This window comes from Rutilus rutilus (assembly GCF_951802725.1).
Source record: "Rutilus rutilus genome assembly, chromosome: 16".
Lineage (NCBI taxonomy): Eukaryota > Metazoa > Chordata > Actinopteri > Cypriniformes > Leuciscidae > Rutilus > Rutilus rutilus.
This window is the reverse complement of record NC_140224.1, coordinates 16,335,065-16,399,238: the sequence shown is the minus strand read 5'-3', so window position 1 is coordinate 16,399,238 and position 64,174 is coordinate 16,335,065. Positions and strand designations below refer to the sequence as shown.

Genomic DNA, 64,174 nt, shown 5'->3' with positions numbered 1-64,174 from the left:
CACAATTACAATAGGGTTTCAGCACTTCGTGCTTGAACCCCTAATAAAACTAATTTAGTTAAACAGATTATCAATCCTGAAATAAATCAAAGCATCGTGTCATAGCAATTAAAAACCACGCGATGGAGCTATTTCACAAAACAGCTTGTCATATCAATAACAACCACAAGATGGCACTATATTACAAAACAGCTTGTCATATCAATAACAACCACAAGATGGCACTATATTACAAAACAGCTTGTCATATCAATAACAACCACAAGATGTCACTATTTTACAAAACAGTGTGGCATGTGGCATCGGTTTAAACAACACAACAACAAAACTTTGACAACATGTTGTATGGACAACTTTCAGACAGTGTTAAAACAGACTTTTATGTTTTAAAACAGACTTTTATGTTTTAAAACATCGCGAAAACAAATCGATCTAGCTTCAGAAACATGTCGCCGGCAGAAAAACTAGTTTGGTAAACAATGACGGATAGAACTCATAGAACATAAGTCACCGTTAGCATGCAGATGATATATACCAAGCCACAAAATGTAATAGAATGTCGAAATGAGTTCAGATGGGTAGAACAGAACCACAGCCACGACATAATGAAAGCATATGGGAAAAACGATCTAGACAGCATGATATGATAACCAGGGTTCGAATTACAAAGTGGCTTTCGGGGGAGCCCTATTTTCCGATCCTCCCTGACTGATTTTAACGCTTTTGGTGCATGTTCGGGCATTTAAAACAATAGTTTTACAGTAAACAGTACAGAACGTACTTGGTTACTTACGTAACCTCGGTTCCCTTACCTCGGAGATAAGGGAACGAGTACTGCGTTGCCTTGCCGTGCTATTTCTCTCACGTCAGGTGTTTTCGCTTCAGTCGATTAGATCTGTCATATGGCGAGTTTTCTCTGTATTTACCATACTCTTCTATTTGGCGCGCAGAGTCTGGCAGGTCGCCAAGCGCTCCTATTGGATCGCGTGCTTCTGCTTTCTCGCCATTGGTTTGTGCAGTTGCCTCAGCACAGCCCATCAGCGCGCTCGCGCGAGCTCTGATCGATGCTCTCGCCTGTGCTGCTGCAAAACGTTTTAAAATAAAGGCTTCAATATTCTCGAGAAAAGGAGTTTTCCCTTGTACAGAATGTACAAAAAATGTACAGAAAATCAAAATCTATATGCGACACAAAAAAATGGACAGTGTTTTAGAGCTCCCCCTAAATGTCTCAAAGTAGGCTTTCAGGGGAGCCCAGGTCCTTTTCAGGGGAGCCGAGCTCCCCTTAGCTCCCCCGTAATTCGAACCCTGATGATAACCCATCAGCCGTCACCAGGACGTCTTTTGACAAAACAGTTTTCAGAGCAGATTAATATCATAACAACGATGAAAATAATATAGCTATAAAGATTTTAACAGATGAACAATGTAATATCAGACAAATCAGTTAAAAACCAGAAGACAGTAGTTAAAAACAGTAATAGCAGCCAACAGATAAAAATAACAGTTACAAACAGCAATAGCAGACAGCAGATAAAAAATAACAGATAAAGCCAACAGATAAAAATGACAGACAAAGCACTTAAAACAGCAGATAGAAATACAATAGTTAAAACAATCTTTTTAGATAAAACAGCAGCAATAGCAGACCAGCAACTATTCAATCAATGATTAAAACCAGTAATGAATTATTCCTAATGTAGCCTATAAAAAACAGCAGAATAATATAACATAAAACACTTACTTTTTTGCATCTTGAAAAGGTGCATCAGCATCAGCGTTATGGCATATTCAGAGAATATGTTGGTGTGAGAGAGAACCATTCTCTCAACAGCTTCTTGAACACGTAATTTCAAGAGTTGTAACTCTCTAAACATGTGAGCTGAATTTTATTTATTCATCTAAAACTAAAATTCACTGTTACCTATGGAATACTGAGGGGCAGGCGGGGGTGTCAGAATGTAGAGGACGCGCGCATAGACACAGAGACGTGCGCGTGCATCGTAATCACTGAATGAGTGAGACAACGACAGATGGAGCTGAGAGAGAGAGAGAAACACTCTGAAATTTATGTTATATTATTTTTGTTTATCTAAAACTAAAATTTCAGTCGTTTTTTATTTTACACAATTTTTAAAAGAACAGTATGTTTTCAGCTTTAGTTAAATTATTTTATAACCATTTCATTTATACTTTAAAAGAACAGAATGTTTTTCAACCTTAGTTAAATTATTTTATACTCATTTCATTTATACTTTTTAAAGAACAGAATGTTTTCAACTTTTTTGTGGTAGGTTTTTAGTAAGATATTATATATTGTATGATGTATTCTTTTATCCTTATTCATTTATTCTTTTGTGTGATAGACACCAAACTGATTTTCATAACCTGTACGTTGTTTTTTCTTCAGCGCTCTATAAACATTTAACTGCTTGTATAATTGTTTTTCAATGGTTGTGTGACACACTTTCAGTCTTTTTCTTCTCACTTTCACTGTTACCTCAGGAATGTGGAGGGGATCATGTCAGAGGACGCGCGCACAATCACACACACACATACAGGCACAATACTCTGTCTTTTTTCTCACTTTCCAAAGGGGCTCACAATGTGCTCAGGAATGCTGACACATATCCCATATCCTATATATATATAACAGAGCCTTCAAACTTTCTGTCAAATCACATGATTTAGGGATAAAAAGGTTCAAATAGGGCAAAACTTTATGTCAAAACACATGATCAAAGTAAGGTCAATAGGGCAAACCATAACAACATATGCCGGAAAGACGCCGGAAGGTCAAGCTGTCAAAACACATGATCGACGGATAGGAAGGGTCAATAGGTCAATCCAGAACAATAGAGGCCGGAAGAGCGACCGGAAAGGTCAACCGGAAGGTCAATGACAACCGGAAGCCATCAATCATTTTGACACAAGGTCCCTGGTATATACTACTGAGTTAATAACTATAAACGAGTTCACTTAAGACAGTAATATGTTTATCATAAAATCATTTATGAATGTTTTATTTTTAAGCAAAAATTATGCAAAAAATGTAGGCCTATTTTATCCAAAACTGTAAAAGGTTATAGCCTATAATAATAAAGCATTGATAAATTATTTGATGACAAACACATTACTCTATTACTAAGTGAACTCGTTTATAGTTCAATTATAACTCAAATAATAATAATTATTATTATTATTATAATTATTATTACATTTTAGGCTACATATTTTGAAGACGCTTTTGTCCAAAACTTACAAAAAAGGAACAAAGCAATTCGTCAGATATCAGTCATAATAGCCTACAGGTTAGAAAATAATAATAAAGTGCTAAGATTGTCACATATAAACAAAAGATTTTGATGCACGTAATTCATATTATATCGTATATTCCGCCCATATCCGCTCGTATTGAGAATCACTTTAAACATGCAGACGCAGTTAAGACAATTTGATGTATTCCACTTATTACACAATAAAACAATATACAATAAGATTCGTTAACAACGTGTTCTTCTAAAATGAGAGTGAGCCACAAATCCGTGAGTACAGATTACAAACCCGTGGGAACGGATTGCGAAAGCGTGGGCACGGTTTATGAATTTGATTATATTGTCTGCTATAGCCTATTATTTGCAAAAAGGAGCGACCTGAGAAAGAATTACCTGAGTTACAGTTTTCTCCCCTTCCCCCTGCTTTATGACAAATAAAGAAACTTAGTTCTGCCTAGTGAATGATTTACTTTGACCTCCAGAGTTAACCCTCCCAGTCTTGTGTGTGAAGGTTACAGTATAAACTATGATTTGTGTATACTACATTATTAAAAATATCATACTTTTTTACATGTAGCCTTACTTGAAATTACAAAAAAAATACTATGAAGGTAAGCTACTTGACTTGTATGTTTAATAATGTTGTTTGTATGACGTCTTTGAGTAGGCAAAAATGCACGTTGTGAACGGGGAATATGCTTCAACAAAATAAAATAAAAGTAGACTCATTGACTAGTGGTTTCACACTTGATGACCCCAGTGTATGTGTGTGTATTACATGTCTCTCCTAAATAGAAATTGAATCAACCATCTTTTCTCTTTTCTTTACCTTAAGACTGGTCCTACCTATGGCAGAAAAATGATGACAGGCTATCTTGCAGCCGCAGGAGTCCATGCATCTGAAGGTCGTGTGGGAGATGTCTTGCGCAACATTCACATGCCTTATCACAGGGCACGATGTCAGGTAGGTTTGATCTAATGTCAGTAAAGGCCGGATTTACTAAAGGCTTATTAAATGTATTGATTATTGGATTTTTAAGGTTGGGATTTCTTGGCATTGAGGTAAATGTGACAGTTTAATTGGTTAGGGTATTTGAATAGTTCTATCAGTAATTATAATTGTACTAACATTACATTTACTCACTTCAGCTGTAGCAGTAGTAGTCCTTAGTACTATGAATAGTAGCAGTAAGTGTAGTGGTAGTAGAATGTCTTGCAGTATTGTTTTCAATCAGTACGATAATCAAGTAACAGTGGTTGCTCAGGTGTTATGTTGTTTGGTTGTAAGAGTAATTATTTATTTAGTTATTACAGGAGGGTTTAAATGTATTTGCTACAGTATAGTAGGCGGTTATGTCTAAAGCTTTACATCAATGTGCTTTTTTTCTTTGATTTCAGTATGGTTTACTATGTAATGATGTACTGATTTTCTGTCTGTTTTTTGTCTGTTTTTAAGGGAGCCAGGAACCTTAATCCTGTTCCATATAATGCAGGCTATGTGGGTCACAAAGTACACATAGACCAGAATGAAAAAATGGTTATGTTTGGTGTGACTCATGTGCTGGCGATCGATGGCTTCTCCAGCAAAATTGTTGGAAAATCAACAATGCCTGTGAAGAACAACCTCACCATATACAGTGACATTTACAGGTAATTTAAACCACCTTTTCAATGTACCCAAAAACACCAAAAGAACTTTGTCAAAATAAGAACCAGCTTCTGGAAATCATCCCAATTCATGATTTGCTTAAACACTGTTTATGCAGATCCTTTAAAACCTTAAAATCAAATTGGCCAATTTTCAGGCCTTATCTGTGAATGTCAAGAATGCAATTTTATCTATACAAATAATTAATTGGATTATGAGGTTAGCATTATTTTTAAAGTAGTTTTAAAAGTTTACTCTAATTTATAATAAAAACAGCAAACAATTACAATTAAGATGCAGAAATTAGTGAAGGACTGAAATGTTTAATCGATTATCAAAGTAGTTTGGGGTTCATCTAATCAAATAATTGTTGCAGCTATACAGCCTTTTAAGCAGCCAGTCAACACTCAGATTACCTCCCCACTACCTGACAACATAAGACATACTATATATTTTTCAGCTAAAGGTGACACTAACAGACTCCATACTGCTGTCAAAGAATTGGGAATATTATCTTTTCTTGCAGAGGTGCAGTGATGGAGTATGGGATGTGGGACCAGGTAAGAGTGGACCATGGGAAGGAGTTCTACCTTACTCTGCCACCGCCACAACACAGAGAGGCCACCATATATGCAAACATCTAAATAAGTATTTTATATTTTGCTTTGACAGAATCACACTGTTGAAAGGATTTGGCCTGAAATCAACAATAGGGTGAACTACCCTTTAAAAGTGGCATTGGTCCAACTAGTGGATCAGGAGGTGTTGGATATGGAGGACAGAATGTCCAAATTCTGTGTGTCATCCTTGACATGCCAGTTGGCTCGGCTTGGAATTGACCGTGTTGTGCAAGCGTGGAATGCCCACAGGATTCCAGGTTTGTGTTGGGGTTTGTCTCAAACAAATTTGAGTCTGATTGCATGTCATCTCAAATTTTGAAAATGCGTTATAAAATGTGTGATGCCTGGTTCAAAGCCTTTTTTATTAATGACAATGTCACGCGTTTTGTATACTATTTTAAGTGGTTTTCTGATGAACATATTTTTAAACTTGTTTAATAAAACACTATGGGAAGCATGATGCAGATCATAAGTGAGTTCTGAGACCATCATTGAGCTTTGTACTATAACATTAAGTCCAAACCCCACCCCACATCATTCTTGTCGGTTATTGGCTGGAACAGTCTGTTATGTTTCGTGATATGGGTCGAACTGTTTGTTGCTCAGTTTGTTTGAGCTGCGTTTGTGGAGACTAGGCTGTGTGCAGAGACCGCGTTTTTTTACAGTGTGTTCAGGGGACAGGCAGCTAGCGGATAGTGAGGAGATGTTTGCGGTAGGTGACAAAAAAATGTTTTGGCCTAAAAAATACATGAGATCGCTGAATGCACCTTTAATAGTAGTTCATTATTATTATTGACATAACATATCTTGGATATCACTTATTTTTTCAATATTGTCTGATTAGCTTGTTTATTGAATGTATTTCACTTTAATTTTGTAGCCTTTGTAACGTGTTTTCATATAAGCTGATACTTGTCCCACTCTTTTGCAACCTGTTGCACTCCTGGTTGCCAGCAATGGGCTCTCTCTGTTCTTTACCAAGATTTCTTACTTCCTTCATTAGGCAAGGTCAATAGGGAGTTAGTTGTGCCTTTCATCTAAACCACATTAAACTTGCCAAGGTGTCTGTTCAAAATCAAAAAAAGTAATGGAATTGAAATTGAAAATGTAATTTTATCCCCAATATCTTCTCTTTAGGAGTCTTGTTCTGGAAGCAGAATGCTCGGAAGATTGTTGCCCTCTGTGACAGTGCCTACCAGGAGTTGATGAGGAAGAAGAGAAAGAGGACAAGGTAACAAGCATACTGTTTATAGAAGCCTTCACCTATTACAGAATTCAAGACTAACTTCTTTCAACACAAAAGGCACTGCAGAGTAAATACTCCAGAGTCTCCACATGTACTTTTAAATTTTGAATTTCAAGTCAATAAACCCTTTTCAACATAAGCAAATTCACAAAGACCAATAAATTCTGTCAAAAACCATCCAGCAATGGAGATGACTTTAAGTTGATTAGGCATTATCAAATTAAGTTATTTTAAAGTATGCTGAATACAAATAAACTGATTAAAAGGTGTGACGTCCCCAAGAGCTCTTGGTGTTGGGCCTCTGTACTGTGTGTTTCTCACTGCAGGCAATTAAGGAGATTGGGAGCACCTGGCTAGTAGCCCAACCTATTTAGGCCTGCCCGCCCAGACACCAGTGTCGGTACTTGCGCCTGCCACACTATTCTTTTGTTTTGTGTTGTTTTAAATAAATTTATGTTAATCTTTGTAAACCTGAGTTGCATCCTCCTTCTTTGTTGCGGCCTGAGAGCCGGGGTTGTAACAAATTGGGGGCTCGTCTGTTTTTTTTTTTATTCTGGTAGGTTGAATTTGAATAACCTTATTTAGTAAGTTTGTTGCGTTCTAGGATTTTTTTTTTTTTTTTGGAGGATGAGCTTGAGCAGGTTTTGGATCACATTTAAAACAAGTGGTAACACTTTACAATAAGGTTCATTAGTTAACATTAGTTAACTACATTAGTTAACATTAATTAATAATGAACTGCACTTATACAGCATTTATTCATCTTTGTTAATGTTAATTTCAACATTTACTAATACTTTATTAAAATCTTGCTAACATTAGTTAATGCACTGTGAACTGACATGAACAAAAAATTAACAGCTTTATTTCTATTAAATGACATTAACAAATATTAATAAATACTGTAACAAATGTATTGCTCATTGTTAGTTCATGTTAGTTAATACATTAACTAATGTTTAATAAATTAACCTTATTGTAAAGTGTTACCAAACAAGTTTTTTGCGATTGTGGTTAAGGAGCTGGTTTTATAACCATTTCTGCGGAAAAGGGATGAGTGTGAAACCAAAAAGTCCTTATGTAAAGTTGGGTTAGGTCATGAAAACCAAAAATATAGATAACAGCAAATAATCAACGTGGCTGTGAACAGCATGACTTGCTTGAATTGTGTAAACTAACTTTTTTGTACCCCACAGTGGCATTGATGACCAAACTGTCCGATGGGTCGAGGAGCTGGTGCTGGCAGCCGAAGAGCTGCCAGCTATTACTGAAGCACTGTGGGACCTGGGGCAATACGCTCGGGCAAATAGGGTCAGCACGGTGGCTCTGACTGGTGACCAGGCAACAGTCAGGTAATGTTTCAGTGCCTTATATGCAGAGGTTAGTCAGTTGTAAATTATCTACAAACAAGTCATATTCTGCAGTAAAATCAAGTCATAGCATTACCCTCTTGAAAGTCGCCTGTCACATTAAAGGGTTCAACATTATAAACGGACACTGCCCTGCCAAACTTTGTTCAAAGATTTATATTAGGTTCTACTACAGAACCCAGGGTATCAGAAGAAAACAAATATGTACTGCTTAATTACAGGGAAATGTGCCAAAACATTTTATGTTTAATGTAATCCTGCAGCCATAAAACAATGGCATATTGGATTTTAATAATTGTATCAATATAAGTGTGATGTAGCTTCAGTGAAGATGTAACCAGCAGATAAAAAATATGGATGTTATCATACAATATAGAACAAGAGGCTTATGACACCAGAGATATATAGGGGATACAAGGGAATGTTTAGACAGATATCATTACTATGACTACAATTTTTATTAAAAGTTAAATATTGCAGTCAATGGGAATACATAACTATTAACACACTGTAACACTAACAATTGAAATGAGACACATGAAAATTGCTTGAGACAACCGTTGAAATATTTGTTGAAAAATATTCTGAATCTTGCAGATGTGATGGAAAACCCAGTTGTGGCACCGTGCTGCCACAGCCTCGTTGGATGCCGGGTCTGCGTTGAGCAGTGGGCAACTACCTCGCCGCACTGCCCAAAGTGCAGGGATGAGATGTTCCAAGAATTTTTTTTTGAAATTACAGGGATGGGGGAGATTGTCAATGGTTTGATGGACACTATAAGTTAGGGGATTGTTTTAGTTAGTTTTTATTTTAGGTTTAGGTTTTAAGTTAAGTTGAATGGTTAAGTTTGGTTATGTTCATCTGTTATGTTATGCAATTAATAAATTGTTCCATTTTTTTTTTTTCTATTATGTTCACTTGCAGAACTCCTTTTGTTGTAATCATTTTATGTTATTTTATGCAAATAATAAATTAATATAAACATTTTAATAAAATAAATTGTTCACTTGCATGACATACTGCTTGTTGTCTATTATACACACTAGAACCACACACCCCACTGGACTGTAGGCCTATATGTGAGACATGTTTTTAAATTTGTGAGTGTTACAGTCAACTCCTAAAACTGTTCACGCAGTATAATAGCACACATGTAAATCAGACAATCAAACATGAGAAAGAGCTCATTTTGGTGAGTAGGCTAATGTCTTAAGCAGCAGTGCTAAGAAACGTGATTTGTGAAAGCACAGTTATAATGAAAATAATGGAAAGTGTTTTAATTACAGAACATAAATCAATATCTCCATGACAGTAGCTCGCACACAGCAGACACAGTGCGACACCTACTGGTCTGTTTTTGTAATCGTTTTGAACTGCCCTTGATTTTAAACTTCGTTGGATTATTAACGTTACATGGAGGGGACTGAGAACCTTCACATATGTCGTTTTTGATTGTATTATTAACAAACTACTATCACTATTAGTCTAATAATAGGTAATCCCTTACGAAAATTAACCATGGTTTTTTTGTAGTAACTATGGTTTTTTGTAGTTACCATGGTTTAACTATGGTTTTTGCAGTAAAACCATAGTAACTACAAAATGAACCATAGTTTAACTATGGTTTTTGCAGTAAAACCATAGTAACTGCAAATTAACCATGGTTTTACTACAATAACCGTGGTTTAACCATGTTTTTTTTTATAGTTACCATGGTTTAACTATGGTTTTTGTAGTAAAACCATAGTAACTACAAAATGAACGTCTCAGGTTACGACTGTAACCTATGTTCCCTGAGAACAGGGAACGAGACACTACGTCAGAATGACGCTATGGGGAACGCCTCAGGCGTGACAGGTGTCTGAAATAAATCTCAACTCACGTCAATTATGTTGACCGGCGACAGCCCGTGAATCATCAGCTTGATTGATTAACGCGCAACCTGGATGTATAAAGGGAAGCCTTGCATACATGACAACATCCTATCGTCTGAAGGGACTGTTGCAGGCAGGCCCCGAGGCATGGCAGGAAGACGTAGTGTCTCGTTCCCTGTTCTCAGGGAACATAGGTTACAGTCGTAACCTGAGACGTTCCCTTTCGAAAGGGAACTCTACACTACGTCAGAATGACGCTATGGGGAACGATATACCAACGCCACCATGCTGAGGGGAGTGCATGCCCAAAGGCAGTGACAACTGTCCGAACCAGTAATTCAGAAAACACTGGAACCACTCACCCTTAGGTCACATCGGGCTGTCAGTGACAGCACTCCCTACCGGTCATCACCCAAGCTAATGAACCAAGAAACCGCCAAAACATAGTTAATGGGGGGTATATCTGGGCCAGCTCAAAGGCTTAGGACCACAGCTTCCAAAAGAAGGGGTCCCTTCTAGGGAGTGTGGCTAGGGGGCCCAAGGGACTCCCAGCCAGTCACTATTCAGGGGAGCGTGCCACCTGAAATACCACCAGGCAGGCCTGACCTGGTGTCACTACATAAGACACTAGAGTCTGGCCACTTCCTGTCTGTCTGAAGACAGAGCCTCTGGACACTTGCCTTAAGAAGGCATCCAACCAGAGGGACTGCAAAACAGGCAGTGAACCACTCAGCCCGGATCTCAGAGACGGGAAACCCTGGAGAGTATGACTCAGCATAGTGCTTTACAACCCTTGCCAGCGAGGGGAGTCTCTCTACTCGATCCATGGATCTACCCAGTGTTTGTGTTTCAAAACACTGAGGAGGCCTGTGAGGGCCTAAAGGGAGCTACCTCCAGGAAGGCCTGGTAGGACCTCTAACCTGGCGACCACAACATGGGGGAGCTTGTATTCAACCACAATATGTGGGAGCTTACCTTCAGGAAGGCCGGTGAGGCCTCTGACCTGGCAACCACAACATGTGGGAGCTCATATTAGGAAGGCCGGTGAGGCCTCTAACCTGGTGACCACAGCATGTGGGAGCTCCTATCAGGAAGGCCGGTGAGGCCTCTAACCTGGCGACCACAACATGTGGGAGCTCATATCAGGAAGGCCGGTGAGGCCTCTAACCTGGTGACCACAGCATGTGGGAGCTCCTATCAGGAAGGCCGGTGAGGCCTCTAACCTGGCGACCACGTCATGTGGGAGCTCATATCAGGAAGGCCGGTGAGGCCTCTAACCTGGCGACCACAGGATGTGGGAGCTCACTTTCAGAAAGGGAATAAAGCGTACAGCGCACAACCCTTACCATAAAAAATGGAAATAGAAAGTACATGAAAGAAAGTGCATGTACTTAGCCATTCTGAACCCAAGAAGGCCTGATGAGGCCTCTAACCTGGCGACCACAGCATGTGGGAGCTCATACTCGGGAAGGCCGGTGAGGCCTGTAACACGGTGACCACAGTGTGTGGGAGCTCATCAGAATGTGGAAGTTAGCTAGAGAAAAACATCTGTCGTAATAAAGTGACGACAGGAAGTATCTAGAATGGGACCCGAAGAGAAAGACCAGGGTCTGAGCCACATAGGAAGGGACAGAAGCGATACGCGCATGACCCTTACCATAGAAAATGGATTTTAGAAAATACACAAGACATAAGTCGTGTGACTTACCATAAGCATGGTATAAAAAAGGTACGGAACGTATGTACCAAAAAGGAATGAAGTAAAGGTTTGCTCGTACTTCATCACTCTAAAAACACAGTATGTGTGAGCCCACATTCGGGAAGGCCGGATGAGGCCTGTAACCTGACATGTAAAAGCTCAAAACCAGGAAGGCCTGGTGAGGCCTGTAACCAGGGAACCACCTTACGTGGGAACCTATAATCAGGAAAGCCAGAAGAAGCCTGCAACCTGATAGACACAATACGTGGGAGTTCTCATTCAGTAAGGCCTGGTGAGGCCTGCCACCTGACATGAAAGAACTCATAACCAGGAAGGCCGCAGAGGCCTAAAGCCTGGTGACCACTAATTGTGGAAGGTTAAAACTCAGGAAGGCCGGTGAGGCCTGTGACCTAACGACCACCGCACGTGGGAGCTCAAATTCAAGAAGGCCTGGTGAGGCCTATAACTTGATAATCACAGTAAGTGGAAGCTCACAGCATGTAGGAGCTCACATTCAGGAAGGCCGGCGAGGCCTGTAACCTGACATGTGAAGACTCCTAACCAAGAAGGCCTGGTGAGGCCTATAACCTGGCGACTACAGTATGTGGGAGCTCATATACAACCACAGTATGTGGGAGCTCATACTCAGAAAGGCCTGGTGAGGCCTCTGACCTGATAACCACAGAATGTGGGAGCTCATAACCAGGAAGGCCAGATGAGGCCTGTAACCTGATGACCACAGTATGTAGGAGCTCACATTCAGGAAGGCCGGTGAGGCCTGTAACCTGACATGTGGAGGCTCTTAACCAAGAAGGCCTGGTAAGGCCTATAACCTGGCGACTATAGTATGTGGGAGCTCATATACAACCACAGCATGGGGGGAACTCATACTCAGGAAGGCCGGTGAGGCCTCTAACCTGGCGACCACAGCATGTGGGAGCTCAAATCAGGAAGGCCTAGTGAGGCCTCTGACCTGATAACCATATAACATGGGAGCTCATATTCACCACAGTATGTGGGAGCTCACATTCAGGAAGGCCAGTGAGGCCTGTAACCTAACATGTGGAGGCTCGTAACCAGGAAGGCCTGGTGAGGCCAATAACCTGGCAACTACAGTATGTGGGAGCTCATATTCAACCACAGTATGTGGGAGCTCATACTCAGGAAGGCCTAGTGAGGCCTGTGACCTGACAACCACAGCATGTGGGAGCTCATATTCAACCAAAATATGTGGAAGCTCTCATTCAGGAAGGCCTGGTGAGGCCTCTGACCTGATAACCATAGAATGTGGAGGCTCATATTCAAGAAGGCCTGGTGAGGCCTAAAACTTGATAACCACAGAACGTGGGAGCTCATATTCAACCACAGTATGTGAGAGCTATACTCAGGAAGGCCTAGTGAGGCCTATGACCTGATAACCACAATATGTGGGAGCTCATATTCAAGAAGGCCTGGTGAGGCCTATAACTTGATACCCACAGTAAGTGGGAGCTCATATTCAACCAAAATATGTGGAAGCTCTCATTCAGGAAGGCCTGGTGAGGCCTCTGACCTGATAACCACAGAATGTGGGGGCTCATATTCAAGAAGGCCTGGTGAGGCCTAAAACTTGATAACCACAGAATGTGGGAGCTCATATTCAACCACAGTATGTGAGAGCTATACTCAGGAAGGCCTAGTGAGGCCTATGACCTGATAACCACAGTATGTGGGAGCTCATATTCAAGAAGGCCTGGTGAGGCCTAAAACTTGATAACCACAGAATGTGGGAGCTCATATTAAACCACAGTATGTGGGAGCTCATAATCAAGAAGGCCTGGTAAGGCCTATAACTTGATAACCACAGTAAGTGGAAGCTCACAGTATGTAGGAGCTCACATTCAGGAAGGCCGGTGAGGCCCGAAACCTGACATGTGAAAACTCCTAACCAAGAAGGCCTGGTGAGGCCTATAACCTGGCGACTACAGTATGTGGGAGCTCATGTACAACCACAGTATGAGGGAGCTCACATTCAGGAAGGCCGGCGAGGCCCGAAACCTGACATGTGAAAAACTCCTAACCAAGAAGGCCTGGTGAGGCCTATAACCTGGCGACTACAGTATGTGGGAGCTCATAACCAGGAAGGTCGGATGAGGCCTGTAACCTGATGACCACAGTATGTGGGAGCTCACATTCAGGAAGGCCGGGTGAGGCCTGCAACCTGACATGTAGAAGCCCATCACCAGGAAGGCCGGTGAGGCCTGTAACCTGGCGCCACAGTATGTGGGAGCTCATAACCAGGAAGGCCTGGCGAGGCCTGTAACGTGGCGACCACCGTGTATGGGAGCTCATATTCAAGAAGGCCTAGAAAGGCCTGTAACCTGATATCCCAGTATGTGGGAGCTCATAACCAGGAAGGCCGGATGAGGCCTGTAACCTGGCGACCACAGTATGTGGGAGCTCATAACCAGGAAGGCCTGATGAGGCCTGTAACCTGATTACCACAGTATGTGGGAGCTCACATTCAGGAAGGCCGGTGAGGCCTGTAACCTGACATGTGGAAGCTCATAACCAGGAAGGCCTGGTGAGGCCTATAACCTGGCAACTACAGTATGTGGGAGCTCATTTTCAAGAAGGCCTGGTGAGGCCTCTGACCTGATAACCACAGTATGTGGGAGCTCATATTCAACCACAGTATGTGGGAGCTCATACTCAGGAAGGCCTGGTGAGGCCTATGACCTGATAACCACAGTATGTGGGAGCTCATATTCAAGAAGGCTTGGTGAAGCCTATAACTTGATAACCACAGAATGTGGGAGCTCATATCACAGTATGTGGGAGCTCATATTCAAGAAGGCCTGGTGAGGCCTATAACTTGATAACCACAGAATGTGGGAGCTCATATTCAACCACAGTATGTGGGAGCTCATTTTCAGGAAGGCCTAGTGAGGCCTATGACCGGATAACCACATTATATGGGAGCTATATTCAAGAAGGCCTGGAGCGGCCTATAACTTGATAACCACAGTATGTGGGAGCTCATATTCAGGAAGGCCTAGTGAGGCCTATGACCTGATAACCATAATATGTGGGAGCTCATTTAACCATAGTATGTGGAAGCTCATATTCAGGAAGGCCTAGTGAGGCCTATAACCTGATAACCACATTACTCCTTGACAGTCAATTCCTGGGAGCTCACCTCAGGGAGGCCCAAGCACTGTCCGGTTGCAAAATGGGGACTGTCTGGTCAAGGAGGCCTGTTAAGACCTACTACCTGACCATCGAAAAAATCTTTAGATTTACTCCCATAACATTTTGCCCCAGACTCTAAAACAGGAGATGTGGTCTGAAAAGAAACAGAAATATGTTAATTTCACATTTTACAAAAAGACCAGAATTACACCTGCTCTTTTTGTTCACTGCTCATTTTTCAATTAAAATGCAGCCAAAAACACTGGGTAACGCGATCTGGATGATAGGCTGAATTACTAAATATCTAACTTCTTAAAAGTCAGATAATATTCCATCATTTTAATTCATAGAATTAAATGCAGCCATACTCACCAGACAATACTGTTTTAACATTTATACTTTCTCGTAATCTACACACTGCCTCGGCAAGCGCGAGAAAAGAGCCGTTAAAAAATATTTGGCTTTCATCCCTCGAGAAGAAAGTCAACAGTTGCGAGGTTGAAACATCCGACAGCGCACGGATTTTTTCTTTCTCACGCGCGCCGAGATATTTCTTAATGAACACTGCCAGCACCCTCAGGAACTGACTGTGAACGCCTCGTACCCAAACAGTATTGTTTCACAGATCGCACGCACCACAGCTCAGATGCTGAACCCTCCTCCCTCGAGAAAAGGGTCAGCGAAAGCGGAGCATTTTTAAATAAAAAACGCTCACAGTTTGCACAAGAGGCTCTCTTGAGAGCCTCCCGCGCGCTTCAGCGATATTCTCAATACAGACAAACAGTCCCTGAAGACGAAAAGATGTTGTCATGTATGCAAGGCTTCCCTTTATACATCCAGGTTGCGCGTTAATCAATCAAGCTGATGATTCACGGGCTGTCGCCGGTCAACATAATTGACGTGAGTTGATATTTATTTCAGACACCTGTCACGCCTGAGGCGTTCCCCATAGCGTCATTCTGACGTAGTGTAGAGTTCCCTTTCGAAACGGAACTACTGTTTTACTATAGTATTACTGCAATATAACTGTAGTAAAACCATGGTATCAAAACCATGGTTTTTAAAAACCATGGTTTCCGCCAAAATACCACGGCTACTACGGTCGTAGTTTAACTACCGTTTTACTATAGTATTACTACAATATAACTGTAGTAAAACCATGGTATCAAAACCATGGTTTTTAAAAACCATGGTTTCCGCCAAAATACCACGGCTACTACGGTCGTAGTTAACTACAGTTTTACTATAGTAAAACCATGGTTCATTTTCGTAAGGGATAACCTAACTAGCCTGTTCAATACATTTCTATTAACACTGTATAACGTGAGCGAGGTAACAGCGTGTCCTTGGGCTTTTTGAAAATAGATATGCGTTAGGATAAAATTATATTTGAGGACCAACACAAGTTTTATGAGGGTGTCAATCGAATGGCAAAGACGAGATAGGGACTGATATTTTGATGGCGGAACAGCGGAATCCCAATCTCCCTCATTATTACCCAGCAAACATTTGGACGTTTAATGACCGTTGAAAAGACGTCCGTCCGAGACGTCCCGTCATGGTTGAAAAATAGTTCCAAAATGAAAGTTGAACCGACGTCTTTGACGTCGTCTGGCCGTGAATTCCACGTCTTTTCTGGCCGTGAATTCCACGTCTTTTCTGCGCGTCCCTGGACGTCTAAATGTTTTTTTTTTTAGTTCTTCTGGATGTTTATAAGATATATATATATATATATATATATATTATATATATATATATATATATATATATATATATATATATAATCCTGCATATAAACTAATCACACTCATATTGTGTAACATCGTGAAAGGCAATCATTTAGGCTATTTTTACACATCTGAACTTGACAAAGGTTCTAAAAAGGTCCAAAATCGGTCCGGTCAAACCTGAACGTCTATAAAACCGTTTAATCACGTGTACATCAACACATTATTTGTGGACTGAAGCAAAAAATAGTGCTATAATTTAGCACAACATTTTATTGTGAATATTACATTTGAAATGTCTTCCAGTTGTTAGATATAATACAATGTGGTAAATTATGTCGTAATGGCATTTTCTCTAACAGTTTCACATTAAGGTTAAGCAGACATTAATCAAACCAGAATATGACAAAAGTACAGGAACAGTCAACACATTCTATTTTTAGAGTCTTTCTATAATATTACATCATTGATGAATAGAAGTCAGAGCTGTTGCAGTACTAAGTTTCAGTTACTAACAGTCTTGCATTACTGTTAAACAGCCATAAATAATCGTTTTTAGAGTCTATGAAGTTTATGGCTTTATGGTTTTTGTTTTGTTTATGGCTCATTTTTTAAATCCACCACCCTCAGCTGTTCCTGGAGCATTCTTCAGGTGTTCCTCCACTGCTGCATCAATGTCTGAGTCTGTAGCATTTGGGCTCCACCTCATCACAGCATCTGAGGAAAGAGAATATGGTTTAAAAAAAAAAGAGAAAGGCTAATTTCTAGGTAAATGTACTTTTTTTTTTGTCGGAAAATAACCATGATATTTTACTGCATAGTAATCGTATGCCAATAAAAGATATTCTGCATTACAAGGTGTTCGAATAGTGAAAAAAAAAAACAGCATTTGCCCTCTTCAATACTGAGCCCTTAAGAAAGACCCTTCACTAGGTGTGTAACTGTAAAAGTGAAAAGGACATTTCTGATAAAGACAGATGGTCTTTTAAAGAATGTCCCCGGAATAGATAAAAGTTAACAATAAAAATGACATTAATATTAGACAAGGAACAAGAGATTTTTTTTTTGATGTCATAAGGCCAAAATTACCTTGAATTACATCGTACAAAGTGTAGCGTTGAATGACTTCTTTTGAATTCGGCCACCACTCCTCATATTGAAAACAGCCATTAAAGCATTTGACATGATTCTGTGAAAGAAATTACACAGGATTACTTCACCTCAAAAAAAAAAAAAAAAAAAAAATCCAAGTAAAGGTCATTTTAGGGGAGACTGAATTGACACGGAGCGAAAACAATGGTATCAATAATCATTCAATACTTGGTTAAATACTTGTACTTCTAACAAAGGTTGACAACAAACTCCAAATAAGCCAGTGTTTTAAACACACCATATATAGTTAGTTAAATTTTATTTCTGTCATGGCAAACATTTGGCCCATCCCACATGGGATTACAAGACACCACTAACTTATTTAGCAAACATTTTCCGGTCACATATACAAATCATTCTGAGAAATACATGAATACAAACATATATATACACATATACACACAGCATATACAAACAAATCCTCATCTACAGATCATCTCGATAAAGAGCTTTTTTCCTTTTCTCCCAGGCTTTCTCAAGATAATTGGCTAATTTATATGTTTCACATGTGAACAGCCAGCTCAGTCTTTGAGCATCATCCATATTTACCAAATCAATCTCTGATTTTATCCTACAAAACAAAACAAAAATCACGCTGTTCACAATAATTAGATATATATTATATTTCTTTCACTTGACATGGGGTAAACGCTCCTTGAGGGTCTGGTGCCAGCAATTTCAAAATGTAAAGATTTGTAAAATGTAAATTCAATTTTGGAATTTGACAACCCCATGGCTGGAAGAGACCATTAACACACATACCCTCACTTCTGTGCTCTCTCCCGAATGCATCGGTCCAGAGGCAAGACAACATTTGGAAATTCTGTTAATGAAAACAAAACACACATACAAACTTAAATAAGAGGGTAGTTAAATAAAAACAGTAAACAATATTGTTTTATTTTATCTACTTTGTGGATGTAGCAAAGATTTAGACTTCTTGTAATCCAATTGGACATAGTCAACTATTGTAGCCATATAATAATCATTCACAATGACTAAATCCAAGGTAGCCAACCCTGGTCCTCGAGAGCCACTCTCCTGCTGGTCTCCAAACTATCCCTGCCCTACTTCCTGCTGACTAATAATGGATCAGGTGTGTTGTCAGTCAGAAGCTGGAAGGGCAGGAATAGTTGGAAAACAAGCAGGGCAGTGGCTCTGGAGGACCAGGGTTGGCTACATATTTTAAATTGTGAAGTGATAAGACTGCTGTTCAAATGTACACTTCACAGTGTAATACTGCATTAGTTACTATAAAATTAGCTGGCTGTACTTGAGCTTTTTCCTTGAGCAATGACAGACCTTATAGGCTCTATATTTGTAACTGTATGAAAAATTATTTAGAAAAATGTATGTTTGTATTTAAGGTATATTGTGTATAAAATAATATGCAAATAGCAAGGTTCTCACATAAAATGGGGTGTCCTCTGGGACTGGGATGATAATGCAGAATTTGGAACTGGAGACAATAAAAACAAATGGGTGAAAAATATTTAAGGTAAGAAAGGACACTTTAACCAATAAACACCATAACTATATGATAAAAAAAAAACACACACCTTTATGAAGGACATTAAACAAGAAACAATTGCAATGTCTCTTTGGTTCTGCCAGATGGCCTGGAGAAGGATTCCTGATTTCTCGGTCTGACAGATGGCTGTTCGTTATGTGACCCTGAAAGAAAAATGGAAACTTAATGTAATTTCGTCAAGTACAACAAACAAAATCACGTTTTAAAAAAAAAATCACTGAAGTGATTACAAAATTGGTAATCTTAGAGTATGGTTAGAGAGCAACTTTGTAACAGAGCAAACCTGAGCCAAACACATTAACTGCCTTAATATAGAGAGCACATTAAACTGCCCTCCAAGTGACAATAATACACTCACAATACATTCCAAATATGATCAAAAACAGAAGATTCGTTCTTTGCAGACAATATTTATATTCATTATTATGCAAAAAGGCACGGCCATAAAGCATTACTTAAGCATTTAAAGCTGAGGCCATAGGTGAGGAATCAGGTAGTCTCCTTCCTGATACTTGCCTATTTTCATTGTGCATTAACCTCACCTGCACAAATAGTTGATTTTATGGTAGTGTAAGATATAAACACAGTAAATCACAGAGACGTTTTGGGATATTATGTTAACATTTATGCAAAACACCTCCTGACTCTTTTTTTTTTTTTTTGACTTTTTTTGACTTTTTTATTTATTTATTTTTTATTGAAAATCAAACACAAGTACAAGAAAAAAAGGACTGAACAAACAAGTAACATGGGGGCTTAAAAGATTCAACATATAGAAGAGCAGAGCACAGATCAATTATACAGGAATGAGAAAAAAAAAAAAAAAAAACACAACAAAGGTACATTTGAGAAGATAAACATTTGCAAATCACCAATTACATACGTCAAATTTTTCGAACAATGTTACGGTTTTTGAGGCTTTGGAATTATTGGAGTTTTTAATGGACACAAAATATCTTCTTATATCAGACATGAAGAGACGTAATAATGGCTTTGAGTTGGAATATTTACATTTATGAACATAAAACTTAGCTAAAATGAAAATCAAGTTAATAACATAGTATCCACTGTCTTCTTCATGTTCATAAAAACTAAGGATGACATTTTTGAAGGAAAATGATGCATTTGGGAGGATGTTAATTTGCAAAAGTCTTAAAATCTCAGACCAGAATTTTTCCACATGACTACAGGACCAGAATAAATGAGCCAGAGTTTCAGGAGTACTATTACAAAAAGAACAGCTGGTGTCGATATCTTTTTTGAATCTGTGTGAAATGAACATTTTAGTTGGGTAATATTTATACAGAATTTTAAAAGAAATTTCTCTCACCTTATTAGTTAGGAGGTATCGATAAGGTAAAGACCAAACTTTTTTCCAAGGTATGTCGTTTACTAAACTATTCCAATAAGACATAACATGAGGAATAGAGACATAAAGTTGCTGAAAGAGCATTCTAATATTTTTATTCTTAGATTGGCTGACAGAGAGGCACATTTTACCCACAAATGTTTGGAACGGATCTAATTTTGTGATAACGGGACCAGAGAGGGAGAAACTTTTCAACAGCATTTTGAAGCCAGAAGGAATCGAGTTCATGACAATAGAAAACTCTGAAGGAGAAATGAACACAGGATAAGCATCGATAAATTCATTGTAACTGTATAATTGTCCATCAGGTTTGAATAGCTGAATAACTAAGGTAATGTTATCATTGAACCAATTTTCAAAAAAGATGCTTTTTTTCTTATATGTAATGTTCTTGTTGTTCCAGATATAACAATTATGTGGTGAAAAGTTGTGCTTGAAAATAAGACACCAAGCGAGCAACATTTGTCTATGAAAGTTTGAAAGCTTTACAGGAATTTTGGAGACGTCATAGCTGCAGACCAAAAGAAACCCCAGGCCACCTACTTTAGAAAAAATATAGGAGGGGATAGCATTCCAAATAGAGGATGGATTGAAGAAATAATGTTTAAGCCAGTTTATTTTAAAAGTATTGTTGAGGGTTGAAAAGTCTATAAAGTTCATGCCACCACATTCCGTAGAGTTAAACAAAACTGATTTTTTGACATAGTGACATTTTCTTTTCCAGACAAAGTCTAATAGCATTTTATCAATCATTTTAAGGGTATGATTATCAACATAAAGAGATTGGGCTGCATAGGAGAGTCTGGACAAACCCTCAGCCTTTGAGAGAAGGATCCTGCCTTTTAAGGACAAGTCTCTTTGAAGCCATAAATTTAGTTTTCTTTGAGTTTTGTCTATAACAGAGGAGAAATTTGTCGGACATCTAAGTTTAGGGTCTTTGACTATTATAATTCCTAGATAGGTTACTTGATTTTTAACTGGAATATTGCAAATAGCTGAGGTGGCACAATCTTTAACAGACATGAGCTCACATTTATTTAAGTTAAGACGGAGGCCAGAAGCTTCAGAGAAAAAATTTATTAAGCTTAAGGCGGCAGGGATTTGGGAGGCATCTTGTAAAAACAAGGTGGTGTCGTCGGCCAGCTGACTGATAATAATGTGCCTACCTGCAACTCTAATACCATTCAGAGAACTCTGTGTGATAAAGGTGGCCAGAAACTGGGCAGCAATTAAAAATAAATAGGGAGATATTGGGCAACCCTGTCTGATGCCACGTGATAGCAAAAATCTTTGAGAAGTCCCATATTTAAGTTTGATAGAGCTATTGTTGTTGTTATACAAAGTTCTAATTGTGTTACAGAAATTAGAACCAAAACCACATTTTTCTAACACTTTGAAAATAAAATGGTGTTCTACTGAATCAAAAGCTTTTTGGAAATCAAGAAACAGAATAAAGCTCTCTGTGTCAATAAGGTCACTGTAGTCCAGAAGGTCTAAAACTAGTCTAATGTTGTTTACAATATGTCGTTTTTTCATGAAGCCAGATTGAGTCTCATCAATAATCGAGTGTAAAATGTCTTTTATTCTGTTGGCAAAAAGCAGGGCTAGGATTTTATAATCATTATTTAGAAGCGTTATGGGGCGCCAGTTATCAATAAAGAGAAGATCCTTTTTAGGTTTTGGAATTAAGGAAATGACACCTTGGGTCATTGATGAAGGGAGTGATCCATTAACGATGCTTTCATTATAAACTTCTGTTAAAAATGGGGCTAACCGTTCAGAGAAGTTTTTATAAAGTTCTGCTGTTAGGCCGTCGTTTCCCGGAGATTTATTGTTTTTAAGTTGCGATATGGTTTGAGAAACTTCTTCTGGAGTGATGGAGCTCTCGCATAAAGATTTTTCATCGTCATTGATCGTTTTGAAATAATGAATGGAGTCCAAGAAAGAGGAAGCCGTTTTATCACAGTATCTAGATTTGTAAATATTTTCATAAAATTTTGCACAGTATGCTGCTATCTTAGTAGGATCATCTGTTATTTCATTATCAATTTTTAGTCGCTCAATATGGTTTTTAGAGTGGACTTTCTCCAGGCTGAAGAAGTATGAAGAATTTTGTTCTCCGTCTTCTATCCATTTACTACGAGACCTTATGAACGCACCTTCTGCCTTAATTTTATAAATGTCATCCAGTTTATTTTTAAGCCTGTGGTATTCAGAAGTGTCAGTGTCTGATAAGTCTGTTTGTTGAGTTAAAGAAGAGAGTCTTAGAAGTATGTCAGCTTCTTCTGCCCTTCTGTTTCTTGCCAGGTTGCTGCTAAATTGTCTGAAAAATTTGCCCATTTCAAATTTGCATAGTTCCCAATTACAACCAAATTTATTTTCTGCTTTTGCTTTAGTCCAAAATTTCCCAATTAAATTGCTGATTACAACATTGGCTTCTGAAAACTTGAGAATAGAATTATTAAGTTTCCATAGCGAGGCTTTTTTGATAGAGTTACAGGAGAAGGTGACAGAGATATTAATTGCTTTATGATCAGTCAGGGGGCAAATAATTAAATTAGTAGAGATATTACAGTTAATTAAACACTTAGAAAGTAACCAATAATCTATTCTGGACCGACGTGAGCCATCTTTATTTGCCCATGTGTAGGAACCAATCTTTGGATTTTGCTCTCTCCAAATATCTGTAAGAGAGAACTTGTCCATAAAAACTTTTAAGCGAGGATTGGTTAAAGCTGTGCTTCTGGGTGGCCATCTGTCTATTCTGTTATCTATAGCTATATTAAAATCCCCTCCTATAATAATTCCAGCATTGGGGTATTTTTGAAACCAGTGTTCTATTTTGTTCTCCAACGAATCAAAAAAAGTATTCACCTCCGAGGAGGCATTATATCCATATAGATTAATCAGTAATAGTGTGGTCTGATTTACTGTAATTATCAGTAAGCAAAAATGACCTAAAGGATCAGAGTCAGCAACCAGGACATCTCCTTCAAACCTGTTTTTAAGGATACCAACACCAGCTGAGCGATCTGTACCATGAGAAAACCAGACATTATTTCCCCACTGGGATTTCCAAAAATTCACATCAGTTCTGAGAGAGTGACATTCCTGAAAAAAAAAAAAATCAGTTTTGTGCCCTTTTACAAACAAAAATAAAGCTTTCCTTTTAACAATATTTCTAAGCCCCCTTACATTAACTGAGAGTATAGATAATGATATAACGAACAGGAACAGTAAAACAAAAAATAATATATATATATATATATATATATATATATATATATAAAGTATTAGCTCAAGTTAAATGAACTACTCTAAAGTAAAATTTAGTGACCATACAAACCAAGGGCTCTGCTGACAGTGCTGCCAGAAATAAGGTGCAAGAGCATTGTTACATAGCTCAGGTTATTTTACCCCGTATTTACGTTTTTAGGCAGTCTTTACCCATTACCAGTAACTTAAGTGATACTCACAGTTATAAGTTCACGAGTCATTAACAGAAATCCGTTTACCGTTAATGATGGCAAGTGCTCCTCGAAAACCGGCCTTTTTTCCCTCTTTCCTTGCCTGCTCCACCATAGGCTAGAGTTTATTTCTGGCTTCCTTGACACTTTGAGTAAGATCTTCCAGGATCCGGACCTTCCTCTGTTTGAGCACAGCCGACGTTCGGGCATCCCTCCAGATTTTGTCCCGGTGAGATCGAGAGATGAACTGCACGATGATGCGCCGAGAAGATTTCAGCTTATCCGAACGCGGACCCAGCCTGTGAGCGATGTCCACCGAGAGGGGAAGCTGGTCTGCGCAGTCTGGGGAGACTGCACTGAAGAGGTCAATCATTAGCTGTTTTACATTTTCGTCGGAGCTCTCCTCTACTCCGGCCACTCTTAGATTCCACCTCCTCTTATACGAGTCCATTTCATCCACCTTATCCCGAAGAGCAGCATTCTCCTTCTGCAGTGAAGAAACCCTCGAGTCAACATTCTCCATTCTCTCCGATACATCGTCCATATGCTTAGACAGAGACTGCAAAGAGTCAACAACATCTTTAATAGAGGCACTATTAGCTTTAACGGCAGACTCCACGCGTCCCATCCTAGCTAGGCACTCCTCTTGCATTTTTTCTACGCGTAGCATCACTGCTAGCATGGCCGGCGGAGCTTCAGGGGTCTTCACGTTCCGCTTGGGTTTCTTTGCTGGGCGATTATCAGGAGTTTCGGGGAGTGGTGTGAATCCCGAATCTTTATCCGTAAAAGTGGGATCAAGCGATCTTCTGGCATAGGAGTGTATCTTGTCGCGAACATCATCGCTGTGCTCCATGTTTCCCTTCCACGTGGGAGCAAAAGTGTGCAAGAGTAAAAAAAAAAAGAAAGAAAGATATCCTTTCATAAAAAGGCCAAAGACTAATGGAAAAAGACGTTCCAGTCACTATGGGGGCAGTTTGAGGCTCTCTTAGACCACCGAGGTCAGCAAAAAGAAAGTTTGTCAGCAGAGCTCCGACCTGAAGGTGTTAAGCAGACGCCATCTTGGCTCCTCCCCCACACCTCCTGACTCATGAGCTGTGTCCCAAAGTGAAGGCTGCGTCCTTCGAAGGCCGGATTTGAAGGCCGGATGGCCGTATTTGAAGGCCGATTGCGTCACCGCGGCGCGACGAAACGTCACAGCGGCGCGACGAAGGACGTCCCAATTCAAAGACTGCATCCTTTGAAGGGCGCATTTGAAGGCCGATTGCGTCACCGCGGGCGCGATGAAGGCTGTCCCAATTCAGTTCGGCATCCTCCGAAGGCCATATTCGAAGGCCGTTTGCGTCATCGCGGCGCGACGAAGGCTAAAAGCGACGCCAAATGCACCCTTCGTTTCCCAGTGAGAGGAAGGATACAAAAACGGATCCTTAGTGGCCTATCCTACCCTATCCTACCCCATAAGTCATTGCGCGCCGGTGACGACAGGATTTTCATTTGAAAAAATGGCGTCCTCGAGTTCGGTGGTGGAGGGAAAATTCACTTTTAAATGTAAGTATTATGTTTTCATTTACTTAAATAACTAGCGAAACCACAGTCAAAAGCCACACGTTTTTCTTTCTTATAAACTTCATCTTAACTCCTTAAGATGCGTTAGACGCAAAAGTTGTGCTAATTACTTTAATAACTTTCAGGGAGCAAGGAGCAGACTGCTCAATTTATTAAATTGCGGTCTGAAAATGACCATCTATTTACTGGGGCAAAAAACTCCGCCAGCGTGGCTTGGAGGTAAGACAACAGTTGTAAAATTTGCAGTAGTCTGTCTCACTTGTGTATTATAATAAATATCACTCACCCTAGAAAACCCATAACATTAAGAAAAGCAGTAGATGATGCACAATGGGTTTCACTTTTATGTGTTTTTGTAGTGTTGTCATGCAAGTTATGTCTAAAAAGGTTTTAACCACATTTGAGTATCCAGAAATACGATTTCTAAACTATTTTCAATGCATGTCCTGATGTGTCATTTTTCAATGTTAACAATGCACTAATGTTAATATTTCATTTGCACCCCTGTGTTATAATGTTTCATAAGTACCCTTTTCTGCTTTTTTAGAGCAATTCTGGAGAAAATGAGGCTGCAGGGGAAGGTAACACCCATGCAGGCAAAGAAAAAGTGGGATAACTTAAAAACAAAATATAAAGTAAGAAAGTTAATACACACATCTTTGCTGAAATGAATTGTGCTGTTGTTGTTAACAAGCCATGGTTAATTTGCTCTGCCTTAGGATTGCAAGTGTCCTGGGACAGGAGAGGGAGTGGATGGGAAACCCACTGCTGAAACTTGGCCCTGGTTTGTCCTCATGGATGAGGTGTTGGGACAGAGGCATTCTGTCAATCCCCCTGTCCTCATCGCCTCAATCCGTGAGGACACACCAGGGTCAAGTTCAGCAGTGGGTGGCCACAGTGAGGAGCCAGCACCCGCAGCACCACCAGCAGGAGCACCCGCAGCACCACCACCAGCAGAAGCACCACCACCAGCAGGAGCACCCGCAGCACCACCACGGAGAAAGCGGGACTTTGAGGAGGATATGCTGAACCTCATTAGAGAGGACATGGCACTACAGAGGGATGCAGAGGAGAGGAGAGCTCGAGAGAGCAGGGAGAGGATGGACAGGCTGTTTGCTCTTCTTGAGTGTATTGTAGAGAAAGTTTTTTTTTCTTTTTTTTTTATGTATATAAAAGAGAAAACTTTCCTCCTTTACAGTTTATTTTTTATTTACATTAAATGAGGCAATATATATATTTAAAAGAGGAAATTTAAGTTGTGAACCGTTTATTTTTGTAATCTAAGTGTTATTTATTTTTTCAAACTTGTGTACAGTTTATTTAAAATGAATAATAAACATTTTTTTTTCCATTTTTGTGCATTATTTTTTTAAATAACTTGTTGGGATATGAAATAAAAAGGAATAGTTATTGACAGTGCTTATTTTTTTTAATGACAGGTGCAATTTGAAAACAAACAATATTTTGGAATAACATTTGGAAAAAATAAATAATTATATAGATAAATAACATTTTATAAATAATAAATAACCATTTACAACATAACTTGTATATCATCTGACAACAATTTAAATGAACAGTACATAAAATGAGGTTTCAGCTGAGCAGGGAGACCCTGGTGGAGCTGCTGGACCCGGGTGGGCTCCACAATAGAGACCCTGGTAAGGCCTCTCTGCCGGTGGGTGGGACATCATCTAGGATTGTCTCCAGAGTGTTTGACTGCATAATTCCCACTGTCCACTGCATTGTCTAACAGCAGGTTTGCAGGGCTGACTCAATCGACGGCTGCCATCTCACTGAGATCATTTCAAAAAGAGGGAAGAATAAAATAAATTAACTCACATCCTCAAATCAAAGCATCAAAAATTTCAACATGTAAACCCATTCTATGGACATTCATTTTTGGTTTTGGCCATTATAGCTTTAAAGTTCTCTGACTTGCCTGTTACAAATAATCATGGTCAATGGGAACCTCCTCCAGGGCAGACACCTCTGCAGACAGCTGGTCACGCCAGGGAGCCCCACTGACCGTCTCCAAAACATGCTCCCCCTCATCCTCCGCATCATCCTCCTCGTGCTCATCCTCCGGGGCCATGATGTCACCAACCCCAAGGCAGATGTTGTGGAGGATGGCACAGGCTGTGATGACCTGAAATGAAAAAACAAAACAAAAATTTATATGGTCTGGAAGAAAGAAGTTAATTATGTTTTTTGCAAATGTATTTTTCATTTAACTTACATGAGGTACAAAGGTGTGGTGCACCTCCAGCGCTTGCAGGAAGATGGCCCTGAACCTGGTCTTCATCATCCCAAAAGCACGCTCTATAATGGAGCGTGCCCTGGAATGATGAAGATTAAAGCGCTGGGCTCCCACACCCCGTACTGGCCTCTTGTAGGGAGTGATGAGGGGGAGTGGGTGTTGGAGACACGGGTACCCTCCGTCTGCGAGGATGAAGTGCCCTGGAGGAGGGTACACTGACCTCCTGTACAGTGGGCTGTACCGGAGCACCCGTGCGTCATGCACTGACCCGGGCCAGCCCACGTAGGTGTCAATGAAGCGGCCCTGATGGTCAAAAACAGCCTGGAGGATGATGGACGGGAACAGTTTCCTGTTCCTGTAGCATTGACCATCAGGGCCGCTTGGAGGCTTGATGCGGACATGGCAGCCGTCGATTGCTCCTGCAGCTTTCAAGAAAGCCCTGTGTCTGGCCAGCCCTGCAAACCCACGGCAAACTGCCTCCAGGTCTTCTGGGGTGTTGGGGAACCGAATGACCTGGTGGCGGATGGCCACCACCTCTTCAGCGACTCGGTGGACAATGCGGTGGACAGTGGAACGAGGTATATCAAATGCTCTGGAGACAACCCTGTAGGATGTACCACACGCCAGCCAGAAAAGAAATACCAGGGTCTCTATTGTGGAACCCCATCCGTGTTGCCGGTCACTTCTCAACAGGTCCAGCAGCACTCTCAGGGCCTCCCTGCTCAGACGAAAATCAGGTCGTGCGTCCATGTCATTAAAAAACCTGTCCAGCACTGGGACATTCAGGTTTATCCTGCAGTACAGGGGTCTGGTCTGATTTAGAGAAACAAACAAAAGAGAAATTGTTTAGAGCGGATATATATATATATATATATATATATATATATATATATATACATCCGAAGGCGAGCGGGAGTAACCTACCATATATATATATATATTTTTATATTTTTTTTAAATACATGTATGTATTTATTTATTTAAGAGGTATATTTCACTGTGTTTATGTATTATTTTGTGTTTTATGCTTCAACTGCTTTAAAACAAAGCACGCGCAAACATGCCTGAATAAGATCACTATGTTCAAGAGAATAAACTCCATAAAAATCGCATCTTCGTAAGGTTGCCTATAACTAAACATTTGAACAGGTTTATGTGTAATTGTGTATTTTGTATTTGTAGCCTATCATAACATGACAGTACACCCAATACTTGTGTACTCCAGCAATTAAGGACGCAACTTCTGAATTGGCATGCAGCAAACCAGTTTCCTTTAACGTTACCTGGCCACGGTCTTGACAAAGCCGGAGATACATCACCCGGCGGCGCCGGGGATGAAACATCCCCACCATCTCCTCCAATAAAACATAAAATAAAAAAAATAAAATGACGAAATCTCGCTCCATTTTTATTTTTAATAAATGCCGCGTAGGATGGCAGCTCTCCTATCGCACCGTTGCTAGGCGACAGCATAATTGGGAACACCTGGTGGCATTTACAATCAACTCGGAGCGTCCTTCGAATGCTGGGAAGGCTGGGAAGGCTGGGTAGGCTGGGTCCTTCAACGGCTGGGAAGGCTGGGTAGGCTGGGTCCTTCGAAGGACGTGTCCTTCAAAGGACGTGTCCTTCAAAGGACGCAGCCTTCACTTTGGGACACAGCTATGAAATATCCGAAATGGTCCGAACTAATAAACGGTCCGTAAGCACAAACGAGTAGCGCAGTTTCGTTCCGCTTTTTTTTTTTTTTTTTTTTTTTTTTTACCATTCGCTGCTGGGCAAATGTTGCGGTCGCGCCAGCGCGACCTATAACAAAATTTGGTCTCACCGGCAGAAAAAAATTAGCCTGGTTCTACCAGACTCTCGTACATTTAATTTGTAGGCTACTTGTAAACTCTTTGGAAAGAGTCTGTCCCCTCTCCATTGACAAGCGTTAACTTCATTGAAGGCGGATACTCTGTTGAAGCAGAGAATGTCTAATGTTACATTTATAATACAAAATGTACTTACCCAACAGCAGATTTTTAGTAATTCGGCAACACAACAATGCACCCTCAAATCCTGCTCGCCTTGTGGTTGCAGAGCCCGTCTGCTGGTGGTTGTAGAGAACGGGAAAATGGCTGCTTTATCGCGAGATAATAGGCTTGTTTGAGATGCGCCTTGCCTCGCCTGAAATGTATGCGAGAGTAGGCGGCTGCAGTGAGAGGAGGAGTGAAAAAAGCGCAGACAAGCCGGACAGTTCTCTCTTCTCGTAGTGGATCTGACACCTGCGAGATCATAGATGAATAACGCGGGATTTACCGGATTCACGCTCGTGCACAGTGTTGCTAATAAGCTGGATGGAATTGTAAAGTTCTGTAGCTTTTATATGAAAATAAATATAATGAACAAGACACCCAAAGTAGACTACTTATTTAATTCCATTCCAAATACATGTTTATCAGTCTTTTTTCTTTAATACAGACATGTGTTGTTTTTTTCTTTCTTTTTTTTTAAAATAAAAATTACATTGCATAACCCATAGAGATCGCACTGAGATAGTTTGGGAATATTACCACATAACGTATACACATAAAACATGATATCAGAGTTTTAAAATCAAACATTTTAAAAGAGAACAATACATCACGGTTGTTTAAACCAATGAACATCAAGCTGTGTCGTCAGCAAGTCGTTTCCCATCATGCTTTTGATCAGCGCAGTCAGTGGAGAGCAACTGCGCTCGACTGCAGAATCCGACAGGTGCGCCTTGCGCTCGCGAGAGATTTTTGACATACGTCAGCATGACATCAGAGCAAGGCGGACCGCACTCGGACACATTTCTAACCGGCATGCATCTCGCGCTGATCACCGGTGATCGATTCTGTGCAGATTTTGCTCATCTCAAACAAGCCTAATATATCATATCGTTGGATTTTGCAACATCGCGAGATTTGCTACAACATCTCGGTGGCACAGTTTTGACCTGTAAAGCCGTCTTTTCGAACCTCTTAAAACTACTTGGGGCACTTAAATTAATTATTGCAGTATCAACCATTGTAAGCATAATTGCATATTTCATAAGGATTTCATAGAGGGTCATAATGGACTATAAATGCACGTGTAAAGGACGTCACCCACTGGACATCCACTTAAAACGACTAAAATGCAGTGGCTTTGCAATCACTTAACCACACTGGGCACTTTGTGATTATAATTTATTTAAACAAGATAAAGTAAATATATTTACTTTGTATACAAATCGTGTATTTCATATAAAGATAATTCCTGTTTTTTTTTTTTTGTCTTGCTAGACGTGTAAATGACGTCAGTGGACGTCTTCACAACCTCTTAAAATCTAATTGGGCAATTAAATTAATTTTTGCAGTATTAACCATGCAAGGATTAAGTACAGCTTCTGCATATTTCACAAGGATTTCATGATGGAGGGTCATGATGGACTATAAATGCACGTGTAAAAGACGTCGCCAGGTGACGTCCTCTCACCCGATATACTATTTACATTTACATTTTACATTTACATTTATTCATTTAGCTGACGCTTTTACATTTATACATTTACATTTATTCATTTAGCTGACGCTTTTATCCAAAGCGACTTACAATTGCTATATATGTCAGAGGTCGCACGCCTCTGGAGCAACTAGGGGTTAAGTGTCTTGCTCAGGGACACATTGGTGTCTCACAGTGGATTCGAACCCGGGTCTCTCACACCAAAGGCATGTGTCTTATCCATTGCGCCACACCACCTCCATTTGAACTACACGTAGCTAAAAGTCAAAATAACAATTATACATGCAACCCCAGAGAACTGTAGACATGTACAAATGTATCTGAATGCATTAGGAAATGTTCTGTGTGTATATTTTTACCGATTTATGCCGTCATACCGCGACTATTGCATTGCATTGCATTAAACACCAGAACTAACTCCTTCCCTTGTTCATTAAAGAGATAACGAATGTTATTGCATTGCATTGCACAAACGATCTAACGTTGTGCTTTCAAGAATAACATATAGGCTATGCACTTGTTGCATTGCATTGCATTGCATTGCACACCAGAACTAACTCATTCCCATGTTCATTAAAGAGATAACGAATGTGTTGTTGCAGTGCATTGCACAAACGATCTAACGTTGTGCATTGAAGAATAACATATAGGCTATGCACTTCTTGCATTGCATTGCATTGCATTGCACACCAGAACTAATTCATTCCCATGTTCATTAAAGATATAACTAAATCCTTTCCATAGTCATTAAAGAGATAACGAATTGCATTGCATTGTATTGCACAAACGATCTAACGTTGTGCTTTCAAGAATAACATAGGCTATGCATTTCTTGCATTGCATTGCACAAACGATCTAACGTTGTGCATTGAAGAATAACATATAGGCTATGCACTTCTTGCATTGCATTGCATTGCACACCAGAACTAAATCCTTTCCATGTTCATTGAAGAGATAACGAATGTTATTGCATTGCATTGCACAAATGATCTAACGTTGTGCATTGAAGAATAACATAGGCTATGAATTTCTTGCATTGCATTGCACAAACGATCTAACGTTGTGCATTGAAGAATAACATATAGGCTATGCACATCTTGCATTGCATTGCATTGCACAAACGATCTAACGTTGTGCATTGAAGAATAACATAGGCCACTTCTTGCATTGCACACCAGAACTAACTCAATCCCATGTTCATTAAAGAGATAACTAATGTTATTGCATTGCATTGCACAAACGATCTAACGTTGTGCACTGAAGAAAAACATATAGGCTATGCATTTCTTGCATTGCATTAAACACCAGAACATAATTCGTTCCCATGTTCAGTAAAGAGATAACATATTTGTTGCTTCGTTGCATTGCACAAACGATCTAACATTGTGCATTGAAGAATAACATAGACTATTCACTTCTTGCAGTGCATTGCATTGCACACAATAACTAACTCATGTTCATTAAAGACATAACGAATGTTATTGCATTGCATTGTACAAACGATCTAACGTTGTGCATTGAAGAATAACTTATAGGCTATGCACTTCTTGCATTGCATTGCATTAAACACCAGAACTAACTCCCATGTTCATTAAAGAGATAACGAATGTAATAACATTGCATTGCATTGCACAAACGATCTAACGTTGTGCTTTCAAGAATAACATAGGCTATGCATTTCTTGCATTGCATTGCAAAACTCATTACCATGTTCATTAAAGAGATAACGAATGTGTTGTTGCAGTGCATTGCACAAACTCTAACGTTGTGCATTGAAGAATAACTTATAGGCATGCACTTCTTGCATTGCATTGTATTGCACACCAGAACTAACTCAATCCCATATTCATTAAAGAGATATCTTGTGTTGTTGCTGCATTGCATTTGTGCATTGAAGAATAACATAGGCTATGCACTTATTTCATTGCATTGCATTGCACACCTTCCATGTTAACTCCTTACTCCTTCCCATGTTAATTAAAGAGATAACGTGTTTTGCTGCATGGCATTGCACAAACGATCTAACGTTGTGCAACACTGAAGAAAAACATATTGGCTATGCACTTCTTGCATTGCATTAAACACCAGAACATAACTCATTCCCATGTTCATTAAAGAGATAACATATGCTTTGTTGCATTGCATTGCACAAACGATGTAACGTTGTGCATTGAAGCTATGGCTATGCATAGGCTATGCACTTTTTGCACACCAGAACTAACTCAATCCCATGTTCATTAAAGACATAACGTGTGTTATTGCATTGCATTGCACACCCAGAACTAACTCATTCCAAAACTCATTGAGTTGTGCTTTGAGGAAATACAATTTGTGCTGTTGCATTGCATTTCACACACGATCAAACTCCACTGCATAAAAGATCGAACTGTTATAGTTAGATATAATAATACATTATTATTCAACGCTAATTCTTAGAATGTTTGTGCAATGAGTTATATGTTCATAACTCATGTTATCTTTTCATTGCACATGAGGTATGAAGTAGTTTATTCTATGCATTGTAATGCAAGAGGTAAATGCAATAATTTCCCTTCAAAGCAATGCGAAAGCACATATGTTATGTGTCAAATCAGGCATACAGAGGTCCCTCTTTGACCTACGGAACATATTTTCTGTCCAAAGAGCTTACTATACATACAGACTGACTTCTTGTGATGTTGTATTAGCCAGACAGAAGTCCATTTTTGTCCTGCTGCACATATTTCGAACCCAAGAGTAATCGATCTTGAACTTTCTATAAATTCTCGTAGAATCTTTCTGGTGTTAAATCAGCCATATACATATTTGACCTACTGAACATATACTCGATCTTGAATTTCCCATACAGTATGTATAGACTCCTTTTGATGTTTCATAAGCAATTTAGAAGTCCATATCTGACCTATTTAACTTATTTATGGTCAAAGGGTCCTCAAAGGTTTTTTTTGACCAACTAAACATATTTCTGCCAAGAGACCATGAAACTTAACTCACTATACGTACATACTGACTTCTTGGGATGTTAAATCTGGCAAGGAGTAGTCGATATTTGACCGACTGAACACATTTTTGGCCAATTAGTCCTCAAAATGTTTTTACTATTATAAACTTAGACTCCTTCTGATGTTAAATCAGCCATATAGAAGTCCATTTTTCAACTACTGGAAAAAGAGTATTTGATCTTGAACTTTCCATATATACTCTAGACTCCTTCTGATGCTTCATAAGCCATTTTAGAAGTCCATATCTGACCTGTTAAACTCATTTCTGGTCAATGGCTCCTTAAAAGGTTTTAAATATATATAATCTTATATAATATATCATACTTAAGCTATTTAATCTTATAGACTAATTCTAATGTTAAATTTAGCCATACAGAGATCCTTTTTTTTTACCTACTAAACATATTTCGGGTCAAAGAGCACTCAAACTGATGTTACGTCAGACATGAAGTAGTCCATATTTGACCCAAGGAACATTTTTCTGGAAAAGAGTCCTCAATCTTGAACTTTGTATTCTCACTCCTAGACTCCTTCTGATGGTTCACAAGCCACATAGAATTCCATATTTGACCTATTGAACTTATTTCTTGTCAAAGGGTCCTCAAAGGCTTTCTTATTATGTTAATTCAGCCACACATAGGTTACTATTTAATCTACTGAACACATTTGTGGCCAAAGAGTCTTTAAACATTAACTTTCTCTGCTTATTGACTTCTCTTAATAATACATTAGCCATAGAGAAGTCCAGATTTGACATGTTGAACATATTTCTGACCGAAGACTCCTTGATCTTGTGAACTTTCTATTCATAATTATAGACTCTTTTGGACATCGGACAGACCTCCGTTTTGATGTACTGAACATATTTCTGGCCAAATAGTCCTAAAAGATGAACACTATACATTCATATTGATATCTTCGGATGTTATATCATCCTGACAAAAGTCCATATTTGACATACTGAATTTTTTTTCTGGCCAAGGAGTACTCGAAACTTGACCTTTCCATATATACTCGTTGACTCTTTCTGATGACACGTCAGCCATACAGCAGTCCATATTTGACCCAAGGAACATATTTCTGGCCAAAGAGTCCTCGATCTTGGGCTTTCTATACATACTTATAGACTCCTTCTGATGCTTCATAAGCCATATAGATGTCCATATCTGCCCTTTGAACTTATTTATGGTCAAAGTGTCCTCAAAATATTTCAAACTATATTAAGTTATAGACTCATTCTGATGATAAATCAGCTATACAGAGGTCCCCTTTTGACCTACTGAACATATTTCTGGCCAAAGAGTTCTTGCTCATTATCTTGCTATACTACAGATTGACTTCTTGTGATGTTATTTTAAACAGCCAGTAGTACATTTTTCACCCACTGAACATATTTCTGGCCAGAGTATGTGAACATTAACTCACTATACATATAGACTGACTTCTAGTAATGTTAAATCAGGCAGACCGTAGTCCATATTTGACGGATTGAAAAAAAAAATGACCAAAGAGTTCTCAAAAAGATTTTGACTATCATAAACATATAGACTCCTTCTGATGAGCCATACAGAAGTCCATATTTGACCTTCTGGACATATTTCTGGAATGAGACCTTGAACTTTAACCTTACTATACATATTTCTCGTACTATACAGACTTCTCATGATGTTTTATCCGCCAGACTGTAGTCCATATTTGACCACTTGAACAAATTTTTGGCCAAAGAATCCTCAAAATGTTTTTTACTATTATATATTTATCGACTCCTTCTGATATCAAATCAGCCTTACAGAAGTCCATATTTGACCCAAGGAATATATTTATGGCCAAAGAGTTCCCGATCTTGGACTTTCTGTACATACTCATAGACTCCTTCTAATGCTACATAAGCTTTTTAGATATACATATTTGACCTTTTGAACTTATTTCTGGTCAAAGGGTCCTCAAAAGTTTTTAAACTATATAAAGTTATAGACTCTTTCTGATGATAAATCACCTATTCAGATGTCCCCTTTTGATGTACTGAACATATTTCTGGCCAAATAGTCCTAAAAGATGAACACTATACATTCATATTGATATCTTCGGATGTTATATCATCCTGACAAAAGTCCATATTTGACATACTGAATTTTTTTCTGGCCAAGGAGTACTCGAAACTTGACCTTTCCATATATACTCGTTGACTCTTTCTGATGACACGTCAGCCATACAGCAGTCCATATTTGACCCAAGGAACATATTTCTGGCCAAAGAGTCCTCGATCTTGGGCTTTCTATACATACTTATAGACTCCTTCTGATGCTTCATAAGCCATATAGATGTCCATATCTGCCCTTTGAACTTATTTATGGTCAAAGTGTCCTCAAAATATTTCAAACTATATTAAGTTATAGACTCATTCTGATGATAAATCAGCTATACAGAGGTCCCCTTTTGACCTACTGAACATATTTCTGGCCAAAGAGTTCTTGCTCATTATCTTGCTATACTACAGATTGACTTCTTGTGATGTTATTTTAAACAGCCAGTAGTACATTTTTCACCCACTGAACATATTTCTGGCCAGAGTATGTGAACATTAACTCACTATACATATAGACTGACTTCTCGTAATGTTAAATCAGGCAAACCGTAGTCCATATTTGACGGATTGAAAAAAAAAATGACCAAAGAGTTCTCAAAAAGATTTTGACTATCATAAACATATAGACTCCTTCTGATGAGCCATACAGAAGTCCATATTTGACCTTCTGGACATATTTCTGGAATGAGACCTTGAACTTTAACCTTACTATACATATTTCTCGTACTATACAGACTTCTCATGATGTTTTATCAGCCAGACTGTAGTCCATATTTGACCACTTGAACAAATTTTTGGCCAAAGAATCCTCAAAATGTTTTTTACTATTATATACTTATCGACTCCTTCTGATATCAAATCAGCCTTACAGAAGTCCATATTTGACCCAAGGAATATATTTATGGCCAAAGAGTTCCCGATCTTGGACTTTCTGTACATACTCATAGACTCCTTCTAATGCTACATAAGCTTTTTAGATATACATATTTGACCTTTTGAACTTATTTCTGGTCAAAGGGTCCTCAAAAGTTTTTAAACTATATAAAGTTATAGACTCTTTCTGATGATAAATCACCTATTCAGATGTCCCCTTTTGATGTACTGAACATATTTCTGGCCAAATAGTCCTAAAAGATGAACACTATACATTCATATTGATATCTTCTGATGTTATATCATCCTGACAAAAGTCCATATTTGACATACTGAATTTTTTTCTAGCCAAGGAGTACTCGAAACTTGACCTTTCCATATATACTCGTTGACTCTTTCTGATGACACGTCAGCCATACAGCAGTCCATATTTGACCCAAGGAACATATTTCTGGCCAAAGAGTCCTCGATCTTGGGCTTTCTATACATACTTATAGACTCCTTCTGATGCTTCATAAGCCATATAGATGTCCATATCTGCCCTTTGAACTTATTTATGGTCAAAGGGTCCTCAAAGGTTTTTTTTGACCAACTAAACATATTTCTGCCAAGAGACCATGAAACTTAACTCACTAGACGTACATACTGACTTCTTGTGATGTTAAATCTGGCAAGGAGTAGTCGATATTTGACCGACTGAACACATTTTTGGCCAATTAGTCCTCAAAATGTTTTTACTATTATAAACTTAGACTCCTTCTGATGTTAAATCAGCCATATAGAAGTCCATTTTTCAACTACTGGAGAAAGAGTACTTGATCTTGAACTTTCCATATATACTCCTTCTGATGCTTCATAAGCCATTTTAGAAGTCCATATCTGACCTGTTAAACTCATTTCTGGTCAATGGCTCCTTAAAAGGTTTTAAATATATATAATCTTATATAATATATCATACTTAAGCTATTTAATCTTATAGACTAATTCTAATGTTAAATTAGCCATACAGAGATCTCTTTTTTTACCTACTAAACATATTTCGGGTCAAAGAGCACTCAAACTGATGTTACGTCAGACATGAAGTATATTTGCACTATACATTCAGACTGATATCTTCGGATGTTATATCATCCTGACAAAAGTCCATATTTGACATACTGATTTTTTTTCTAGAGTACTCGAAACTTGACCTTTCCATATATACTCGTTGACTCTTTCTGATGTTACGTCAGCCATACAGAAGTCCATATTTGACCCAAGGAACATATTTCTGGCCAAAGAAAGATCTTCAGATCTTCTGCTTTCTATACAAACTCATAGACTCCTGATTCTTCATAAGCTATGTCCATATCTGGCGAATTGAAAATATTTTTGGCAAAAAGGTCCTCACAAGTTAACTTACTAAATACTCATAGACTTCTTCTGATGATACATTCCTTTAACAGGTGTCCATATGTGACCCTCTGAATATATTTTTGGCCATAGTTTAATTGAACATTAACTCTCTATACATATTGACTCCAGTGTAAAATTTTTACCTTTTTTGGTCTGATTTATCATCAGAAGGAGTCTATAATTGTACATAGTTTAAAAACTTTTGAGGAGAAAACTTTTGCGGTTTGAAAACTTTTGACCAGAAATAATAATAGGTCATATATGGACATATATATATGGCTTATGAAGAATCAGAAGGAGACTATGAGTATGTATAGAAAGTTTAGGATTGAGGACTCTTTGGCCAGAAATATGTTCCTTGGGTCAATTATGGACTTCTGTATGGCTGATGTAACATCAGATGGAGTCAACGAGTATGTATAGAAAAGTCAAGTTTCGAGTACTCTTAGGCATGAAATATGTTCAGTAGTTCAAAAAGGGGCCTCTGTCTGGCTGATTTAACATCAGAAGAAGTCTATAGATTAAAACCTTTTGAGGACCCATTGACAAGAAATAAGTTCAGTAGGTCAGATTTGGACTTTTATATGGCTTATGAAGCATCAGAAGGAATCTATAAATATGTATAGAAAGTTCAAGATTGAGGACTCTTTGGCCATTAATATGTTCAGTTGATCAAATCTGGCTCTCTGGCTCTCTGGCTCATCAAGACTCAATTAGCATGAATAGAAAGTTCAAGATCAATTACTCTTCGGTCAGAAATATGTTAAATATTTCAAATCTGAAATACTGTATGGCTGAAGAAACATCAGAAAGAGTCTGAGTGTGTTTAGAAAGTTCACGATCGAGGAGTCTTTTGCCAGAAAAAAGTTCAGTAGGTCATATATGGACTGCTGTCTAGCTGATTAAACATCAGAAGAAGTTAATGATTTTATATAAAAAGTTCAAGTTTGTAGACTCTTTTAACAGAAATATTTTCAGCAGGTCAATTATAGACTACTGTCTGGCTGATGAAACTCTAGAAAACGTCAATGAGCATGTATAGAAAGTTCAAGTTCATAGACTCGTTGGCCAGAAATATGTTCAACAGTCAGTATGGACAATTGTCTGGCCGATGTATTATCTGGAAGAGTCTGTAAGTATAAATAGACAGTTCAAGATCAAGGACTCTTCAGTCAGAAATATGTTCAATATGTCAAATCTGAACTGAAATGGCTGAAGAAACAGTCAATGAGCATGTATAGAAAGTTCAAGATCGAGGACACTTTTACCAGAAATATTTTCAGTAGGTAAATTATGGACTACTCTCTGGCTGATGAAATACTAAAAGGAGTCAATGAGCATGTATAGAAAGTTCAAGTACATAGACTTGTTGGCCAAAAAAATTTTAATTTTCATTATGGACAATTGTCTGGCAGATGTACTATCTGAAAGAGTTTATAAGTATGAATAGAAAGTTCAAGATCGAGGACTCTTCGGTCAGAAATATGTTCATGTCGTCAAATCAGAACTACTGCATGGCTGATGAAACACCAGAAAGAGTCTATGAGTATGTTTAAAAAGTTCAAGATCGAGGACTCTTTTGCCAGAAATATGTTCAGTAGGTCAAATATGGACTGCTGTCTGGCTGATGAAACATCAGAAGTCAACATATATGAATAGAAAGTTCAAATTTATAGACTCTTCGGGTAGAAATATATGTTCAGTGGGTCAATTATGGACAATTGTCTGTCTGATGAATCATCATAAGGAGTCAATGAGCATGCATAGAAAGTTCAAGTACATAGACTTGAAAAAGAATTCAGTAGTCACTATGGACAATTGTCTGGCCGATGTGCTATCTGAAAGAGTCTATAATAAGTATAAATAGAAAGTTCAAGATCAAGGATTCTTCGGTCAGAAATATGTTCAGTATGTCAAACCTGAAGTACTGTATGGCTGAAGTCACTGAGAATCTATAGAAAGTTCAAGACAGAGGACTCCTTTACTAGAAATATGTTCATAGGGTCAATTATGGACTATTGTCTGCTTGTGAAACATCAGAAGGAGTCAATGAGCATGTATAGAAAGTTCAAGATCGAGGACTCTTTTGCCAGAAATATATTCAGTAGGTCAAATATGGACTGCAGTCTGGCTGATGAAACATCAGAAGAAGTCAATGATTATGAATAGAAAGTTCAAGTTCATAGACTCTTCAGGGAGCAATATGTTCAGTAGGTCAGTTATGGACAATTGTCTGGCTGATGAATCATCATAAGGAGTCAATGAACATGTATAGAAAGTTCAAAATCGAGGGCTCTTTTACCAGAAATATTTTCAGTGGGTCAATTATGGACTACTCTCTGGCTGATGAAACACTAAAAGGAGTCGATGAGCATGTACAGAATGTTCAAGTTCATGGACTTGTTGGCCAGAAATATGTTCAATAATTAATATGGACGACTTCTGAATAGCTGATTTATCATCAGAAAGAGTCTATAACTTTATATAGTTTAAAAACTTTTGAGGAACCTTTGATCAGAAATAAGTTCAAAAGGTCAGATATGGATATCTATATGGCTTATGTAGCATTAGAAGGAGTCTATGATTATGTATAGAAAGTCCAAGATCCAGGACTCTATGGCCTAAAATATATTCCTTGGGTCAAATATGGACTTCTGTAAGGCTGATTTGACATCAGAAGGAGTCGATAAGTTTATAATAATAAAAAACATTTTGAGGATTCTTTGGTCAAAAATATGTTCAGTTGGTCAAATATTTACTACAGTCTGGCTGATATAACATCACGAGAAGTCTGTGTAGCATGAGAAATTTGTATAGTAAGGTAAATGTTCAAGGTCTCTGGCCTGAAATATGTTCAGAAGGTCAAATATGGACTTGTGAATGGCTGATTTAACATCAGAAGGAGTATATAAGTTTATGAAAGAGAAAAAAATGTTTTATAACTCTTTGGTCACATTTTTTTTCAATTGGTCAAATATGGACTACAGTCTGCCTGATTTAACATTACGAGAAGTCAGTCTATATGTATAGTGAGTTAATGTTCATGGACTCTGGCCAGAAATATGTTCAGTGGGTGAAAAATTGACTACTGGCTGAAAATATAACATCACAAGAAGTCAATCTGTAGTATAGCAATATAATGTTCAAGAACTCTTTGGCCCGAAATATGTTCATTAGGTCATAAGAGGACCTTTGAATAGCTTATTTATCTTCAGAAAGAGTCTATAACTTTATATAGTTTAAAAAATGTTGAGGACACTTTGACCAGAAATGTTCAAAATGTCAGATATGGACATCTATATGGCTTATGAAGCATCAGAAGGAGTCTATGAGTATGTATAGAAAGCCCAAGATCGAGGACTCTTTGGCCAGAAATATGTTCCTTGGGTCAAATATGGACTTCTGTATGGCTTGACGTAACATCAGAAAGAGTCAACAAGCATATATGGAAAGGTCAAGTTTCGAGTACTCCTTGGCTAGAAAAAAAATCAGTGTGTCAAATATGGACTTTTGTCAGGATGATATAACATCCGAAGATATCAGTCTGAATGTATAGTGTTCATCTTTTAGGACTATTTGGCCAAAAATAAGTTCAAAAGGTCAAATATGTATATCTAAAAAGCTTATGTAGCATTAGAAGGAGTCTATATGTACAGAAAGTCCAAGATCGGGAACTCTTTGGCCATAAATATATTCCTTGGGGCAAATATGGACTTCTTGTAAGGCTGATTTGATATCAGAAGGAGTCGATAAGTTTATAGTAAAAAACATTTTGAGGATTCTTTGGCCAAAAATATGTTCAAGTGGTCAAATATGGACTACAGTCTGGCTGATAAAACATCACGAGAAGTCTGTATACTATGAGAAATATGTATAGTAAGGTTAAAGTTCAAGGTCTCATTAAAGGAAATATGTCCAGAAGGTCAAATATGGACTTCTGTATGGCTTATTTAACATCAGAAGGAGTCTATATGTTTATGATAGTCAAAAACCTTTTGAGAACTCTTTGGTCATTTTTTTTTTCAATCCGTCAAATATGGACTACGGTCTGCCTGATTTAACATCACAAGAAGTCAATCTGTAGTATAGCAAGATAATGAGCAAGAACTCTTTGGCCAGAAATATGTTCAGTAGGTCAAAAGGGGACCTCTGTATAGCTGATTTATCATCAGAAGGAGTCTATAACTTTATATAGTTTAAAAAATTTTGAGGACACTTTGACCAGAAATAAGTTCAAAAGGTCAGAAATGGACATCTCTATGGCGTATGAAGCATCAGAAGGAGTCTATGAGTATGTATAGAAAGCCCAAGATCGAGGAGTCTTTGGCCAGAAATATGTTCCTTGGGTCAAATATGGACTTCTGCATGGCAGATGTAACATCAGAAAGAGTCAACAGGACTATATATGGAAAGGTCAAGTTTCAAGTACTCCTTGGCTAGAAAAAAAATCAGTATGTCAAATTTGGACTTTTGTCAGGATGATATAACATCTGAAGATATCAATCTGAATGTATAGTGTTAATCTTTTAGGACTCTTTGGCCAGAAATATGTTCTGTAGGTCAAAAGGGGACCTCTGAATAGCTGATTTATCATCAGAAAGAGTCTATAACTTTATTTAGTTTAAAAACTTTTGAGGACCCTTTGACCAGAAATAAGTTCAAAAGGTCAGATACGGATATCTATATGGCTTATGTAGTATTAGAAGGAGTCTATGAGTATGTACTCTTTGGCCATAAATATATTTCTTTGGTCAAATATGGACTTCTGTAAGGCTGATTTAACATCAGAAGGAGTCTATGAGTTTCTAAGAGCAAAAAAAAAACATTTTTGAGGATTCTTTGGCAAAAAATATGTTAAATTTGTCAAATATGGACTACAGTCTGGCTGATATAACATCACAAGAAGTCTGTATAAGTAGGAGAAATATGTATAGGAAGGTAAATGTTCAAGGTTTCTGGCCAGAAATATGTTCAGAAGGTCAAAATATGGACTTCTGTATGGCTGATTTAACATCAGGAGTCTATACGTTTATGATAGACAAAATCCTTTTGAGAACTCTTTGGTCAAATTGTTTTTCAATCGTTCAAATATGGACTTCTGTCTGCCTGATTTAACATTACGAGAAGTCAGTCTATGTGTATAGTGAGTTAATGTTCACGGACTTTGGCCAGAAATATGTTCAGTGGGTGAAAAATTTACTACTGGCTGGTTAATATAACATCACAAGAAGTCAATCTGTAGTATAGCCAGATAATGTTCAAGAACTCTTTGACCAGAAATAAGTTCAAAAGGTCAGATATGGATATCTATATGGCTTATGTAGCATTAGAAGGAGTCTATGAGTATGTAGTCTTTGGCCATAAATATATTCCTTGGGTCAAAAATGGACTTCTGTAAGGCTGATTTGACATCAGGAGTCGATAAGTTTATAATAGTAAAAACATTTTTGAGGATTCTTTGGCCAAAATATGTTCAATTTATTAAATATGGACTTCAGTCTGGCTGATATAACATCACGAGAAGTCTGTATAGTACGAGAAATATGTATAGTAAGGTTAAAGTTCAAGGTCTCTGTCCAGAAATATGTTCAGAAGGTCAAATATGGACTTCTGTATGGCTGATTTAACATCAGGTGTCTATAAGTTTATGATAGACAAAATCCTTTTGAGAACTCTTTGGTCAAATTGTTTTTCAATTGGTCAAATATGGACTACTGTCTGCCTGATTTAACATTACAAGAAGTCAGTCTATGAGTATAGTAAATTAATGTTCACGGACTCTGGCCAGAAATATGTTCAGTAGGTCAAAAATAGACTATTGTCTGGTTAATATAACATCACAAGAACATCACTTCATCATCTGTAGTATAACCAGATAATGTTCAAGAACTGTTTGGCCAGAAATATATTCAGTAGGTCAAAAGGGGACCGCTGTATAGCCTATTTATCATCAGAAGTAGTCTATAACTTTATATAGTTTAAAAACTTTTGAGGACACTTTGACCAGAAATAAGTTCAAAAGGTCACATATGGATATCTATGAGTATGCATAGAAAGTCCAAGATCGAGGACTCTTTGGCCAGAAATATGTTCCTTGGGTCAAATATGCATTTCGTGCATTGTATTGCATTAAACACCAGAACATAGCTCGTTCCCATGTTCATTAAAGAGATAACATATGTTTTGCTTCATTGTTGCACAAACGATCTATGTTATTGAATAACATAGGCTATGCACTTCTTGCATTGCATTGCATTGCACAAACGATCTAACGTGGTGCACTGAAGAAAAACATATAGGCTATGCATTTCGTCAATTGCATTAAACACCAGAATATAACTCCTTCCCATGTTCATTAAAGAGATAACGAATGTTATTGCATTGCATTGCACAAACGATCTAACGTTGTGCATTGAAGGATAACATGGCTATGCACTTGTTGCATTGCATTGCATTGCATTGCATTGCACACCAGAACTAACTCATTCCCATCTTCATTAAAGAGATAACGAATGTGTTGTTGCAGTGCATTGCACAAACGATCTAACGTTGTGCATTGAAGAATTAACATATAGGCTATGCACTTCTTGCATTGCATTGCATTGCACACCAGAACTAATTAATTCCCATGTACATTAAAGATATAACTAAATCCTTTCCATAGTCGTTAAAGAGATAACGAATTGCATTGCACTGCAAAAACGATCTAACGTTGTGCTTTCAAGAATAACATAGGCTATGCATTTCTTGTATTGCATTGCATTAAACACCAGAACTAACTCCTTCCCTTGTTCATTAAAGAGATAACGCATGTTATTGCATTGCATTGCACAAACGATCTAACGTTGTGCATTGAAGAATAACATAGGCTATGCACTTCTTGCATTGCACACCAGAACTAACTCAATCCCATGTTCATTAAAGAGATAACTAATGTTATTGCATTGCATTGCACAAACGATCTAACGTTGTGCATTGAAGAATAACATATAGGCTATGCACTTCTTGCATTGCATTGCACACCAGAACTAATTCATTCCCATGTTCATTAAAGATATAACTAAATCCTTTCTATAGTCGTTAAAGAGATAACGAATTGCATTGCATTGCAAAAACGATCTAACGTTGTGCTTTCAAGAATAACATAGGCTATGCATTTCTTGTATTGCATTGCATTAAACACCAGAACTAACTCCTTCCCTTGTTTATTAAAGAGATAACGAATGTTATTGCATTGAATTGCACAAACGATCTAACGTTGTGCTTTCAAGAATAACATAGGCTATGCACTTCTTGCATTGCATTGCATTGCATTGCACACCAGAACTAAATCCTTTCCATGTTCATTGAAGAGATAACTAATGTTATTGCATTGCATTGCACAAACGATCTAACTTTGTGCATTGAAGAATAACATATAGGCTATGCACTTGTTGCATTGCATTGCATTGCATTGCACACCAGAACTAACTCATTCCCATGTTCATTAACGAGATAACGAATGTGTTGTTGCAGTGCATTGCACAAACGATCTAACGTTGTGCATTGAAGAATAACATATAGGCTATGCACTTCTTGCATTGCATTGCATTGCACACCAGAACTAATTCATTCCCATGTTCATTAAAGATATAACTAAATCCTTTCCATAGTCATTAAAGAGATAACGAATTGCATTGCATTGCAAAAACGATCTAACGTTGTGCTTTCAAGAATAACATAGGCTATGCATTTCTTGTATTGCATTGCATTAAACACCAGAACTAACTCCTTCCCTTGTTCATTAAAGAGATAACGATTGCATTGCACAAACGATCTAACGTTGTGCATTGAAGAATAACATATAGGCTATGCACTTCTTGCATTGCATTGCACACCAGAACTAATTCATTCCCATGTTCATTAAAGATATAACTAAATCCTTTCTATAGTCGTTAAAGAGATAACGAATTGCATTGCATTGCAAAAACGATCTAACGTTGTGCTTTCAAGAATAACATAGGCTATGCATTTCTTGTATTGCATTGCATTAAACACCAGAACTAACTCCTTCCCTTGTTTATTAAAGAGATAACGAATGTTATTGCATTGAATTGCACAAACGATCTAACGTTGTGCTTTCAAGAATAACATAGGCTATGCACTTCTTGCATTGCATTGCATTGCATTGCACACCAGAACTAAATCCTTTCCATGTTCATTGAAGAGATAACTAATGTTATTGCATTGCATTGCACAAACGATCTAACTTTGTGCATTGAAGAATAACATATAGGCTATGCACTTGTTGCATTGCATTGCATTGCATTGCACACCAGAACTAACTCATTCCCATGTTCATTAACGAGATAACGAATGTGTTGTTGCAGTGCATTGCACAAACGATCTAACGTTGTGCATTGAAGAATAACATATAGGCTATGCACTTCTTGCATTGCATTGCATTGCACACCAGAACTAATTCATTCCCATGTTCATTAAAGATATAACTAAATCCTTTCCATAGTCATTAAAGAGATAACGAATTGCATTGCATTGCAAAAACGATCTAACGTTGTGCTTTCAAGAATAACATAGGCTATGCATTTCTTGTATTGCATTGCATTAAACACCAGAACTAACTCCTTCCCTTGTTCATTAAAGAGATAACGATTGCATTGCACAAACGATCTAACGTTGTGCATTGAAGAATAACATATAGGCTATGCATTTCTTGCATTGCATTGCATTGCACACCAGAACTAAATCCTTTCCATGTTCATTGAAGAGATAACGAATGTTATTGCATTGCACAAACGATCTAACGTTGTGCTTTCAAGAATAACATAGGCTATGCACTTCTTGCATTGCATTGCACACCAGAACTAAATCCTTTCCATGTTCATTGAAGAGATAACGAATGTTATTGCATTGCACAAACGATCTAACGTTGTGCTTTCAAGAATAACATAGGCTATGCACTTCTTGCATTGCATTGCACACCAGAACTAAATCCTTTCCATGTTCATTGAAGAGATAACGAATGTTATTGCATTGCATTGCACAAACGATCTAACGTTGTGCATTGAAGAATAACATAGGCTATGCATTTCTTGCATTGCATTGCATTGCACAAACGATCTAACGTTGTGCATTGAAGAATAACATAGGCTATTCACTTCTTGTATTGCATTGCATTGCACACCAGAACTAAATCCTTTCCATGTTCATTGAAGAGATAACGAATGTTATTGCATTGCATTGCACAAACGATCTAACGTTGTGCATTGAAGAATAACTTAGGCTATGCACTTCTTGCATTGCACACCAGAACTAACTCAATCCCATGTTCATTAAAGAGATAACTAATGTTATTGCATTGCATTGCACAAACGATCTAACATGGTGCACTGAAGAAAAACATATAGGCTATGCATTTCGTCAATTGCATTAAACACCAGAACATAACTCCTTCCCATGTTCATTAAAGAGATAACGAATGTTATTGCATTGCATTGCACAAACGATCTAACGTTGTGCATTGAAGAATAACATATAGGCTATGCACTTGTTGCATTGCATTGCATTGCATTGCACACCAGAACTAACTCATTCCCATGTTCATTAAAGAGATAACGAATGTGTTGTTGCAGTGCATTGCACAAACGATCTAACGTTGTGCATTGAAGAATAACATAGGCTATGCACTTCTTGCATTGCATTGCACACCAGAACTAATTCATTCCCATGTTCATTAAAGATATAACTAAATCCTTAGTCGTTAAAGAGATAACGAATTGCATTGCATTGCAAAAACGATCTAACGTTGTGCTTTCAAGAATAACATAGGCTATGCATTTCTTGTATTGCATTGCATTAAACACCAGAACTAACTCCTTCCCTTGTTCATTAAAGAGATAACGAATGTTATTGCATTGCATTGCACAAACGATCTAACGTTGTGCTTTCAAGAATAACATAGGCTATGCATTTCTTGCATTGCATTGCACAAACGATCTAACGTTGTGCATTGAAGAATAACATATAGGCTATGCACTTCTTGCATTGCATTGCATTGCACACCAGAACTAAATCCTTTCCATGTTCATTGAAGAGATAACGAATGTTATTGCATTGCATTGCACAAACGATCTAACGTTGTGCTTTCAAAAATAACATAGGCTATGCACTTCTTGCATTGCATTGCATTGCACTGCATTGCACACCAGAACTAAATCCTTTCCATGTTCATTGAAGAGATAACGAATGTTATTGCATTGCATTGCACAAACGATCTAACGTTGTGCATTGAAGAATAACATAGGCTATGCATTTCTTGCATTGCATTGCATTGCACAAACGATCTAACGTTGTGCTTTCAAGAATAACATAGGCTATGCATTTCTTGCATTGCATTGCACAAACGATCTAACGTTGTGCATTGAAGAATAACATAGGCTATGCACTTCTTGCATTGCATTGCATTGCACACCAGAACTAAATCCTTTCCATGTTCATTGAAGAGATAACGAATGTTATTGCATTGCATTGCACAAACGATCTAACGTTGTGCTTTCAAGAATAACATAGGCTATGCACTTCTTGCATTGCATTGCATTGCACACCAGAACTAAATCCTTTCCATGTTCATTGAAGAGATAACGAATGTTATTGCATTGCATTGCACAAACGATCTAACGTTGTGCACTGAAGAATAACATAGGCTATGCATTTCTTGCATTGCATTGCATTGCACAAACGATCTAACGTTGTGCTTTAAAGAAAAACATAGGCTATTCACTTCTTGTATTGCATTGCATTGCACACCAGAACTAAATCCTTTCCATGTTCATTGAAGAGATAACGAATGTTATTGCATTGCATTGCACAAACGATGTAACGTTGTGCATTGAAGAATAACATAGACTATGCACTTCTTGCATTGCACACCAGAACTAGCTCAATCCCATGTTCATTAAAGAGATAACTAATGTTATTGCATTGCATTGCACAAACGATCTAACGTGGTGCACTGAAGAAAAACATATAGGCTATGCATTTCGTCAATTGCATTAAACACCAGAACATAACTCCTTCCCATGTTCATTAAAGAGATAACGAATTGCATTGCATTGCAAAAACGATCTAACGTTGTGCTTTCAAGAATAACATAGGCTATGCATTTCTTGTATTGTATTGCATTAAACACCAGAACTAACTCCTTCCCTTGTTCATTAAAGAGATAACGAATGTTATTGCATTGCATTGCACAAACGATCTAACGTTGTGCTTTCAAGAATAACATATAGGCTATGCACTTGTTGCATTGCATTGCATTGCATTGCATTGCATTGCACACCAGAACTAACTCATTCCCATGTTCATTAAAGTGATAACGAATGTGTTGTTGCAGTGCATTGCACAAACGATCTAACGTTGTGCATTGAAGAATAACATATAGGCTATGCACTTCTTGCATTGCATTGCATTGCACACCAGAACTAATTCATTCCCATGTTCATTAAAGATATAACTAAATCCTTTCCATAGTCATTAAAGAGATAACGAATTGCATTGCATTGCATTGCACAAACGATCTAACGTTGTGCTTTCAAGAATAACATAGGCTATGCATTTCTTGCATTGCATTGCACAAACGATCTAACGTTGTGCAATGAAGAATAACATATAGGCTATGCACTTCTTGCATTGCATTGCATTGCACACCAGAACTAAATCCTTTCCATGTTCATTGAAGAGATAACGAATGTTATTGCATTGCATTGCACAAATGATCTAACGTTGTGCATTGAAGAATAACATAGGCTATGAATTTCTTGCATTGCATTGCACAAACGATCTAACGTTGTGCATTGAAGAATAACATATAGGCTATGCACATCTTGCATTGCATTGCATTGCACAAACGATCTAACGTTGTGCATTGAAGAATAACATGGGCCACTTCTTGCATTGCACACCAGAACTAACTCAATCCCATGTTCATTAAAGAGATAACTAATGTTATTGCATTGCATTGCACAAACGATCTAACGTTGTGCACTGAAGAAAAACATATAGGCTATGCATTTCTTGCATTGCATTAAACACCAGAACATAATTCGTTCCCATGTTCAGTAAAGAGATAGCATATTTGTTGCTTCGTTGCATTGCACAAACGATCTAACATTGTGCATTGAAGAATAACATAGACTATTCACTTCTTGCAGTGCATTGCATTGCACACAATAACTAACTCATGTTCATTAAAGACATAACGAATGTTATTGCATTGCATTGTACAAACGATCTAACGTTGTGCATTGAAGAATAACTTATAGGCTATGCACTTCTTGCATTGCATTGCATTAAACACCAGAACTAACTCCCATGTTCATTAAAGAGATAACGAATGTAATAACATTGCACAAACGATCTAACGTTGTGCTTTCAAGAATAACATAGGCTATGCATTTCTTGCATTGCATTGCAAAACTCATTACCATGTTCATTAAAGAGATAACGAATGTGTTGTTGCAGTGCATTGCACAAACTCTAACGTTGTGCATTGAAGAATAACATATAGGCTATGCACTTCTTGCATTGCATTGCATTGCACACCAGAACTAACTCATTCCCATGTTCATTAAAAGATAACATATGTGTTGTTGCAATGCATTGCACAAACGATCTAACGTTGTGCATTGAAGAATAACTTATAGGCATGCACTTCTTGCATTCCATTGTATTGCACACCAGAACTAACTCAATCCCATATTCATTAAAGAGATATCTTGTGTTGTTGCTGCATTGCATTTGTGCATTGAAGAATAACATAGGCTATGCACTTATTTCATTGCATTGCATTGCACACCTTCCATGTTAACTCCTTACTCCTTCCCATGTTAATTAAAGAGATAACGTGTTTTGCTGCATGGCATTGCACAAACGATCTAACGTTGTGCAACACTGAAGAAAAACATATTGGCTATGCACTTCTTGCATTGCATTAAACACCAGAACATAACTCATTCCCATGTTCATTAAAGAGATAACATATGCTTTGTTGCATTGCATTGCACAAACGATGTAACGTTGTGCATTGAAGCTATGGCTATGCATAGGCTATGCACTTTTTGCACACCAGAACTAACTCAATCCCATGTTCATTAAAGACATAACGTGTGTTATTGCATTGCATTGCACACCCAGAACTAACTCATTCCAAAACTCATTGAGTTGTGCTTTGAGGAAATACAATTTGTGCTGTTGCATTGCATTTCACACACGATCAAACTCCACTGCATAAAAGATCGAACTGTTATAGTTAGATATAATAATACATTATTATTCAAAGCTAATTCTTAGAATGTTTGTGCAATGAGTTATATGTTCATAACTCATTGTGGCGAGGGGGGCGTGGTTTCGCGAAGTCTGTAGCGGGAGAGAAAGGAGGGGGCCGAGCGGTGAGTAAGTAGGTCAAGTGCAGATGATGAACACCTGTGTCTGATTGCAGTAATTGGCGTGGAGAGACCGCATATAACCGGGGAGAGCGAGAGAGAGAATGAGAGAGCTTTGGACTGGGACCTCACAAGGACGCTGATGTGGACTGAGAGAATTGAATGCTGAGTTTATTGTTGTTTGAGAAGCTGTGTGTTTTTAAACCACGGTGAAGGCGCTTTGTGCGCACCCTTTTGTTTATTTGAAACTGAGAAATAAAGTGAGTGTCCCAGTCAGCCGACCCCTGTCTTCTTCCTTCCTACACCATCACAGCAACGAACCTTATTACAGTGGTGCCGAAACCCGGGAGGGAAGAAGATCATCGCCGCCATGCAAAACCCGCCAGCCTCGCCATTTGCGGACATCATCCAGACGCTCGCTGGTCTTCACCAAGAACAACATCGACAGCTGCTGGCCATAAAGGAGGAGCAAGACCATCATTTTGAAGCGCTCCTCCGAGGCCAGCATGAAGACCGCGAGCTGTTCCGGAGCTGGATAGACCGGGAGGTTAGGGCCGTCCCCCAAACACCGAAAGATACGTCCTCACCGCTGCCTCTAAACAAGATGGGGCCGCAGGATGACCCCGAGGCTTTCCTGGACCTCTTCGAGAGGTCAGCGGAGGACAGGGGATGGCCCTCCACGGACTGGCCAATGCGGCTCATCCCGTTGCTTTCCGGGGAAGCACAAGTAGCCGCACACCAACTGCCAGTCCAGAATCTCCTGGTCTATGAAGACCTGAAACGTGCCATACTGCAGCGGGTCGGCCGGACCCCAGAACAACACCGTCAGAGGTTCAGGACCCTGAGCCTCGACGAGTCCGGCCGGCCCTTCATCATGGCACAACAGCTCCGGGACTCCTGCCGCAAGTGGCTGATGGCCGATGGAAGCGACGTCGAGGGAATCATCGACCGAGTGGTACTGGAGCAGTTCATCTCAAGACTGCCAAAGAGAACTGCAGAGTGGGTCCAGTGCCACCGCCCGACGTCGCTGAATCAGGCCATCCAGCTGGCGGAGGACCAAATGGTGGCGTGTCCAGGGGTCGGCGAGCCTTTACCATCTGCCTCTCTTCCTCTCTCTCTCTCTCCCTCTCCCTCTAGGCCCGTCCCCCTCCCCAGGACTCGGGGAGGACTGCCACCGAAACCACTACCACGGTGGAGGATGGGGAGCCAGAGCGAGCCGGCGGCTCCATCCAGAGCCTTTACCCGGGGAGGGGGCTCATTTGCTGGGTCGGGTCCTCCGCAAGCGGCGGCGGCGCTCTCTCCACGCCAATTCCTTGACCCGCTTCCTGCCCACCGAGTAGAGGGGAAGCCTGGGCCGGCTTGTTGGCGCTGCGGGGACCAGGGTCACTTCATAGATCGGTGTCCAGTGATGGAGGTGGGGACACTGATCCGGGTCCCCGACGCCCCACGAGCTGCCCCCGATCAAGCTGGCCAGTATCAGATACCTGTGAGTATCAAGGGGGGTACCTATCAGGCGTTGGTGGATTCAGGTTGTAACCAAACCTCCATTCATCAAAGCCTGATTCAACCTAAGGCATTGGATAATGGCCGCATGGTTAAGGTAAGGTGTGTGCACGGGGATGTGGTGGATTATCCTAGATTGCCCGTGGAAATTCAATTTAGGGGTCAAAAACATAGTGTGGAGGTAGCAATTAATCCGCACCTCCGGCATCCGTTAATTTTGGGAACTGATTGGCCAGACTTTAATAAATTATTAGGGTTTTTGTGTACGGATGCTTCTTGGGAAAAAATGGAAGGAAAAGAGGCGGTTGCTCAGCTGGGTGAAGCTGAGTTGGAACCTCTGGGTACTGTTTCAGGGGAACAGAGCGTTTTGGGAGGAATCAACTTTCCAGAGCGCGATGATTTTCCCCTGGAGCAGTCCCAGGATGATACACTAAAACATGCTTTTGATCAGGTTCGATCCATCGATGGCCAGCTTCTCCACCCTGACCAACCGCTCTCCTATCCTTATTTTTCAATTTTAAAAGATAAGTTGTATCGGGTGACCCAAGATGCCCAGTCAAAACAGGATACAACTCAGTTATTAGTTCCTCGAAGCCGCCGGGAAATGCTTTTCCAGGCGGCTCACTGTAATCCAATGGCCGGGCATTTAGGACAAACAGCGACACTAAACCGTCTCATGGCCCGATTCTTTTGGCCGGGCATCCACGAGAACGTGCGCAAGTGGTGTGCGTCTTGTCGTGAATGTCAGTTGGTAAACCCACCGGCTAACCCAAAAGCACCTTTGTGCCCACTTCCTTTAATGCAGGCCCCCTTCGAGCGAATTGGTATGGACCTCATCGGGCCATTAGAACGGTCAGCACGGGGACACCGCTTTGCATTAGTCCTGGTGGACTATGCAACGCGGTATCCCGAAGCAGTTCCACTCCGCACTATTTCCGCTAAGAGTGTGGCGAGTGCACTGTTTCAATTGATCTCCCGGGTGGGAATCCCGAAAGAGATTCTCACCGATCAAGGCACGGCGTTTATGTCACGAACCATACGCGAACTTTACGAGTTATTGGGCATTAAAGCGATTCGTACCAGTGTCTATCACCCACAGACAGACGGGCTGGTAGAACGGTTTAATCGCACGTTGAAAACCATGATTCGAAAGTTCGTACAGGAAGACGCCAAAAATTGGGATAAATGGTTAGAACCCCTCTTGTTCGCTGTACGGGAGGTCCCCCAAGCCTCCACGGGGTTTTCCCCCTTCGAGCTTCTCTATGGACGTCAGCCTCGCGGGGTGTTGGACGTCCTTAGAGAAACTTGGGAGGACGGACCTTCAAATAGCAAAAATGAAATTCAGTATGTCATGGACCTGAGAACAAAACTCCACACTTTGGGGCGGCTATCCATTGAGAATTTGTTACAGGCTCAGGACAGACAAAGTCGGTTGTACAACAGGGGGGCTAGACTGCGTCAATTTGCACCGGGAGAGAAAGTGCTTGTATTACTTCCCACTTCTAGTTCGAAATTACTCGCAAAGTGGCAAGGACCCTTCGAGGTCACACGGCGAGTTGGGGATCTCAACTATGAGGTAATACGAACAGATAGGGGCGGGGCACATCAAATATACCACCTCAATCTCCTTAAAAAATGGTCTGAGGTGGAGTCAGTGCTGTTGGCGATGGTGGTGAGCGGAGAGGAGGATCTCGGTCCAGAAGCGATTATAAAAACTCAATCCCTCGCTCTGGACCCTGGGGGAGACCACCTCTCACCATCCCAACTCACTGACATAAAGAATTTACAAGCAGAATTTGCTGATGTGTTTTCGCCTCTGCCTGGTCGGACAGATCTCATTCAGCACCACGTTGAGACCGAGCCGGGGGTGGTAGTTCGCAGCCGGCCGTACCGCCTGCCAGAACACAAAAAAAAAGTAGTGCAGAGCGAATTAGAGTCAATGATGGAAATGGGAGTAATAGAAGAATCCAACAGTGACTGGGCGAGCCCGATAGTTTTAGTTCCTAAAACGGACGGCTCGGTCAGATTCTGTGTGGATTACAGGAAGGTGAATGCTGTGTCGAAATTCGACGCTTATCCAATGCCTAGGATTGACGAATTGCTTGATCGGCTGGGTACTGCTCGTTTTTATTCGACACTGGACTTAACGAAGGGATATTGGCAGATCCCCTTATCACCCATGTCCAAAGAAAAGACCGCTTTCACCACGCCGTTCGGATTACACCAATTTGTCACCCTTCCTTTCGGTTTGTTCGGGGCTCCAGCAACGTTTCAGCGTCTGATGGACAGAATTCTCCGGCCGCATTCTGCATATGCTGCTGCCTACTTGGATGATATCATCATCTATAGTGGTGACTGGCAGCGGCATATGCAGCATTTGCGGGCTGTCCTGAAGACGCTGAGAAGGGCTGGACTCACGGCCAACCCGAAGAAGTGTGCTGTTGGGCGGGTGGAAGTTAGATATCTGGGCTTTCACTTGGGTCATGGACAGGTGCGTCCCCAAATTGATAAGACGGCAGCAGTTGCAACTTGTCCAAGACCCAAGACCAAAAAGGAGGTTAGACAGTTCTTGGGGCTGGCGGGATATTATAGAAGGTTTGTGCCTAATTATTCGGACCTCGCCAGCCCGTTGACTGATCTGACTAAAAAAGAGGTACCAGATACGGTTCAGTGGACGGAGCAGTGTCAGCAGGCTTTTACTCAGATAAAGGCTGCTTTGTGTGGCGGCCCACTCTTACATGCCCCTAACTTTTCTCTCCCTTTTATTCTACAGACCGACGCATCGGACAGGGGGGTGGGCGCAGTCCTGTCCCAGGAGGTGGGGGGTGAGGAGCGGCCGGTGCTGTACATCAGTCGGAAGCTCTCAAAGAGAGAGACGATGTACAGCACCATCGAAAAAGAGTGTCTAGCCATCAGGTGGGCCATCCTCACCCTCCGCTACTACCTCTTGGGACGGGAGTTCACCCTCTGTTCGGACCACGCTCCCCTGCAGTGGCTCCACCGCATGAAGGATACCAACGCGCGGATCACTCGTTGGTATCTAGCTTTACAGCCTTTTAAGTTCCAGGTGATCCACAGGCCGGGTGCACAGATGACTGTGGCTGACTTCCTCTCCAGGAGGAGGGGGGGGGAGGCTGCAGGCCGGATGGCTCCCCGGCCTGAGTCGGGCGGTGGGGGTATGTGGCGAGGGGGGCGTGGTTTCGCGAAGTCTGTAGCGGGAGAGAAAGGAGGGGGCCGAGCGGTGAGCAAGTAGGTCAAGTGCAGATGATGAACACCTGTGTCTGATTGCAGTAATTGGCGTGGAGAGACCGCATATAACCGGGGAGAGCGAGAGAGAGAATGAGAGAGCTTTGGACTGGGACCTCACAAGGACGCTGATGTGGACTGAGAGAATTGAATGCTGAGTTTATTGTTGTTTGAGAAGCTGTGTGTTTTTAAACCACGGTGAAGGCGCTTTGTGCGCACCCTTTTGTTTATTTGAAACTGAGAAATAAAGTGAGTGTCCCAGTCAGCCGACCCCTGTCTTCTTCCTTCCTACACCATCACAGCAACGAACCTTATTACACTCATGTTATCTTTTCATTGCACATGAGGTATGAAGTAGTTTATTCTATGCACTGTAATGCAAGAGGTAAATGCAATAATTTCCCTTCAAAGCAATGCGAAAGCACATATGTTATGTGTCAAATCAGGCATACAGAGGTCCCTCTTTGACCTACGGAACATATTTTCTGTCCAAAGAGCTTACTATACATACAGACTGACTTCTTGTGATGTTGTATTAGCCAGACAGAAGTCCATTTTTGTCCTGCTGCACATATTTCGAACCCAAGAGTAATCGATCTTGAACTTTCTATAAATTCTCGTAGAATCTTTCTGGTGTTAAATCAGCCATATACATATTTGACCTACTGAACATATACTCGATCTTGAATTTCCCATACAGTATGTATAGACTCCTTTTGATGTTTCATAAGCAATTTAGAAGTCCATATCTGACCTATTTAACTTATTTATGGTCAAAGGGTCCTCAAAGGTTTTTTTTGACCAACTAAACATATTTCTGCCAAGAGACCATGAAACTTAACTCACTATACGTACATACTGACTTCTTGGGATGTTAAATCTGGCAAGGAGTAGTCGATATTTGACCGACTGAACACATTTTTGGCCAATTAGTCCTCAAAATGTTTTTACTATTATAAACTTAGACTCCTTCTGATGTTAAATCAGCCATATAGAAGTCCATTTTTCAACTACTGGAAAAAGAGTACTTGATCTTGAACTTTCCATATATACTCTAGACTCCTTCTGATGCTTCATAAGCCATTTTAGAAGTCCATATCTGACCTGTTAAACTCATTTCTGGTCAATGGCTCCTTAAAAGGTTTTAAATTTATATAATCTTATATAATATATCATACTTAAGCTATTTAATCTTATAGACTAATTCTAATGTTAAATTTAGCCATACAGAGATCTCTTTTTTTACCTACTAAACATATTTCGGGTCAAAGAGCACTCAAACTGATGTTACGTCAGACATGAAGTAGTCCATATTTGACCCAAGGAACATATTTCTGGAAAAGAGTCCTCAATTTTGAACTTTGTATTCTCACTCCTAGACTCCTTCTGATGGTTCACAAGCCACATAGAATTCCATATTTGACCTATTGAACTTATTTTTTGTCAAAGGGTCCTCAAAGGCTTTCTTATTATGTTAATTCAGCCACACAGAGGTTACTATTTAATCTACTGAACACATTTGTGGCCAAAGAGTCTTTAAACATTAACTTTCTCTGCTTATTGACTTCTCTTAATAATACATTAGCCATAGAGAAGTCCAGATTTGACATGTTGAACATATTTCTGACTGAAGACTCCTTGATCTTGTGAACTTTCTATTCATAATTATAGACTCTTTCGGACATCGGACAGACCTCCGTTTTGATGTACTGAACATATTTCTGGCCAAATAGTCCTAAAAGATGAACACTATACATTCATATTGATATCTTCGGATGTTATATCATCCTGACAAAAGTCCATATTTGACATACTGAATTTTTTTTCTGGCCAAGGAGTACTCGAAACTTGACCTTTCCATATATACTCGTTGACTCTTTCTGATGACACGTCAGCCATACAGCAGTCCATATTTGACCCAAGGAACATATTTCTGGCCAAAGAGTCCTCGATCTTGGGCTTTCTATACATACTTATAGACTCCTTCTGATGCTTCATAAGCCATATAGATGTCCATATCTGCCCTTTGAACTTATTTATGGTCAAAGTGTCCTCAAAATATTTCAAACTATATTAAGTTATAGACTCATTCTGATGATAAATCAGCTATACAGAGGTCCCCTTTTTGACCTACTGAACATATTTCTGGCCAAAGAGTTCTTGCTATACTACAGATTGACTTCTTGTGATGTTATTTTAAACAGCCAGTAGTACATTTTTCACCCACTGAACATATTTCTGGCCAGAGTATGTGAACATTAACTCACTATACATATAGACTGACTTCTCGTAATGTTAAATCAGGCAAACCGTAGTCCATATTTGACGGATTGAAAAAAAAAAATGACCAAAGAGTTCTCAAAAAGATTTTGACTATCATAAACATATAGACTCCTTCTGATGAGCCATACAGAAGTCCATATTTGACCTTCTGGACATATTTCTGGAATGAGACCTTGAACTTTAACCTTACTATACATATTTCTCGTACTATACAGACTTCTCATGATGTTTTATCAGCCAGACTGTAGTCCATATTTGACCACTTGAACAAATTTTTGGCCAAAGAATCCTCAAAATGTTTTTTACTATACTTATCGACTCCTTCTGATATCAAATCAGCCTTACAGAAGTCCATATTTGACCCAAGGAATATATTTATGGCCAAAGAGTTCCCGATCTTGGACTTTCTGTACATACTCATAGACTCCTTCTAATGCTACATAAGCTTTTTAGATATACATATTTGACCTTTTGAACTTATTTCTGGTCAAAGGGTCCTCAAAAGTTTTTAAACTATATAAAGTTATAGACTCTTTCTGATGATAAATCACCTATTCAGATGTCCCCTTTTGATGTACTGAACATATTTCTGGCCAAATAGTCCTAAAAGATGAACACTATACATTCATATTGATATCTTCGGATGTTATATCATCCTGACAAAAGTCCATATTTGACATACTGAATTTTTTTCTAGCCAAGGAGTACTCGAAACTTGACCTTTCCATATATACTCGTTGACTCTTTCTGATGACACGTCAGCCATACAGCAGTCCATATTTGACCCAAGGAACATATTTCTGGCCAAAGAGTCCTCGATCTTGGGCTTTCTATACATACTTATAGACTCCTTCTGATGCTTCATAAGCCATATAGATGTCCATATCTGCCCTTTGAACTTATTTATGGTCAAAGGGTCCTCAAAGGTTTTTTTTGACCAACTAAACATATTTCTGCCAAGAGACCATGAAACTTAACTCACTAGACGTACATACTGACTTCTTGTGATGTTAAATCTGGCAAGGAGTAGTCGATATTTGACCGACTGAACACATTTTTGGCCAATTAGTCCTCAAAATGTTTTTACTATTATAAACTTAGACTCCTTCTGATGTTAAATCAGCCATATAGAAGTCCATTTTTCAACTACTGGAAAAAGAGTACTTGATCTTGAACTTTCCATATATACTCCTTCTGATGCTTCATAAGCCATTTTAGAAGTCCATATCTGACCTGTTAAACTCATTTCTGGTCAATGGCTCCTTAAAAGGTTTTAAATATATATAATCTTATATAATATATCATACTTAAGCTATTTAATCTTATAGACTAATTCTAATGTTAAATTAGCCATACAGAGATCTCTTTTTTTACCTACTAAACATATTTCGGGTCAAAGAGCACTCAAACTGATGTTACGTCAGACATGAAGTATATTTGCACTATACATTCAGACTGATATCTTCGGATGTTATATCATCCTGACAAAAGTCCATATTTGACATACTGATTTTTTTTCTAGCCAAGGAGTACTCGAAACTTGACCTTTCCATATATACTCGTTGACTCTTTCTGATGTTACGTCAGCCATACAGAAGTCCATATTTGACCCAAGGAACATATTTCTGGCCAAAGAAAGATCTTCAGCTCTTCTGCTTTCTATACAAACTCATAGACTCCTGATTCTTCATAAGCTATGTCCATATCTGGCGAATTGAAAATATTTTTGGCAAAAAGGTCCTCACAAGTTAACTTACTAAATACTCATAGACTTCTTCTGATGATACATCCCTTTAACAGGTGTCCATATGTGACCCTCTGAATATATTTTTGGCCATAGTTTAATTGAACATTAACTCTCTATACATATTGACTCCAGTGTAAAATTTTTACCTTTTTTGGTCTGATTTATCATCAGAAGGAGTCTATAATTGTACATAGTTTAAAAACTTTTGAGGAGAAAACTTTTGCGGTTTGAAAACTTTTGACCAGAAATAATAATAGGTCATATATGGACATATATATGGCTTATGAACATCAGATGGAGTCAACGAGTATGTATAGAAAAGTCAAGTTTCGAGTACTCTTAGGCATGAAATATGTTCAGTAGTTCAAAAAGGGGCCTCTGTCTGGCTGATTTAACATCAGAAGAAGTCTATAGATTAAAACCTTTTGAGGACCCATTGACAAGAAATAAGTTAAGTAGGTCAGATTTGGACTTTTATATGGCTTATGAAGCATCAGAAGGAATCTATAAATATGTATAGAAAGTTCAAGATTGAGGACTCTTTGGTCATTAATATGTTCAGTTGATCAAATCTGGCTCTCTGGCTCTCTGGCTCATCAAGACTCAATTAGCATGAATAGAAAGTTCAAGATCAATTACTCTTCGGTCAGAAATATGTTAAATATTTCAAATCTGAAATACTGTATGGCTGAAGAAACATCAGAAAGAGTCTGAGTGTGTTTAGAAAGTTCACGATCGAGGAGTCTTTTGCCAGAAAAAAGTTCAGTAGGTCATATATGGACTGCTGTCTAGCTGATTAAACATCAGAAGAAGTTAATGATTTTATATAAAAAGTTCAAGTTTGTAGACTCTTTTAACAGAAATATTTTCAGCGGGTCAATTATAGACTACTGTCTGGCTGATGAAACTCTAGAAAACGTCAATGAGCATGTATAGAAAGTTCAAGTTCATAAACTCGTTGGCCAGAAATATGTTCAACAGTCAGTATGGACAATTGTCTGGCCGATGTATTATCTGGAAGAGTCTGTAAGTATAAATAGACAGTTCAAGATCAAGGACTCTTCAGTCAGAAATATGTTCAATATGTCAAATCTGAACTGAAATGGCTGAAGAAACAGCATTAGGAGTCAATGAGCATGTATAGAAAGTTCAAGATCGAGGACACTTTTACCAGAAATATTTTCAGTAGGTAAATTATGGACTACTCTCTGGCTGATGAAATACTAAAAGGAGTCAATGAGCATGTATAGAAAGTTCAAGTACATAGACTTGTTGGCCAAAATTTTTTTAATTTTCATTATGGACAATTGTCTGGCAGATGTACTATCTGAAAGAGTTTATAAGTATGAATAGAAAGTTCAAGATCGAGGACTCTTCGGTCAGAAATATGTTCATGTCGTCAAATCAGAACTACTGCATGGCTGATGAAACACCAGAAAGAGTCTATGAGTATGTTTAAAAAGTTCAAGATCGAGGACTCTTTTGCCAGAAATATGTTCAGTAGGTCAAATATGGACTGCTGTCTGGCTGATGAAACATCAGAAGTCAACATATATGAATAGAAAGTTCAAATTTATAGACTCTTCGGGTAGAAATATATGTTCAGTGGGTCAATTATGGACAATTGTCTGTCTGATGAATCATCATAAGGAGTCAATGAGCATGCATAGAAAGTTCAAGTACATAGACTTGAAAAAGAATTCAGTAGTCACTATGGACAATTGTCTGGCCGATGTGCTATCTGAAAGAGTCTATAATAAGTATAAATAGAAAGTTCAAGATCAAGGATTCTTCGGTCAGAAATATGTTCAGTATGTCAAACCTGAAGTACTGTATGGCTGAAGTCACTGAGAATCTATAGAAAGTTCAAGACAGAGGACTCCTTTACTAGAAATATGTTCATAGGGTCAATTATGGACTATTGTCTGCTTGTGAAACATCAGAAGGAGTCAATGAGCATGTATAGAAAGTTCAAGATCGAGGACTCTTTTGCCAGAAATATATTCAGTAGGTCAAATATGGACTGCAGTCTGGCTGATGAAACATCAGAAGAAGTCAATGATTATGAATAGAAAGTTCAAGTTCATAGACTCTTCAGGGAGCAATATGTTCAGTAGGTCAGTTATGGACAATTGTCTGGCTGATGAATCATCATAAGGAGTCAATGAACATGTATAGAAAGTTCAAAATCGAGGGCTCTTTTACCAGAAATATTTTCAGTGGGTCAATTATGGACTACTCTCTGGCTGATGAAACACTAAAAGGAGTCGATGAGCATGTACAGAATGTTCAAGTTCATGGACTTGTTGGCCAGAAATATGTTCAATAATTAATATGGACGACTTCTGAATAGCTGATTTATCATCAGAAAGAGTCTATAACTTTATATAGTTTAAAAACTTTTGAGGAACCTTTGATCAGAAATAAGTTCAAAAGGTCAGATATGGATATCTATATGGCTTATGTAGCATTAGAAGGAGTCTATGATTATGTATAGAAAGTCCAAGATCCAGGACTCTATGGCCTAAAATATATTCCTTGGGTCAAATATGGACTTCTGTAAGGCTGATTTGACATCAGAAGGAGTCGATAAGTTTATAATAATAAAAAACATTTTGAGGATTCTTTGGTCAAAAATATGTTCAGTTGGTCAAATATTTACTACAGTCTGGCTGATATAACATCACGAGAAGTCTGTGTAGCATGAGAAATTTGTATAGTAAGGTAAATGTTCAAGGTCTCTGGCCTGAAATATGTTCAGAAGGTCAAATATGGACTTGTGAATGGCTGATTTAACATCAGAAGGAGTATATAAGTTTATGAAAGAGAAAAAAATGTTTTATAACTCTTTGGTCACATTTTTTTTCAATTGGTCAAATATGGACTACAGTCTGCCTGATTTAACATTACGAGAAGTCAGTCTATATGTATAGTGAGTTAATGTTCATGGACTCTGGCCAGAAATATGTTCAGTGGGTGAAAAATTGACTACTGGCTGAAAATATAACATCACAAGAAGTCAATCTGTAGTATAGCAATATAATGTTCAAGAACTCTTTGGCCCGAAATATGTTCATTAGGTCATAAGAGGACCTTTGAATAGCTTATTTATCTTCAGAAA

The 64,174-nt window shown here is 39.0% G+C and overlaps 3 protein-coding genes across 3 annotated transcripts; 2 read left to right on the top strand and 1 right to left on the bottom strand.

Moving 5' to 3' along the window:
- Positions 1 to 4,064: 4,064 nt before the first annotated feature.
- On the top strand, positions 4,065 to 5,885 carry LOC311305869 (uncharacterized protein). Its single transcript, XM_084433823.1, has 4 exons — positions 4,065 to 4,236; positions 4,729 to 4,922; positions 5,447 to 5,480; positions 5,593 to 5,885. The coding sequence occupies exons 1-4, from the start codon at positions 4,132 to 4,134 to the stop codon at positions 5,857 to 5,859; spliced, it is 600 nt and encodes a 199-aa protein (XP_084289949.1). The 5' UTR covers positions 4,065 to 4,131; the 3' UTR covers positions 5,860 to 5,885.
- Positions 5,886 to 25,827: 19,942 nt separating this feature from the next.
- LOC311305708 (uncharacterized protein) lies at positions 25,828 to 27,502 on the top strand. The gene is made up of 3 exons (XM_084433516.1): positions 25,828 to 25,928; positions 26,257 to 26,344; positions 26,429 to 27,502. The coding sequence occupies exons 2-3, from the start codon at positions 26,273 to 26,275 to the stop codon at positions 26,930 to 26,932; spliced, it is 576 nt and encodes a 191-aa protein (XP_084289642.1). The 5' UTR covers positions 25,828 to 25,928; positions 26,257 to 26,272; the 3' UTR covers positions 26,933 to 27,502.
- A 152-nt stretch (positions 27,503 to 27,654) lies between these two features.
- LOC311306260 (putative nuclease HARBI1) lies at positions 27,655 to 29,321 on the bottom strand (the record flags this gene model as incomplete). Its single annotated transcript, XM_084434582.1, has 3 exons — positions 27,655 to 27,858; positions 27,949 to 28,782; positions 29,253 to 29,321. 3 exons carry the CDS (start codon positions 29,319 to 29,321, stop codon positions 27,655 to 27,657), a joined length of 1,107 nt encoding a protein of 368 aa, XP_084290708.1.
- Positions 29,322 to 64,174: the final 34,853 nt, after the last annotated feature.

Coding starts and splice junctions, on each gene's coding strand:
- LOC311305708 (XM_084433516.1), top strand. CDS start 26,273: ATGAGGCTGCAGGGGAAGGTAACACCCATGCAGGCAAAGAAAAAGTGG. Junction 26,345..26,428: donor ACTTAAAAACAAAATATAAA/GTAAGAAAGTTA, acceptor GCTCTGCCTTAG/GATTGCAAGTGTCCTGGGAC.
- LOC311305869 (XM_084433823.1), top strand. CDS start 4,132: ATGATGACAGGCTATCTTGCAGCCGCAGGAGTCCATGCATCTGAAGGT. Junction 4,237..4,728: donor ATCACAGGGCACGATGTCAG/GTAGGTTTGATC, acceptor TCTGTTTTTAAG/GGAGCCAGGAACCTTAATCC. Junction 5,481..5,592: donor AGTATGGGATGTGGGACCAG/GTAAGAGTGGAC, acceptor TTGCTTTGACAG/AATCACACTGTTGAAAGGAT.